The 71,127-nt window shown below is 39.1% G+C and overlaps 3 protein-coding genes across 5 annotated transcripts; 2 read left to right on the top strand and 1 right to left on the bottom strand.

The window, feature by feature from the left end:
* Positions 1 to 10,592: 10,592 nt before the first annotated feature.
* Positions 10,593 to 20,024, bottom strand: lhx3 (LIM homeobox 3). 2 transcript variants are annotated; one of them, XM_085358328.1, is made up of 6 exons: positions 19,955 to 20,024; positions 15,297 to 15,468; positions 14,968 to 15,170; positions 13,354 to 13,505; positions 12,108 to 12,279; positions 10,593 to 11,017 (listed from the first exon to the last, which is right to left on the bottom strand). In XM_085358328.1, the coding sequence occupies exons 1-6, from the start codon at positions 20,022 to 20,024 to the stop codon at positions 10,593 to 10,595; spliced, it is 1,194 nt and encodes a 397-aa protein (XP_085214454.1). The 2 variants fall into 2 exon arrangements, with proteins under 2 accessions (XP_085214454.1, XP_085214453.1); XM_085358327.1 differs by lacking the exon at positions 19,955 to 20,024 and adding an exon at positions 17,445 to 17,541.
* A 16,715-nt stretch (positions 20,025 to 36,739) lies between these two features.
* Positions 36,740 to 64,830, top strand: gpsm1b (G protein signaling modulator 1b). 2 transcript variants are annotated; one of them, XM_085359813.1, is made up of 14 exons: positions 36,740 to 36,908; positions 49,102 to 49,323; positions 50,793 to 50,928; positions 51,040 to 51,182; positions 52,294 to 52,417; positions 54,403 to 54,518; positions 54,745 to 54,900; positions 54,988 to 55,096; positions 55,189 to 55,303; positions 57,161 to 57,231; positions 57,325 to 57,495; positions 62,320 to 62,482; positions 62,650 to 62,855; positions 62,979 to 64,830. In XM_085359813.1, exons 1-14 carry the CDS (start codon positions 36,847 to 36,849, stop codon positions 63,177 to 63,179), a joined length of 1,995 nt encoding a protein of 664 aa, XP_085215939.1. In that variant the 5' UTR covers positions 36,740 to 36,846; the 3' UTR covers positions 63,180 to 64,830. The 2 variants fall into 2 exon arrangements, with proteins under 2 accessions (XP_085215939.1, XP_085215940.1); XM_085359814.1 differs by lacking the exon at positions 36,740 to 36,908 and adding an exon at positions 47,786 to 47,934.
* Positions 64,831 to 65,603: 773 nt separating this feature from the next.
* ak1 (adenylate kinase 1) lies at positions 65,604 to 70,693 on the top strand. Its single transcript, XM_085359815.1, has 7 exons — positions 65,604 to 65,718; positions 68,933 to 68,967; positions 69,568 to 69,603; positions 69,710 to 69,873; positions 70,066 to 70,182; positions 70,273 to 70,464; positions 70,565 to 70,693. The coding sequence occupies exons 2-7, from the start codon at positions 68,961 to 68,963 to the stop codon at positions 70,628 to 70,630; spliced, it is 582 nt and encodes a 193-aa protein (XP_085215941.1). The 5' UTR covers positions 65,604 to 65,718; positions 68,933 to 68,960; the 3' UTR covers positions 70,631 to 70,693.
* Positions 70,694 to 71,127: the final 434 nt, after the last annotated feature.

The raw sequence follows: 71,127 nt of genomic DNA, 5'->3' as shown, positions 1-71,127 counted from the left end.
TCGGCTGAAATTTATCTTTCCACCATTTTTCCCTGTTGCTTGGTGATGAAAGGTGTCTTTTCCTCAGCCCCTTTATCTCCCAGTCTTCTGCGGTCTCTGCTCCACATTGGCAACAAATCCATTAGCTGAATGAGATGAATACTGCAACTCTGCATATGCAATATTCAAAGGTAATGTTTTTAGACTAGATTAAAAAAAATAAAAATAAATTATATATATATTCCCATAATTTACTCTAAATCTAAATAAGTTGACAGAACCTAAAAAATAAAGCTGTTTTTATTTGACTAAGCTGATGAATCATAAATAAACAATTATCTCCAAAACATAAGTGTTTGGATTTTGTGCTAGATGTACTTTTTGACTTGTGTGTATTTATAGTGTAACTAATAGCAATGTCACCTATATAACAGGGTAGGACTGTAATTTCAATATTTGAGCAGCTATCACTTACCCAAAATAAATAATACAATTATCTATCTCATTGTTTATTTGTTTTCTATGAAACTGCAGTATTCATCAACAATTCAGCAACCCACTGCACTCATGTTGTCACAATTATTTTAACATTTAGGTTAATATAACAACTTGGGCAACTTAACTGAACTCAACATAATAACTTACCATTTGCAGATGCAACACACTAGCTTTCCCAAAACACCTGCATACGAAACACTACAAAGTATTTTATCAAAAGGTTACAGGAATGATCCTCTAAAATTAGGGAATTTTACTGTTTCAAATTTTTCTAATCTCATTTTCAACATCTTCTCATGCACCTCTATACCAGTTTCAGCATGGCTGCCATAGACCCCTTCATAACATGCATCCCCTTGTGCCTCTGCTGCATGTGCTGAATCACCTTCAATGTGTTTAAAAGTCGGTCATAATATTATTATATTTTTCAGTCCCAGTAAATATAGAAAGTTAAGATTATGTTGGTGCAGCTAAAATAATAAATGTAATAAAAGTCCTATGTAGCACGATCTCAGTCAGTTCTTCTGAATTTTCTCCAACCCACAACTCAAGACATTATGAACAAATGATGAGCGTGAGCCAATCTGGCTCATCATCTTACTTCCTGGATTTTTCCCCAGGAAGTAAAAACTGCTTGGTTGTAGCCAGCGACCCAGCTCTCATCATGCCTGAAGATCCTTCATTTGAAACTGGGTTGAGTTTGAAAAAGAAGGCGATCTTTCCTCAATATGATGACCATTGTGAAATCACAGAGCACCAGTGCAAGTACTGAGAACAGGATTTACGGAGAGCTACCTAAATATAGCTTGCTGGAAACAGTCTGAATTCGGCCAAGAGAATGACCGTGAAGGGGTGATCAGCTAACAGCCATCAGTGTGTCTGCTATAATCTGAATTTAAATTATAAAACACAACCCCCAAAATAATAATAATAAAAAAAGAAAACAACAGACTGTATATAAAAGATGGCTGTAGCAGATGGCGCCTTAAACCTGCAATCATTTCTATAACCGGCAGGAGGTTGCAATACTTAATGTGCCTAATTACTTTGAGCATTTGAATTTCCAGTTTTAATAAATGTTAATGAGTCTAATGAAATCATACATTGACAAAACAAACAAACAAACAAAACCTTATAGCTAAAACACCACAAACCCAAAACTTTTATAGTCTTCTTTAATGCCATTATAGCACATACAATGTTCATATGTATAATAATCTAAGTCCTCCCAACATCGACATTATAGATGCGGTAAAATCTGCAATCGGTGAAGGTGGTTAATGTAACATTATAAGACAATATATAACAACATTAAAGCTCCTTGCACGTATACTCTTCCGTAGTGTCTACAGCGCACATCCCTCACCATGCTTTTCATTACTTTCCAACTTTCACCCTGTAAAACAAAAACCTAGATGTTTCAGAAAGGACGGCATGAAGAGTTGTACACCATACTGTATCCTGCTCCTGTATTAACAATAGTTCTCCCTCTTGTCTTTGTCCCTGATCTCTCCCCTCCCTCCCTCCCTACCCCCAGAAACCAAATTATAAAATCATCGAGAGCATGATGAGATTGCTGCTCGGTTATTAATCTTCAATAAATACATCTTGACCCAAGGATTAAGTGTATGCCCTCTCCACCCCCTTGTCCTCTCCACCCACCCACCATCACCCTGCGCCACCCCCCCACCCCCCACCCCAGCACACACCACCCTCACTCATCTCTCCAGAGATCCGTTGACATGAATTATGAAAAAAAAGAACAGCCAAGGGCTGAGAGAGAGAGAGAGAGAGAGAGACAGGAGCTGAAACAAATGTTCCAACCTGGATTGACTATTGGGCGAATGATGGCAGCGACCTTGGAGGGGGTCGACAGGCTCAAGTGGGATTACTTCTTCCCTCTGGGAAAGACAAATAGCATAGCTGGAGACGTGCTCAACTAGAAACCTTGGCACGCAATAAGTACAATTTTCAGATGGTTAAAACATGTATGCTATATGATATTAGAAATAAAAAAGAGAACCTTACCTCTAATGTGTAAAACCACCACTAAACAGGATTTCTTTTTGCTAGAATGATTATGAACAACCTGTTATTGCTCTATCATGTGATGAATATTTCTAAGCAGTTAGGCTTAATGAGAGAAGACGCGACTCCTGCATTGCAATTCTGGCCACAGTGATTACCTGATGCAACACTTAACATAAATGGGCATGGTGAGTTAGGTGACTCTTAGTTATAGTTAGGATTAGAAATTCTCTAAAAAAGTGAGAAAAATAACATCGATTTAGCAAATTCGCTCTTTATTCACTCTGCAACTGTCAACTGCAGTGACATTAAAGGAACTGACTGGTCAAGACCAGTCTGTCTGTAGACGATAATAATGAAGGAATTAAGTTTTATTCATGCTGCAGGAAAAAATGAGAGATTAACAAAACAGGAGGCTGTCTCGAAATCAGAGTATAAACTAGAATATTGTGCAAAAGTCTTGAGCCACCCTTCAATTCTTTTCCAAGGAGACAAACTTTTAAAGCTTTTTGAAAGTGGTCTGGCGCAATTTTTTGTTTGGTAAGACACTTAAAACTAACCAGTGAATCATCCGAGCATAAAAAAGGTATTGAACTCAAAAGGTGAATTTGTGCTGTCGACATTTAACAGATGACATGACCTGACACGGGACCTGAGAGATGCATCTGGCCCTTCATCCATCTACGTTAAGCATCATCAGAAATGATCTTAGTGGAAGGGTGGCTGTCAACAAGCTATTCATGAGGAGAGGAACGGGGAGAAAAGGCTGAGGTATGTCAAATTTCTCAAGAACTGAAAAAACAGTGGCAACAGGTCTTATGGAGCAATGCATCCAGATTTTAAATATTTGGTTCAAATCATCATCAGTCTGTACGTGTATGATGAAATTATAAATTGGATTTTGATCCACCATGCGGTACCCAGTGGAAAGGATTTGGCTTCATTTTTGCACAAACACACTGTGAATGGAGTAAAGGCATACCTGAATAGAAAAACTCATACCTGAACACTATCAGTCAGGGACTGGCCTCCCCAGTACTCATACCTCAACATTATTGAAGCACCGTGGGAACCTTTTTGACAGAGAACAAAAAGAAAAAAAAAGAAGCCGACATGTATAGAAGAGCTTTGAATGTCCTTCAAAAAGCCTGGAGAATTATTCCTGAAGATTAAAGGTGGTTATACCAAATACTTTCAGGCTTGTTCGAAGTTCACAGACTTCTGTTTTTGCCTCATATACTGTGTTTGTGTGTATGTTTGCAGCAGGGTCAAGCTGTTTCTGTAGAATAGCTTTCCATATGTATAAACACATAAAGAGTGTAATTGGGAATTACATGTTGCAGTATTTCTTTAAATATTTTTTATACTTTGACTGATATATGAATCAAATACATAATATAAAATCTTTATATTCTTCAGATAGAACCAGGCAGAAACTTTTCCAGGACCGAGGAGCCATCTCCTGGCCGTAGCTTTAAGACAAGAAACTCATTTCTGTTTGAAACGCACAAGTGTATATTTAAATTTTTGGTAAAACAAATCATGATGTTCTTAATCTCTTTCCATCCCCCCCTGCAGCTCAATATTAAAACACTAAAGAGCAAACATTCAGGGCTTGCCCTCCTTGTCTCTTCACCCCTCCCTTCTTTTCATGCAGGCAACTAAAACTGTGTAAGACTTAAGTGGTTCAGCTACCCTCTCTTTCATTTGCCACTTTAAATGCTGGCTTCAAAATCAACAATTATATTAAGTGATTTGTCACCTTATACAGCGAGCGAGCAGACTCTAAAAACATCTGTACTGATGTACTGTACTGTCATGGCTGTTGTAGACACGTTGCGGCTGTTTTTCTGTCATCTCTGGGCTTTCCATGTTCTGGATGCAGGAATTGTATGTCTCCCATCCCTGGCTGGCTTCTCTCCTATCTGCAGTGCCACTAAGAGGTGACAGCTGAGCAATGGCCTTTCGCGGGCGAAGCAATAATTGAAAAGTGTGATGGCTGGCTGCTGGTGTAGCGACCATCTGCGAGTCTGAGTGGTTTTAGTGCGTGTTGCACTCGTGGGTGGGGAGGTCGAGGGTTATGCGAGAGCCAGACAGCCTCCCCGAGGGAGCTGTTAACACCTCATAGAAGCCAAAAGGCTCGGAGAATGCCCTTTGCAGAGCCAAGGCTCCTAATGAGAAAGAAGGTGATTATCCCACTGTGATAATCATATAAGCACGTGCTGCTATGAATCCTGACAACAGTACTAATGAGGCAAAAGCCAGCAGAAATATGGTTAAAGCATCACTATTTCCAGTTTGCAAACAAAGTTTTTCATGGGCTAAATTATCACTGTTGAACTGGGGGAATCTGACTGGGATACTTGCAGATGGAAAATTTATTACTCAGGAAAACAATTAATGCTGAAATGATTACACAGCTGATGCACAGAAAATTAATTCCATCCATGTACGTTTGATAATTATTTATTTTTTCCATAAATCACAAACAGTTTGTTTGTCGTTTTTAAATACTTCAACTATTTCTTATTAATTCTGACTTTTTTGGTCCACTCTGAGCTGCAACTTAATACTTAATACTGATAAACAAAAAGACCGACTTGTGATTCTGTTCTGAAACGAGATGGCCTTTTATTGGTTGATGTTAAATATCACTGCATTCATATGCAGCTGTAAAACCGCCGTGAAGGATGATGCGTTAACAAACACAACACATGAAAATCAGTATGTGTCTCATGCACATGCTCCCGGGTTAATGCCTGTATGAAGTGCTTTGATGATTGCATTAAAGATGACAAATACCTATATGCCAGCACTGAGAGGAAGAGCTGAGTGATACATTAGCCAATACATTTCTAATATGAACGCTCCTGAATGCATTTCAGTCAGCCATTGCAGACAGATTACTAGATATTGCATTCCTGTCTAATAATAAAATGAAGAAATAATTACGCAGCTTGCGGGTAATGGGGAGGTGGAGCAGTGATGGATTTGATTAAAGTTGTCAAAGAAAACAGACGCTAATGACTGTGTTGATTAGTTACATTGCTCTAATGCTGCTGCTGGTGCCATTAATCTGCAGTATAAACAAAAGTATCATGCTGGTCCCTGCTGTGCTTGCAGTTTGTTTGCTTGTGTGTGTGTGTGTGTCTGCCATCATGGAGACACTTTCTATTTTTTTGTACTATCCAGTCAAACACAAAGTTTTTTTGTGTGCCTGTTATTTGGGGATAGTGCATATTTTAATTTGACAAATATAGCTAAAAAAAATATTATTTTGAAAACAAAATTCATTTTTAATTTCACTCCATACCTGCCATTTATTTCCCAGCACTTTTTCCTCCTCAAAACTAAAAAGGCCCGCCCACTGCAGGACCTTATTCAATTAACACATTGCCTTAATTGATTGATATCTGTACCACAGATAATCCCCTATGCCCCCCTGAGATCCCAAAATGAAAAAGAGCACACTGCCTCTGGCATGCATACACACACACACACTAAGCAGCCAGCCCTCCGTTGCTGCTCCATTAGGTCTGAATTGTAGTTGTGATGTGTGGGACCCAGGGGAGGTGTTATTGTCAGCCCTGATTTACTCAGCACCATCTGACATGGGGCTGGGGGGCCTGTGTGCGTGTGTGTGTGTGTGTGTGTGTGTGTGTGTGTGTGTGTGTGTGTGTGTGTGTGTGTGAGGCCGTATATGAGAGACAACAGGCGTTCGGCCAGGCTTAGAGTCCTTTACAGAAAGGACTGTTAAAAGCAACAGTTTAATAGTAACCACAAAGTGATGGGCAGCCTTAAACCTCATCAGGATTTCATATTCTACACCTTGTAATTTATATTTTACGAGTGTTACGCTGCCAACACTGGTGGCTTCAAGAAAGAACGTATTATATTTATGAATTTATTTCTTCCTCCAATTAACAATCCTTGGGGGAAAAAAAATGCCCCACTTTGTTTATTATATTTATTTGATTTGAGATAAAATAAATAAAAATGTCCAAGACTGGGAGAAACATGGCTCATCCAATCGCAAATGGTTTTCATATTATATGATACTATATCCAACATTTTTGTTTGTTTGTTTTTTCCTGTTTCCCACTGCAGTTAATATATAAAAAAAAGTTCACTCACTGATGATTTCTTATACTAGCCAAGTGTGATGTTCTCATTTTAAAAAACAATTTCCATTATAAGAATGTTGTGAACAATTTAATAAACTAAATGGTGAATGAAAAGAAAAAGAAAAAAAGAGGCTAGTTTGTTGATATTTACTCCGGTAAGCGGAGGTGTGGTTGCAGTGCTTTAGAGCAACACACAAATAATTTTTTGATCTGTTGTTAAATAATTTTTTTCCTTGTTTATGACTGTGAGCTGGCAGTCATAAAAAAGTATCTAAATTTCATTTGTAAGTGTAATTATAACTCATTGTAACTGAAAAAAAAAGTTCTGTAAAGCACTGAAAAAACCATGATATGAAAATAACAATTATAATGTGCATTACGTTACAATGTATGTTACAGAATTAACTTAAGTCTTGGTTTTATAAATTTTATTTTACAGACATGATAAAAATATACGTTATTAGAGGATTTGTTTGCTGTAATATCAGAAATTAGAAGAAAAGACTGAAGTATCATTGACAGTCTCATAAACTGAAGTTGGCTAACATAGCATAGTATAAAGGCTGTAAGCAGGGGAAACTGGTTAAAAGGAAATCCACATCAAACAATAATTTGATGTTTTTACATTTTTTTGTATGATGATGGAAAAACCCTAAAACAAAAAAACATACATAACACTGCAATAATAAGCTTTAGATGCAGTGAATAGCAGATGTTTTTAAACCAACTGCACTGTTTCCTTTGGTTTTCATTCTTTATGCTGGACTAGTTGTGTCCTGTTTAGCTTCATATGCAACAGCAGACAGAAATGAGAGGGGCATTTAACTTCTCATTGGATGCTCATCTTAAAAATTTAAACATTTAAGAAGAACCTTTTAAAAATGCTGATTATTTATATTGTATGCAGACTTTGAAATAAAATAATTTGTTATTTATGATGAAATTTTAACTGTTATAAAAGTGGGTTAAGATGCTTTTATTCCCCTCCCTATTTTGTTCTTCTTTTTTTTTTTTTTTGCACACATGTTACTGCTTTTTATAGAAATCCTGTGCATGAGTCAAGAATCATGCAATCTTCAACTGCTTTTAATTGTGTACAATACAACAACAATCCTACTGATTCACACAATTAAGTAAAGTTTGGTTTTCCTAATTAATTTTGTTAATTAATTCTTGTTCTTTCTGTCTCAGTCGTATTCTTCCTTAAATTGCGTGCAACCTTGTACAAATACAAATGTACACTCCATATATCACGTTACACTTTTCCCCACCTACTTCTATTTCCTCTGAATTTTCCCACCATTTACTTACGCGTTACGCTCTTCATTCAACTTAAGTTGTTGAATATGCTTTCCGTAGCAAGTCTGTACAACCCATTTGACAAATTGTATAAACGACCCTAATCTAATTTTTCACTCAGAAAATAGTGGATTTCCAACTCAATCTGAAAGAGTGGGGTGACATAATCCCAGTTATTTGCTTAGAGGAGTTCACCCTATGGTCACCAAAATCTCACACCTGCAGAGTGACAGGCTACGTCCACACTAATGCGTTTTCGCATTAGTAATGAGAAGTGAAGGTAAAAGAAAGGGTGAAAATGTTAAAATGTGATGGGGCCGAGAAATCCAAAGAACTTCTTAGAGTGTAAATGCATGAAGCTATAGCACAGGTGCCACGTTACTGCGCCTTTCCTTTAAGCAAAGGAAAGCAACAAATAAGCCTTTCTAACCCAAATGCAAACAACCCAGTAAACTGACCGAGCCTTTGACTGTTCACTCTCACCCCCTTACTCTCTTTTCACCAAACACTCTCTGGGTCAGGTTACACACCTGGGATGCAACAATGATACCTGCCTCTCAGCTGGAAGGATTCAGCTCTGGTGTTCCTTCCCTTGTTGTTGGAACCCGAGGAGCAGATCAGGCAGCCATTAGTGGCAGAGGAAGTTGGAGGTTACACTTCAAAACAAAAGAAGGGTATGAGGACAGCTGGCTGTTGTCCTCGTGCATGTCAAATTTTACAAATCTGCATACAAAAACGCACAACCATGCACAAGACTCGGATTCAGTCTCTCTGAATGCAGCAGTATTTCCTTTAAACGCATTATCCAAAAATGGACAGATTGCAAATATTTTACATTCTGCTTGGTAATTTAACCTTTTTCACTGGATCCTTTAGTGTAGCGAAAAACAATATTTTAAGCGAAACTACATGATGTAGCATAAAATGGAAAAAAAAGAAAAAAAGTTTTCAAAGGTGTCCATAAGTATATTGCTTCCATCGCGGTTTATTGATTTACATATTTAGGATGCTTGAAGTGAAATTGAAACAGGTAAAGCAAAATGGCTTTACCCGCTAATGGCTTATGGATGGTGAGCACAAATATCAATACAAAAAGAAAGCACCCATTAAAAAAAAACTACAGAAAGCATAAAGATTTAAAACTTGTATGATGCAAAGGTGTTTCCATGCGTATGTATCACAAGCCCTTATAGAAGGAAACACGTCAACAAAGAACCGCACACATATACACTCGCATGCACGCACACATTTACTGTTTAATCTATTTAATTGAATCTGACTTTGAATAACTAAACAAATGAGGAAATTCACAAGGGGCACTTGATCCCTTCTTGGATAATGGATTGGAGATTCCTTTCCCATAGGGACATTTGGGCAAACAAGACCCAGTAATCTCTGAATTGATGGGTTGACTGCATCAAATTTCTTCACTAAAGAGCTGTTGAACCCCTGATACAGTGTTGGTAGTTAGCCAGATACTCAATTTGCAGACACAGGCAGAACTGCAGGCTTGCTCTGGTTTCACAGTCAGTGTGGCGATATGTACTATAGAGATGTAAGATAAAAAATGCTGCAGGTAAGACGAATAAAGGGTGACTGCCTTGTTCGTTGGTTCTTGTTTCCCTGTTTTAACAATAATTTTTCAAGTGCTAAAAATAACCTAAAATGTAACAATAAAATTTCATCTTCAGTTTTCTGAATAACCGCTTCGAATACTTTACTCAATTACTTTTATGAGCGCTCATTACATAAGGTATGATGCACTGTTTTGTACAGCAACCAAAAAGGACTGAATCCCATTTTGATTTAGGTGACAAATTTATTAAAGTCCTGCCATTTAATTAGGAATCATCATCATCATCATCATCATCATTACCAGACAGAATAAATAAGACATAAAACAGGTTTTTTCCCACATAAACAAACATATACATCAGACCCCGGGTACTACAGTTCTTCCTTGGGGTGGTTTCTGGTAGAATGAAACGAACAAGTTACATCTGAGAACACACAAATGCATAGAAGTAATTGGATCCCTAGGTACCATTTAAGACAACATCTACAATTTTTGCCTATATCCCTGTTCAAGAATGTACAAAGTCCTCATATGCGGGTTCTTATTCATGTCCAAGAAGGGGTTTGTATAAAAATAAAGTCTCCACAATGATAAACCATTATATATATAGACATTTGGCAACAACCAGACATTTAAAGACTTTGAATGTTGAACTGAGTTCTGCACCTACTACACTTTAGTTAACAAAGAGCAGTGGGCGGAGAGGGAGAGTTGGTAAAGCAAACAAAAGGTTGATGTCTAAACTTTCTGAGTGTGTGTGTGGTCTCTATATTGTTCTTAAAGAGCTTATAGTGGTGTCTGAAAATGGAGAATTTTTGAAAAACTCCTTACTTTGCATACAGTATTACTACTGAAGGATAATTGTTAGGCCAAGTCCTTAAAATGAGGAGCATTGTCTTCCTTACTTTCATTCAGATAACACACTCCGAATGAACCTGTCAGTCAGCTATTGATGTGATCCAGGGACAGCAATCTGCTTCCTTTCCTTACACAATCACAGCCCTGTGAGACTATTTTCCAACTCTTAAAATCCAACAGAAGACACAAAAAATGCAGAAAAAAAGCTCAAACTTGTTATTGTTGACCAATCAAAACTGCCCATGGTCCACTTCATCTAACCAGGAGGCAGGACTGGCTGGAAAATCTGGGTATCCGCCGCTGCTGCCGGTAGAGAGGTCTGAGCTGGGGCCGTTAGCTGCCCCCATGGAAACCCTCACAGCAGGGTTGATCCCAGGACCGCTGCCTTGGGCCATGATAGATAGGGCAGAATCAGGGTAGACCAGGTTGGAGATGAGAGGCTGGTGTCTTGGTAGTGCCTGAAGTGACCCCGGTGACTGAGGAAGGCTGTAGGGGCTGTTGGAGCGCATGTCGTGGAACTGGTCTTGAGAAGGGAGGACGCCGTGCTCAAGGGGGAAAGAGTTGCCCGCTTGGCGGCCTCCCATAGCTGGAGAGGACTCGCTCAGGCTGCTGTAAATGCCGTTAGTGTGGCCAAGCTCTGACATTGGTGGTTCATCTGTCAAACAAGGATAAAGATAAAGGAATAATTAAGATAATTAAGATTACAAGAGTAATAAAAAATAGCAGAAATGTTTGCAAAAAATGAACTTCAATAGAGCTGATGCAGTGTGTTCAAGTCAAGTAAAGCTGCACAAATGAGACTTCGCAAACCCATTTTCCTGATTCAAGTAACTTCCTCACATTGTTAGCTTGGTGAACTAATTATTAACCCTTCCTTGAATATAATAATATACTAAACCCAGAGAAAAATATGAAACGAGAGAATATGCTGTATGTCACACCTCAGCAAAAACCATAAGTGGCTTAGGGAGGTTATCAGAGCAGCTTGGGCTGCCAGCTTCCAGTTAGCTAATGTGTTTGTTCTCCAGTTACAACAATTCATCATAAACATCCAGTCAACAAAGTACTTTCTGCAAGACGAAATTTTACTGCAGCACTTTGTGATGTGCCTGGAATATCAGACACTATATTCTTATTTGAATATCGTCACAGCTTCATGTATCGAAACGTGAAAGGAAAGCAGATTTTTGCTCTAAGTAAGCAAGTAAGACACATAGTCACAAAGCAGAGCAAAATAATAATAAAAAAAATGATGATAAAAATACTATTTTATTTTATCATCTGGTTTTTTTGTAAATAGCATTTGCAAAAGAAAGCCAAGTTAAACAGAAATGTGTTCAACTTCTTTTTAAAGGAGTCAGCTAAATGTAGCTGGAGTGGTAGATCTGGTGCCATTGTGTAAAAAGCTCTTCAATCTCATATGAGGAAAAATTCATTTGAGCCGGTCATCACTTTCCACTGCCTATCAATATTCCACAGTTCAACAATAATGATGGGTCTATTCAGTTTCCCTGCTTTATTATAAATATTACTCTTTACATACTTGCTCATGTGAAAACATATCATAGTAGGAAGGCAACAAGTGCATGTAATGAATTTAATTGTGAGCATGCTGGCTCACCTTTATGGCAGTTACACTTAAAGTGAAGGAGCCATCTTTATGTTAGTAGTAGAAGTTGTGCTTTTCTTAGGGCACATTTAAAAGAAGCTGTCTCTTCTCTCAGTTATTGCATTGTTGACGCTACCTGTGAAGGACACCTCTGCATCACTGTCCATGCCCTCCTCCTGGATGCTGTCCTTGTCAGATTTGGAGCTACCCCGTGACCTCTTCATATTGCGAAAGTACTGCCCCCATCTTTGGCGCCCGGCATCTTTCTTCAGCCTTTTTTCTTTAGCTCGCCTGTTCTGAAACCACACCTGCAGGGTTAAAAAAGAAGAAGAAGAAATTGTTTTTAGTCAAAGTTGCGATACTTCATGATAAATCATTAGATACAAATACAGTGTCTGACTGATTAAACTAATTAAATCATTTTCAGCTTGTTTTGTTTCTATCATTTATTTAATTTTCTCAGTGTAAAAGACTTTGAACAAGTAGCCACTTTTTTTTTCATCGTTATGACTTCTAAAGAAGTCAAAGTCTCCTACATCTGATGTCCTCAGCTCCTTACGTGATGCACATACTATGCTTTAAAGCATTAAAGCAAAATTAATGTTCAGAGACTGTCCGGACACCACTTCACACCCACTTCAGCTCAGGTGAGAGACTTGAGCAGTGACACCGAACAGTAATCCTTTTTGGTGTTACTGCTAGTGTCCCCAGCATCAGATTTATCATGCATTTAATTAACTTCATGACAGCTACAAGTCGTCCTCAACTTAGAGCAGACAGGTTATCTCGCCGGTGACTTCTAATATTTGAAATTTTGTGGCTTTGCTTTTGATCCGCTCAAACTCTGGCTTACAGACAGCAGTATATGTGCAGCCGGTAGTCTTAATTTGTCTGTAATCTCACTGCCTTCTGGTGTCTGTGAAGTCTGATACTAAATGCAAAAACTTCTTTTTTCTCATTCATTTTATCTTGCACACAAAATGTATTCATTTCAGTCACGAGCACAGAAAGCAGTTTTACATTCTTGTTAATGATATTCCACCCTGAGTGAACCCTCTTCACCCCTTCGCTTTCACTGAATAATGAGGAGCATTTTAGTGGCTTCTGTCTCTACTTTTGTCCTTGCAAATAAAACAATATATATGACCACCACCCAGCAACCAGGAGGGGGCTCTTCAGCAGCAGACAATATGCGAGGGGCCCTCTTAGCATTGTTAACGAGCTTGCACTTAAACAGTGCTGACGTTCAGTCGGACTTCATTTTACTCCATCTAGCCGTAAATCCGCCCCCCACGCCACCCAGCAGGCACCCACACATATATGCACTTGTTCGTACAGTACACTTGTGCAAGGTCAGCTACAATTGTCCCTTGATACTCTACCTGCACAACCCGCATATCCAGACCCGTCTCTGATGACAGCTGCTCCCGCACATGGCGGGCTGGTTTTGGAGAGTTATTGTAAGCGTTCTTCAGTGTCTCTAACTGTTTCGCAGTGATGGTCGTTCGTGGCCTTTTTGCTGTAGAATCGGCCTCTGAAAGACAGATGGACAACATACAGTGTCAGCACTGGGCAGGCGTTTTTTTGAGATTCTATGTGGATCTGAAAAAGTAACAATATTTGTTACTAATATTTGTAAATGTGCAAAAATATTTAAAGACAAATTCAATATTTTTAACTGTACAACAGCTGTCAATCAATTTGCTATAAAGAAATAAGCTCCAGTCTAGTCCATCCAGCTAATTCTGTACAGACATCCTCAGTTGCCAACATTACAAACTCTGATAAATATACGTACTTATTACAGCAACCAACAGCACATAACCTGCATAACATCCTGTCTCCTAATTTTACATAAATAGATAAATTCCCTTCAGCTCATAAACCCTAAATCTGGATCCCTGTGCATAACTGCATCATGTCTGCACATCTGTTTGCCAGCACAGCAAAATACAAAGCCATCATCCAAATGGATGCTGCCCAAGTAATTGCACCCTGTCATTAGTAAAATAAACGTGTGTGTTTTTGGTGAAAACTTGTGTTCACTCACTGCATAAATCAGCACAGTAAATTCAAACAAACAGATGGGGAGATAAAAATCGGCCATGCCCACTCTGCCCTATCACGAATGAGCCTGCTGGGACTCTCGGTAATATGAGGTAAAGCAGAGCACTGATACAAAACAGAGTATCTGGTGAACGTGTTTTAGGCTGTTGGCCTGCGCCACCTCATATCATTTCAATGACTACAAGTCAGCTGTTCATTTCAAACCAGTATAAACACTGCATCTAACACTAAAGCTCAAATTAATCAGTGCCCCACTATATGCCACGGTTAAAGCAATGTTTTTTTAACAGCTATAATTGCAAACTTTTACTCTGAAACAGCTTTAGTGGTCTTGAAGCATGTTTAATTTTAATTATGGACTTTTTTAAAATCAAAAACTATCATGTAAGGGAATTATTTTATATTTATACACATGAATAAACGTTAGAAACTATTCCTACAAAAAATAATAAGTGGAATGTCAATTTGCAGCATTTGCAATGTAAAATTCATCCATGCAGACATGTATATATTGCAATGACTGTAGTGGAGAACAATTCCTGACGCCACTGTATATCATTTCCGTGCTGTAAATAATCCTGAAGCCCGCACAAACTCATACACGTGTATTCTTCTCTCACGGTCAGACATACATGCATCTCTCTCTTATTGAGTCTCTCCGCCCACTATAATAAGAGTTATTGAAAGCTGATCCTTTCAAGTGCAGAGTGCAGATGTAATCCTCCTGACCTGCGCTTTATGCAGTTTAGTATCGATCGGTTTGGAGGCAATGATGCAATTAGCGCAGGTGGGTCAAAGTTTAAGGATGACGTCTGTCATGGCAGGTTGCTTAAAACAAGCAGACACACAAAGTACAACATGCCGGAGCCTGGAGTCTGACCAACTGATTTGCCGACCGTTTCCCGATCTGTTACATATCTGCAGCTCACCTCTCTGCTTGGCGGTCTCGTAGTCGGCCTTGCAGACCAGCCTGCTGTCCTCCATCAAATAGTACTCGTCACCTGTCGCAAGTTGCCGCTTGCATACAATGCAGGCAAAGCAGTGCAGGTGGTAGACGAAGTCCTGCGCCCTCCTCACCACCTGTGTGGGCGGAATCCCCTGCTGACATGCTGCGCATTTGGTCCCGAATCTCCTTTTGGAAACAGAAGGTTGCCATCAGTATACATCTCATCCAGCAAGCCATAAATGGAAATTGAAAAGAAATAATTAATAATCAATGTCTTATTTAGCACTGGTTTATTTTCTGAAAGCTGCTCACTTGAAGAAATCGTCTTTGCAGTAGACACTGTCACCCCTGGTGAAGCACTTGTCCGCCAGTTGTGCCTGGCAGTCGCTGCACTTCAGGCACTTGCTGTGCCAGTGGCGATCAAGCACTTTGAGAATAAAGCGATCGACGATGTGTTGATTGCAGCCTGCACACATTGGGATTTCTGCGGGAGACAAGATGGAATCACAGCATTTTAGTCTGTTAAACGAGACGAGAAATGAAAGGAAAAAAATCACGAAGGGAATCGGTGCGCAAAATGACAGCCGGGCATGCTCATTGTGTTTAAAGAGACTCTGAATAATTATCTCCTAATGGACACAACTGTTTAATTATGCAAGACTCCCAATAAGAAAACGTCCCGCTTTATAGATAAAATAAAGAGCGGGAGGGTCAAAACACTGTAAATATAATGATAGTAATTAGATTTTTCATTTCACCTGACCCATTCTTCGCTTTTTAGCCCTTTCATCTATTTGTGTGTGTGCGTGTTTTTTAAAAGTATTTTTAATAGCATCATTTATGTCCTGTTCATGCTTATGATCTAGGCCTAAAAACACTGGCAATCATTGATTTTATATATGTATTATTTATTTTGTTGTCGTATGAAATAACATAAAATTGAAGTCAGTTATTAGTTGTAAGCTAAAATTTAATTGGACAATTCATTTGGTAATTACGAGGATTAATTGTTGGCGTTTTACAGACGCCCTCTTTGTCTTGTTCACTTTTGAAAAAAAAAATTCATAGAAGTCACGGAAAAAGGAAAAATGAGACTATAATTTTTCATGCATTAAGTAGTAAAATCGCATTTGAAACCGAACAATTAGGCACATTTAAAAACTGAATAATCAACGATTACATTAAAAGTGATGTGTTATAAGCTATAAAATGATAAGAAATCGGCTAAATATGAATGTTTTTAAACTGCTTTGTGAGGCACACGTCGACAGTTTGTAACAACATTCATTCGTTTAAGGTAAAACACACTAAAACTGAAGAAAATGTGCATGGATTGAGATGTGCAGACACGCTAACAGCGATTGCTGGTTTGCCTGTAAATTTCCCATGTTTGACTCCCCGGATAAAAGAGGGGCCTCACATGACCTGACACTACATTTTAAAGTATTTTTTATAATGTTCCTTCAGTGTACTTCCCACTTATGAAGCTATAAAATGAATAGATTTTAGAGACGCTTTAAGCGTTTAGCATTAAAACTGCACAAAGGCAAAATAAGGACAGCTACAATGGCAGGTAAAACCTTACGAGTCCTCTTTATTATTAATTAAAAGAAGCTCAACCACTTCATATTCCATCCGTGCAAGGAATCGCATTCCTATTGTTCTGTTGCGGGCTGCTCATAAAATATGAACGAACCATTTCTTCTGGTATCACCAGCAAGCTGTGCACAAGTGCGGTGGCAGCCACATCAAGAACAGGTGTATCCAGGTCATCATTAATTCAGAGAGCTCTGTAAAACTAGAAAGCTGCGGCCTGTAGTCTCACGGCACACACCAACATGGTGTCCAAGCAATTTGCTCACCTTGGAGGGCCCACTTCAAAATACTAAAATGATACACGAACATCCCAGCTGAAATTACACGCATCACGTCAGCAATCTGATAACTGATCAAAATGAACGGTCATAAATATATAACCATGTTCGCGCATTTAAAAACAAAAACAACAACTTGTGAATGTTTACAAGGAAAAAAATGCCCAGTTTATTTCTGACTGCAAAATATAGAAAACATAATTAGAGATTCGAACGGTGGATAAATCTGAGTTAAACCGGATTTAACCTCCACACAGAGCATCAAACGAAATTTGAAAGACAGTTCAGGCAGATCAAAAGTTAAAACCCGGTGCTTACGATTGCTCCTGCAGAAATGTGGAGCAACACGAAATGACACGCTGTCAGTCCTGGAAGGTTTTATTTTCCAAAATAAAAGACTGCAGCTGTGGAACATCACCAGTTATGATAGCGCACGCTCAACAGACAGCAATCCCCGTGCAAGTCCCGTGGCCGTATATGACGGCCTTTTTAAAAGGTGTGTGTGAACACACACACACACACACACACACACACACCCAAACGTATGTGCAAAACGAACAATGTGATTATATTTTGCCTTGGTTACCTTTTTGCAACTCCTCGCTGTGAGCCAGCAGAGCGAACAGCATCTCCGCGTTATTTGGTGCCTCTTTTGGAGAGTTGAGCTCAGCATGTCCATCCATTGCTCATGATTAACACTTACATTAAATCAAACCTGCTTTGCTTGTGTCTATCCAAACACACATACACACACTCACACCGGACGTGTTGTCAAATTCGAGCTTGCAGGAGCCCGGGATTGAAACACAAACGCGCGAGAGTCCAGGAGAGCTCGCTTTTATGCTTCCCCGTGCTGAAGCCAGGGCTGTATTACGCTGCGCCGTTTCCTAGGCGACAGGGAGATGGATTAACATCACCTACTGAGTACCTTACCCCGGATCCGAATAAACAGGAGGTTAGGGGAGAAGCTAATAGCTCTTCTGTGCTCAGTGAGGCACTATAATGTTGTAGCCTATTACTTTACAAACATGAAGAGAAAAGATCGAAAAAAAGCACTTATTTTTATTGAACTGAAATCTATTTGTCTATATGATAGATAGTCATATATGTTTTCATGAAAAAATAATCATACAACACAATATTGTGGCAATAACGTTTGATATGTCTTCTTTAAACGCTTAAAGTTTTGTTTTAGGCATAAAAATATCGTAAATACTGAAACACCTGGAAACTTTTTTTCACTGGGTAATTGTAATGATTTAACTATTTCAGATGCTACAACTGCAAAAAAGAAAACATACACAAAAAAAACCCCCTGCATGTGCAACCTGATCACATACAACGACCATAGCGGAGCGTGCCTAGAAAAGGTAAGTATACTAAGTCTCAGCTTTTATTTTTTTAGTAAGTTTTTTGTGTTTCTTCCAATTAATTACATTTTGTAATGTAAATTATTTATTTATGTATTTATTGGTTCATGTTCTCCTAAAAAAAAAAATTACTGTGATTAAAACTGCCACACGACTAAGTATACGCCTTAATTCAGATTCCAATGCATGCGTAAAAGAGAGAATAATAGCTTTTAACTAAAGCAATTCCATCTATTTCATAATAATAATAATAATAATAATAGAGTAAATTGTATGATTTCATGAGTGCTTTCTTTTTGCATTCCTCCGCTCGGTCAGATTTTTACATTCATTGTAAATATCTTACTAACTCACGAACACATGCATAACTGAGCACGCATACGCAATCTCCATGTCATGTTGAGTGTCTGCTTGAAGACAAGTGTTTATTCAGGGGAGAGATTGGCTGTTCAATAACATGTTGATCGGGCCAGCACCCCAATGAATTTTATTGACACTGATCTTTGGCACAAAAGAGCGCCTGGGGAAATCTCGGGTAGTGCCACAACCGCCAGGACCCGCTGATGAATCTAAAATCAATGTCCCATTTGCCTGTATTTCAGAAGTATATGAACGACGTTTTGGAGAAAGGTGTGGGGTTCATGTGTGCCCCTCTTACTTTTCAGCTTTGTAATAATATTTATGTCATATTGATCGCTCACTTTTGAGGGGGTGAGCCGACAGTAATGTGGCAACAAAGCCATAAAATGACTAATAAAGGTTATCTTATCAGAGAAGTGGCAAGTCGGTTAGGAAAAAGGTTGCAACGTTGATAAAACATGTATTTAAAAAAAAAAAAAATCAAAATACAAATGTTTAAATCTGTTGAAACATGTGGCGGAAATCGGATTGAAAAATATTTTAAGATTTGAATGATTCTTTATTTCAGATAACATAAGTGACTAATGCTACAAAATTGTTCCAGAATCTAGCGAAATGAAGAAGCATCGAACATGAGACTTTTCTGGACACTAAATAACATTTCTAGACTACAATCTACTAACAATTCAAAGCCTAAATTCCATTTTTCCCCCCCATAACCAGCCCCCAGTAGCGGCCTCAGGTGTCCCACCTGTCAGGGCAGGTGGGACACCTGTTGAGCATGTGTCGTGTTGCTGGGTCCGCTGGTGGGAGCGACTTCTTTCCTACTGGCAGTCTGTCGTGCGTCCTCACAGAGGCTGTTATTGCCACAGCGGGCCCAGTGCTGTCCCCATATCCGCTTCCTGCGCCATGAGCACGGGCGGTGTGAAATGACAACACGCGCATAACATCTGTTCCTGTGAGTCTCCAACAATGAAGACTCATTACGGATTCATAACGTCTCCCACACGCAGTGCAGAACAGGCGTCTCTAAACAGTCTATATGCACCACCGTGGGTTGCCCAGCAGTCTTCCTGCAACTTTTTTTTTAGTGCAGTAACATAAATGCCTTATTTATGTTAGGTTTTTTTATTTAATTTTTTTTATTTACACAGGTTTGCACCTATTTATATATTTAGCGTTACAGCGACTGTTTCATGCTTGTTACAGATCACTTAAATTAATTTTCAGTCCTGCTGTGCCGGACAGGATCGTGACGAATTCACGGACCCACGGCGCCCAATTAAACTGTATTTGATAGCTGTGTTTCTCCAAACCCTTTGCGTAATTTGCATCAGTTGTAAAAACAGGCAGGCTGTTTTCTTACCTTGGCCAGAATTGTACCGGGAGAAATTCCCGGTGTTTTGACAGCTTGATCCCGGGTGTTCAAGCAGCATTTTGAAGATGATCCAAAACGAAGACTCACGTCTGTGATTCAGCAGCAACAACAACAAAACCTCTAACGCGACACTGAGAATGTGGATTCAAAACCCCGCACTGTCCTGGAGACTTATCCTCTGGAGATGAAGCTGAGGTTTGTTCAACTCTGGATGAATTTCGGCAAAAAGTTAAAAAGAACTTCCGTGGACCTTTTCCCGTTCGACAGCCAGCAGGAATTGAAACTTTGAATATTCATCAAGTTGATCTTGAACGTTGTGTCGATACCATTGAAATGAGAAGTGGGAAAGTGAGCCTGCACCCTGCAAAACCTACTTCAGCTGAAATAATCAGCGGTCAGCGCTGCCTCTGTCCAGGGTGCTGAAAGGGGAGTTTCCCTAAACAGGCTCGAGGGGTGTGTGCCGCTCAGATATCCCCAGAGGCTATCTTTAAGCGCGCTCACACACGCGCACGCACACTTGCCCTCCCCCTCTCTCTCCCTCTCTCTCCCTCTCCTTATCTATGTTGTGTTGCACGTGCCTCTCTTTCAAGGCGCACAATGGGGCAATTGGGCAGTGCTCTTCTCCATTTTATTTGATTAAAAATAGACCGGCACTGCATTAGGTAGATGGAATGAAGATGCCATTATGTAAGCTTATTAAAGTAAACTCACTTTAAAAAAAATAATGCTTGAATTAAACACATTTTTCCTTCTGGGACTAGTTTACTGAAATAAACATCAATCGCCTAAAAACAGAAAACAATACATAAAATAATTCAACATGTTTTAATAAGCTGTTTTTCTCCTCCAGTGTAAAGTGGTAAAAAGGGGCATCGCTAAAATGAATTTTTTTTGGCTGGTCTCGTGACTGTGAACTGGTCCCATTAGCACCATATGAGACATAACTACACTGAGCAATTTCCTACAGCTTTGATTCAATTTTCCTCGCCCAGCACCCCAGCCCCATGAGTGGTGTAAGCCAATTAGATTCACTACGCTGTTCATTAGTCCACTTGAGGCAATTAGTCCACACATCAAAACATCCAAAGAAATCAACAAGTTCCCCCCCACCCCCACCCCTCTCACATTCATCATAACTGAGCATCGCCACATCTCCTCTATAACCTCCTATAAACACTCACATTTATTATTGCATGACATTAAGCTCAAAACATGCCTGCTGGATGCTTGTTTTCATGGGTGACTTTTTGTTGTTTTGTGGGCAGTAATCTCTGGTCAACAAGGCTGCACGGATCCCTGTACAGATTAAGGGAGAACTGTAAATCTGGAAGGAGCTGAACGCAGTAACTAGGCTCCTAAAGCCAGTGCAGCATCAAAGGAGCTTAAACCAGAAGCACAACAACAGGGCTGCTTTCCTTTTGCTCTCATCAGCTGTCTTCTCTGATTGTGTTCTGCATTATAAAATTATGTAATTACATATTTATCACATAGGATATAAAACAGATCTGGGTTAGGAACAATTAATAATTGATTAATATCCCTATTAATTCTACAATTCTATTATTTCCGTATACTATAAGTGCACAAATTCTCTATTTTTGGAGGAATGTGAAGCATACACTCATGAGCGATTAGAAATCCATATCTAAATTTGTGTCACTACAGCTTTTTCCATGGGCACTTTCTTTTCTCTGCCAGTCTTTTTGTGTTATTCTATCCTCAGCTCCCTCACACGAGTATTATGATGATTATCCAAAAGATGCCGAGGCTCTTTTCCCTGTTTGTTTGGCTGCTGTGAAACCTCAAGTGTCATCACAGAAAATTGGTAAAGTGTAATACACCTGGGTCCTACTTAAGAAAGCAGCTGCAATCAGCTCCTAATGATTCCATATAAGACTCTGCCTTTTACACCCATGAGAACTTTATTTTTTTATCATCTCACAAGTGCCACACAAATGAGGGCTACTTCAAAGCACACACAGGGTGCTTCACATGAAACCTCTGTTGTCCTTCAAGTGGAGGCACTTTTCTGAACAAGCGAGTGTTTTGGTGAAGGACACAAATTTATACTCAGATCTGTTAGGTTTCAAACGTAATAGAAAATCAACTTCACTTATACTTGAATTCTTTTCTCTAAAATGATTCCAGTTGGAGTGGTGGAAAACCCACCTCGCTCCTCCACTATCTATCTATCTATCTATCTATCTATCTATCTATCTATCTATCTATCTATCTATCTATCTATCTATCAATCAGAGCTTGTTTCCCTGAATAAGGATGATAATAATAATAATAATAATGATACTACTACTACTAATAATAAAAAGAAGACACAGAGTTGAAGAGCTGACACTTTAGATGCGAACTAATCATAAACATGAAGATTCTGCTGTATGTTGTATCACATTATCACCAAGTCACAACATATTTATATGCATCAGTTTGTGCTGTTTTAAACTTAATGTAATTTGTACTAAGCCCTTAATGGATATAGAAGGGAAAAAGTGCACTTTCTGATATAAAACTAGACTATTTTGATTAATTTGTGATCATGGATGTCGAGTAAGTTTAGCATCTACAGAAAGACAGCTGTAAAAGAGAGCTCCAGGGGAACTAGGAATCCTTTACCTCTTACTTACTTCTGAATTAGACAGAAGCATCACTGAATTTGTAAATTTTGCTTGTCCTACTAGTACTGCTATTACTACTCAACTACTCAAAAAATAGAAAATGGAATTTTAATTTTAATCAAACTATGTATATGATTTTAGTATGCTGTAAAGTTAAACAGAGATCAAGCCTGTTTGTTACATGGAGTAAATTTTGTTGCATCTCTTTCTTTTGTTTTGCTGTGTATAATATTTTATCACAGTAACAAACATTTATTGCATCATTTCTTGGCAGGGTCTCAGGGAAGAGTCTACCAAAGACAGAGAGAATATGCTGGCCCTCCTCACTGGAGTGGTGACACTGCTGCATCTCCAGAAATGAAGAAAGGATGAACCACATTTATTACAGTTTTTCTCGATTGGCTTGGCTCATTTCTTGAAACTGAGATGACATTCTCAAAACCATAAGGTCATTTGGCCAAACAGTCTTACAGTTCTGCCCAACATTATAGCTCACTAGCAAAATCAAATATCTTTCCCCAAACTCTTCGTCCATGCTTCAAAAGCAGATTCCTTTTCCATATAAAAGGCCAGTACAGTCAAAATAGCACAGATCCTTCTCAAGTGCCTTGGCACATGTGCATTCATTTAGTGCTTTTGTCAAAATAACCTGGATGGTTTAGCACAACACCATGGATCCCCTGCAAAAGCTCATATCTCTCCCAAAAGAGTTTATCCATGTGTCAAAACTAAATATCCTTCCCATATAAATAGTCAATGCCCCCAAAATGCATTATACCTTTGGCATTGTTTAAGCACTGCAAGTCAAAATGCTTAGACGTTATGTCACTGAGGCACAGGTCCAGCAACAGAATACCACTATGAATAAAACTAAAAGATTTTACAGTAAAATCAGCCTCCAATAAACCACTCATACTCAAGGAAACTGTAAACATTGTCATTCATACAAAGAAATGTTAACATTAGAGAACATACTGTGAAAAGAAAACATATACAGGATTCTGTAAATGTGAACAGTTATAAACACAAACAAAAAAAAACACAAATAATTACAGTACTCTAGGCCTACACACACACCAACACTGAATAGTTCAATAGCATAGTTCTGTACCTGTTTGCCCTGCGAAAGGTTTGGATGATGGAGGAGACTGTAGACCGAGGCACATTAGGCTGCACTCGGCGACCTGCCTCTGCCATTGTGAGGCGATGGTTTATAACGTGGTCAATAAGGGTGGCCCGGATTTCATCTGGGACATCATGGTGCCTCCGTGCTCCTCAGCCTCTTCCCCCTATTCCTCCACGCATTCTCACTCCTCCTCTTCCTCTTCTTCTTCCTCCTCTTCCTCGAGCAGGAAGTTGCTGTTGTACTTGGCGAGGTGCTTCCATGTTCACACTGCAAATGAAACTGGCCCCAGGCCAAGCTCTGTCTATATACTTTTGGCAGCAGTCATAATCATAGACAACACCTGTCAGGTATCTAAAAAACCTGCTTGATTGGTCATCTGAGATGTGGGAAACTGCTCCTTCGTTAGTTCTAATTTCACCTGATTGATTGTCAAGTACTGTCATAACTTTATCAAATGTTCCAAGATATTCTTTCATGGTATTATATCTTTGACTAATTTTGACAGTTGAACAGACAATTGTGCATATGATGACTTACACAATGAAACCATGCTGATATGTTTTGGAGTGAGTAACCATTTCACTGAAAAATCAACAAATCAGTTTAGATCGCCAAGATCTATTTATTTGGAAAATGTGCTAAATGTGGGCTCATTGTGCTAACTGTAGCTACTTGTACATAATCATTTGAAAAGAAGCACAGAGTCACCTGAGACATGTACTAAAGCATTTGCAATTTGATAAAACCAATGAAAAATGACATTCTGTTGTGAACAATTGCAAGGTGGTTTGGAGATTTGTCCATGTTATTTTGAGAATGTCATCTCGGTTTCAAGAAATGAGCCAAACCAATCGAGAAAAACTGTAACAGGAACATCAACTGGAGAAGAAGTACGAAGAAAAGGGGGGGGGGGGGGGGGGGGGGGGGGGGGAGATAAACACTAGGAATAAATGTGTGAAGATCTCCAGCAAAAAAATAAAACTGTCTATGTAAGCAGGAGGAGAAGAAACTGTAGGAGCAACTAAACACAGAGCTGCGGTTTGGGGAAGGCCTCGAAGGGGACTGGTGGTTGGTCCCGGGCCTGGTAAATCACCATGTACTAAATAGAAGTGAAGAAGTGAAAGAACTGAAAAGGGCTCGGAGGGTGGGGCACGGTGTATCTATGGTTATATGCATCAAATAGATATGGATGAATTAAAGGCAATGTTAGGAGAATTCATTCAAGTTCATCAAGTAACAAAAAAACTCCTGTTTGTAGTTTTGTTTTAGGTTTTCTCTTTAAATAATGTTTTAAAATCAAATCAATTCACAGACTTACAGCAGTATTTTTCACTTCTTTCCCTTCCTCACTCTGAAGTCACATTACATTCATTCAGCCAACTTGTGTGCTCCAGGCTGTAGAAGTGCATCTTCGGTTCAGCCGGTAGTATTTGAAACCCATCTTGGAAGAACCCTGTCTAGTAGCTTTTCTGTAAAAGACAGAAAACAAAAGAAACATGGATGACTATTTAATTGAGCATGAAAGTGAGAAGGCAGTCAAAAAGCAAAGATGAACATAATCAGGGACATGTGGAACTGATGCATAATGGGTTGTTGTGACTAAAATTTGCACTTTCCGTGGATTTCGGTGATTGCTAAAGCTTCCAGTATGTTTACATGCACAAGCAAACAAACAGTAACAAAGACCACATTCATAGAGCAGAGTTGATTACATTTCAGCCAATAAACGTAGTTGTAAACTTCACTTAGCAGAATTCTTCCCTCGGTCATTTATAACTCCAGTAAGATTTGAAGTTAACAATCCTTAAACGATATCACAGAAATGCCTTTTTATAGTGATAGAACCAAGCTGTCAAATATTTTCCATATATTTGTAACAATAAAATTCTGAGTAGTTTTCAACACCACGAAAATTGATAAAGTCCTTATTCTAACTTAAAAAAATAGAGGTACAAAGAACTTAATATTTTAAAAATAAGTCTCTTTAGTCTTCTACCATATGCTGACAAAAGGCTTTTAAGGATTTCTCTGATATTTTTTGAAACTTTTGAGTTTAAAGAGGATCCAAAATATTCTCAGATGCCCTTATTGCAGCACACAATGCTTCTATGATCCTTTATTCAATTTTACATCTTTGCATACATCCAGAAACGTTACTCTGTTTTCCTTCCTTGTGTCTATTTGTATAACTACTTATGCACAGCTGAGTTGGGGGGCTGAGTGTTGCTGCAGGGGGTCCGTGTGCACCAATGCCACCCCTCTGACACCAGTCTGCCATTGTGCTCCTGTCATGATCGATCATGTCCTCCAAAGACTGGCCTTGTCCTGGAGGGAGGAGACCAATCACACGCCTCATTACCCAGGCTTGGTTACTCCTATGCGAAGTAGTCCCAAGACACCCCAGCCTGTTGCTGTCTGAAAAGAAGTAGGAAGAGTCCAAATGTGTGTGAGGGGTATAGAAAAAGAGAGAGAAAGATAAAAGATTAGCAGGATGATGTCAGGGAAGGCAGCAGAATCAAACCGGAAATTGAAAAGTAAGCCTTTACAGCGAATAACCCAAAAAGTTTCCGATTGACTGAGTAGACCCTAAGAGCATCTAAACATACTGAAAATAATAATTTAGTTAAAGTTACACTTTCTGTGCCCTCTGAGCAACCATCCTCTATTTTTCAACCACAGCCAGGAACTCTCATTGTTTTGAAATGGCTCCATCTGGCAAGGTTTCACTGACCAGGCGAGCTGAGGGTCGTTCCCCTAGCAGCTGGCTAAACTGCCCAACCGCTTTTCTGCTCAGCCCGGCGACTAACCGACACTCTCTGGTGGCTTTGCTGCTCAAACATACACAAACACGCACACACACAATGCTGCACAAGGCTAACTGTCCACTGGCCTGCCAGTCTTGAGGTCAGCTGGCTTGAGTTGAGTTTGGGGGGGTGTATGCTTGAAGGGTGGTGTGGGGCAAGATGGGTGACACCATTTAGCCCTTTGTTATATGCCAAAGAGAAGGAGTGTTACATGTGTACTGCAAAGAATTTAAAATGATCTTTGGGGGAAAAAATGACAAGTGCTTTAAAGCTCTATGTTTTGATTGATTGTGATCATTCATTTATATGGTTAACTCAACAGCTGGCCCTTAAGAACTGAATGCAGGTTTCATTATTTGTGTGTGAGGGTCTATGCTGCGCTAAAAAGCCTGCCAGTGCCGCCAATCAACCCCTTTGAATATTGATATGCTAATGACGAACAACACAGGGAACAATGCTTGAATGCTACCACTGGAAAGCGGTACAATGGCACTCCAGTCAGGCTCTGACACTTTTACCACCCAACATGTGTCCCTAGTTTCATGCTCAGACAATAAAGGCCAACAACTGTCTGTCCATTTATACAGGGGATTCTGTTACTCAGTGCGGATGCACTGTCTGGGGGTCCTGACTGGTTACATTGTGTTTTAGCTGTCTTTGTCCAAGATGGGAAACATAAGCATTGTAGAGCAATGATAAGCCACCCCAGAGGCAGACATAATGCCTACGAAGTCAGAGGTCAAACCTTTCAAGCAGAGCCGAAGCTTGACCTTGCGCGTCATTCCAGATGTTGACCTGCCTCAGGGATCTATCTGGTTTGTAGGTGGCATTTTTTGAGAGGAAATCAGAAGTTTTAAAGAGCTTACCAGTTATCTAAGCTTTAAAAGGGCAGGTTATGCCCATCTAATCAGGTTTGTTAGCCCAGATGGGAGATCCAAACTATGCATATTGATATGTTTTGATCAAAAGAAGCATCCTTGCTGCCAAGCATACCATCTATAATCCAAGGGTCCTGTTGGTAGATTCTTCTTTTTTTTCTATCAGAACATCAAATATATCATGTGTGTGATGTATGTGTGACTGAGATTTGGTATTTTGTGCAGGGACAGGAGAAGCTGAGGATGGAACCAGCTGATACAACACCTGAACCACATCCTTATAAACGTGAATAGAGTACCACTTATTAAATCTCCTCACTCTATCACTGTCTTATCCTTTTATATTGCAATAACTAGATGGAAAGTAGAGAGTGAAACAGTGATTAGTGGCTATACGAGGCAACAGCGACCTTGGATGATGCTCGTAATCACTCTACTGCAAAACGAATGTATTTATTATTAGTAGTTTATTTGCTGATTAATTATACTCCATTTCAGAGCATACCAGACAGCCATCCTGCCATTAGTATTGCATGGGTCAGCCATTTTAAAGCTAGCATTTATCATTATGTCTCTGCACTATTAGTTGCTATTATTACTGAGCTTGTAGGGACACAGTAAATGAGTAAATGAGAACCAATTAAACGAACTGTTCAAATGACACATGATTTGCCACTCTTTCCTCAACCACTGCTTGTGTGTTTCTTCATATGACAGAGGATTTGAAACTGAATTCAGAGTTGCCTCTGACTAACAAACTAATGGTTAAAGATGGATGTTTGTATACCTCTTGTGAGTGGAGGACATAATGTGTTTTTCTTTTTTTGTCTTTCTTTTCCACTGAAGGGAGGGGGTGGGGTAGGTGCTTGTGGTCTAAACATTACGGATAAGGGCCCCGGCACACGCCTGCATGATGTTCGGTAATCCTACAGTCTCAGACTCATGACCCACTTTCTTGGAGAAACATGATGGAGCAGCAGCCTCCTCTTACCCATGAGGAGCCTCCAGACGCGGGGTGGAGGGGTGGAACAATCCCCCCTACTCTGTCAAGACAAAGGAAAAGGCAGACTCCTGTAAAGTCTCCCAAAAGCCAAATAAGAGGTTCAGGAACACTAATACCCAAACCTGATGCTCTTATTAGTTCAATCTGATGAATAATTCAGAGGATGTGCCACTTTGTTTCCAGTCCGGAAAAATAAAGGAAAAAAAAATCTGTTAGTTGAGGACTTTATATATTTTTAGGTGGTTCTGCTGATACGCTTAAGATTCTTTGTGAATATCATGTTTTTTCAGGAAACCTTTGTAAAAATGTGCATTTATGCAGACGATGTTCTATTTTACTGGAAGATTTAAAATTTAAGTCGGTCAGTGGACCAAAGTGGCAAATACAGCCGCTGAGTGATCTTGGCCTTCATGTCAGATGGTTCTTCTTGAGAAGATTCTTAATACTTCATGCTGATCTGCCAATTCAATGTAGTTCTTTTGTTAACTACATCAGGAAATGGGAAGACTTTAAAGCAAGGATCTCAGCCATTTCCTAATTAAACTACTGAATTAAGCAGAGATCATCCACCGATACAAAGGAAATGAAATGAAAAGAACAGCTTCTCCACTATTATGTCTCATACCTTGGAAACATGCTGACCGACATCATGGCACGCGCTGAAGGCAAATAGGTCAACAAATGCTGCATTATGCATTAGATCATATCACCACCATACTTCTTATTCTTTTCATTAACCATCACCACCCGCCCCTGCTCTTGCTTTTTTGTTGCTGAAAACACACAGCTCTTACTTCTCTCTTTATCTTAATCCCTGGCAGACTTTAAGTGTCTGGCATCGAGGCAAAATCCCAAACTGCAGAGGAGCATGTTTGGAGACCTAATCCCCTTACCCATAGACTCGAGTTGCCCTCAATTCACCTCTCCCAAAGTAGGCCAAGAACAAGGAGCCACAACAGAGAGGCAAGCGGCTTCACGAGGCTCAGTATTATCACGCGTCCCGACAGACAGGCATGAATGACACATACGTTGGCACATGCACACAGACGGATACATGGACTGATGGTGTATAAGCTGGTATACAGTACTATATAGACACATATGTGACAAGCTGACACACAGACACACCCAGATGCTAACCTGAATCATTAGACTTCTTCGACTTCTTTTATGTTCTTCAACAGTCAGATTTCAGTGTTTCAATCATCCAAATTGAATCATCTCCATATTCTGTTTCAGCTGATTAGATGATGACTTTCTGTGTACAGCTTACTGGGTCTTATTCTTAGCAGAACAGGAGGGGCTCAGTATTAACTGTTTACACAAATCAATAGTGTTCCAGATCATATCCTGCATGCAAGCGACGCTGTCCACATAGACAGTAGGTGTAAATACTGACATGTCTGCCTTGGACAATTATTCTTTGTTATTCAGGTTATTATTGACTTAAACATATGCATAGAGGTCAATACAATACCTCAAAGTCCCCTAAAAAAGTAGATTTGTGACATCTGTAAATAGTCAATGGTGCAAGACCTCAATACTTGAAATGTGCAATTCACTTGTATTTTTATTTTTATTCCTATTTATTCTATTTATCCCCTTCGTATATTTTATTTATATCTGTCTCTGTATTTATATAAGTGTGTGTGTGTGTGTGTGTGTGTGTGTGTGTGTGTGTGTGTGTGTGTGTGTGTGTGTGTGTGTATATATATATAACATTCTGTAATTGTAACTTCTGTCGGTGCTGTGCTTTTTGGAAACCGAATTTCCCAGAGGAACCCACCTGAGGGATTAATAAAGTTCTATCTTATCTTTTTTTTTTTTTTTCAAAACTTGTATATGTGGCTTTTTGCTATTTTATTCCACTTGTGGCCAGTGACACTGGGATTTGCAAATTTAAATATGATTTAAGTGATGGCAATAAAATAAACATTTAATGTTCTGTGAAATATGCACTTCTTTGTTCATGTAAATCAAATATATGGCAAATGCATAGAAGCTAATCATTTAGCTGTCACTATCCTCAAGCTGCATGCCAGTAAACAAATGTGATTCCTTTTTATTAGGCACAGGAAACCTGGAAGAACACCGATGGAGACTTATGCACAAAAGCGTGATTATTGTTTTAACATATCATGACTACAGTTTAATGTGGTTTGCAGTTTCTACCATAATAACTGAGTAAACTCAGACCTGAGAGGAATGAACAACGCTGCCACCCCTTGGCTCTTTGGAGTAAATTTACTCAGATGTGTTCGAAATCTAAGCAGTGGTATTGGCCGTGTGTGCATGCCTTATACCAGTTGACCACATGCTGCAACTTCAAATAAAGCAAATGAGTAAATATCAAACTATGTAAATAACAGTTGCCACCCTTCATGCATACATTATCTATAAACGGTATTGTCAAGATACAGTTGATGATTTCATGATTTTATAGAAATCACGTATGAAATAGAGAGGCTTATCGGTGTATTCTTCAATATCAGGTTCGGTGGAGACTAAAGAATTGTCTTGGTGTTCAAAGAGGTTTAAGAATGGAGCTAAGAGACAAGACGAGCTTGATTTTGAGTATTATTTAAAGGCTTATCCATCACTTTTCCCATTTCTTACATCCTTCCCCCCCTCCTTTACTTCATCTTCTTTAAGTTCCCAGGCTGATTTCAAGAGATTATGTCAGATTTTCACATTATGTAAATTGTTTTATCCTTCTCATTTATCCTTCCTCACACAGTTTTATTAAAATAATGCTTTATCACTAGAACCAAACTTGGTAGAAAATAGGCAATTTACTGTAATGTACTAAGTGAATGTGTTGTGTTTGGGCAAGACACTAACTCCAAGTTGCACCTGCATTGGATGGCACTGAAAATTCGCCCACTTTTCTTTCCATCATGGTAGCTGAGATAGCTCACAGAAATGCAGACAGCCTAGAATAAGTATCTGTATTAGTGAATATGAACAGAAGCTCCTTCTTGGTGGCAGCATTTTTTGCCCCTTGAAGGGAGGGATTATGTAATCATTTCTGTTTGTTTGTTTGTCTGTCTGTCTGTTTGTTAGCAGTTTAGCATCCACAGTTGTGAAGATATTATTTTCAAATTTTGTGTGATGGTAGATGCCAATAACAGCTGTTAATTTCAGTGAAAATTGAGTCAAGGTCAAGGTTACACTAAATGTTTTTAAAAAACCCTCAATTATGGACAGTCTTAAAACCTCACAACTATTTAGTATGCCTTGTGGGACACGAGTACCTAGGTTGGCTAAGCATTTGACCTTGACAATCATTGTTAGCACCCAAGATCAAAGGTGACCCTGAACAAAATTTCAAGAAACCATATTGAGTAATGTATCATATGAAAGGGTACAGAGAGAGCTGGATATCACAGTTTTTATTTATTTTCGATATGACACCCTACACGGCACAAAATCACACACTGCATGAATATATCTTCCAATCTCACATTTTTACATCTTGTTCTTTCTTGTTTATCCAGAGCCCTACCACTGTGAGCAATGGCATGCTCCCTGCATATTCCTGTGACAGCACTGCTCCTATGTCTGGACCACTAGCATGTGTACCTATAGCGACTTGTATCTAGCATTTGTATCTGTTAGAGGGTGATATTAAACTAAACTTAGAATGTCCAAAGGTGTCCATCTAGACCACTTACTTTTCTCCTTTAATTGATGGACGGATGAAAAAAGCTTTTCACAATGGCTATCCCAACAAAGGTACCTCATTCTGGATCTTTGGCACTGCCATGAAGTGACTCAAAGGATGAACCAATGCTGTGTCTACACATAAAATACAGCAAACTAATTTTAAATTGTATCTTTACATAAAAAACATGTCATTTGTTGCCATTTCTTCAGTTGAATCTAAATGTAAAAGATGACATAGTGTGACAGGCATGAAATAGCATTTTTGCACAAACAAGGCCATTCCCAAAGAGCTATTAGTGGAAAACTTGGCATTTCTCTGTATCGTGTGCAGTGTGTTCTTAAAAATGAACACGTACATGACAAAAGATAACAAGGAAGAAGTAGCAGACCTAAAAAAATATCTATAGCTGAGCTGAAAATATGAAAGCGGTATCTGAAAATCATGCCCCTAAAGAAAAAGGAAAACATCCAGCAAAAATCAGGTGATTCATCTACTGTTCCCTGGAGCCTCATCAGGAATGGTCTCAGTGAAAAGATGGCTGTCAAGAAGCCATTCTTAAGCAGGGAAAACAGGGAGGAAAGGTTGAGGTGTGCCCAAATTACACAACATCTGGACTAATAGCAGGTCCAATACTGTGTAAATTTTGGTTTGGTTTGGTTATTTGGTTCAAATAGTCATCGATATGCATGAAGGTCAGGAGAGAGATACAACAGTGAGAGTCTACAGTCATCTGCAAAACACAGTAGAGCCGGTGATGTTCAGGATCTTGTTAAAATTGACAGAATTATGAACACAGAACACATGTAGCATCAGATTTTGATCCACCAGGCAATATCATCTGCAAATCATGTGACTGGTAACGACTTCATGTCCTTTTGGTACAGATTCACAACCTGATCCTACAACAATGGAAAATGAGCAGGACAGAGATAACCTAATATGTACAGGCATACGGTTTGGTTTGTTATTTGTTTGGCTGCCTTACTAAAGAGAAACAAATTTAAGTTGCTCCCTTTAAATCTAAAAATCAGCTTACCTCAATCTCATTGTGATTCTGTTGCTCCTTTTTGTCTGTAATGAGCTATTGCATGGGTGGCCCATGGATGAGATCCAACTGAGGATTAAAGCAAAAACACACCAAAAATGTAAAACAAGTGAGAACAGAAGAAAACATGTTTTTTGAGTGGTGAGAAAATGGAAATTAAAATAGCTTCCATGGGGAGCTTATTATTATCTGAACAGTCAAATGGCAATTCATTAAAATAAGTGGTTCCCACCGCCATAATATCAAACACAAACAAATAAAGCACACTCTGAAGATTAGTGGCTTTTCCTTTGTTCCCCAGAATCATTTTATCGCTCTTAGTTTGGCAAAGCAGAAATTTAGAATAACAAAATCTTTTGATCTAAAACTGAGATGACACTGGGCAAAATGTGTGAATTTATTCATAGAAAGTCATAATATTAATTGCATGATGACACCGCATCACCATATGATCGCAAAAAAAGTATTAAAACAATTTTCATCAAACGAGTAAAATGAAATAAGACAGAAATAATCAAATAGCAGATTAATCATTTAAAACAATATAATATACTTTATATAAAAAATGTAGGATTTGTCAGTGTATTCTTTTTTCTTTTTTTTTACACTTGCTTTATAGAGTCAACAAAAAATCTGTAATCTCTGATGATTGAAATTATTTAAGATATCTGACATCTTAACATTTATTCTGGTGGTCAGAAATGCTTTTCTTTTCATGATGGATGAAGAGGACTGGATGTGCACAGATGTCTACACTCTGTATGCTGCTGTTATTTTCACATAGAGTTTCTAAATCTTCCTATAATTGTAATATTCCTCTTGGTGTATTAATATAATAGAAGATCTTTGAGGGGTGCACACCAACCAAATAACAGCACTGTAAACATCACAGCACAACAGCTGTAGGGCTGTGTTCAAAAGGAAATGAAAGAAAATCCCTCGATAAGACAGCTAAGTGAATAATATGATATTATCTTGCATAGCTTGTATATTACAAAGCAAATTGTTTACACACGCAGACTTAATCACATACAAAATTAGTTTAATATTGGAAAAAAAAAACCCCACATCACAGACTGACTACTGAATATCCGTCTGTGTTATTGTGCCAGCAGTATATTTATTATATAGAGTAACTGTCTAACTATGCTGAAATATCTTCAGCCATGTTAAAGATCACTGTTTTTTGTTGTTGTTTAATTGCATGCATTCTTGGTTTTCCTTGGGATATAAATCCAGCTTTATTCCTGCTTGTCTTTCACCAGTACAATGCTGCCCTCCTATGGTAAGGTTTAGTTTTTTTTTTGCAGGGATCTTTGTATATTTGATACGAATCAAATTTATAACAAAAGCTTGCAGTGTTGAGGGATTTGCTTTTAAAATTCAAAATACATTAGACAAGACTAAACTAATATTTTACTGTTCTAAGCTGCTTAACAGAACACCTTATGCAACACCAGTGTACAAGTGTGTTATTAGCACTTGGAAGATTGGCATGAAAACCATACAGCTCTTACCTACACGGTCACGTATAAAAAGAGAAAAACAATCATATTTTATATCTGTGACATTGACAGCAAAGTAATTTAACAGATGTATGTACGCTGCTATTGTTAGTTCCCATCAAGCACAGAAAAACAACCTCCCGGTCTTCTGCACGAGTATTGTGTGGATCAGTTTAATTTAATCTAATACTTCTTATTTCCTGTAAAAAATGACTCCCCCCCCCCCCCATATTCAGAACACATATTTTGTGGAACATGAGGGTATTTGCAGAATTAGCAGGTATTCTTTGCGTTGTTTTCATTATTCTGTGTTTTCTGAAAAAAAGGGCATCATACCAGCAATACATTTAATGGTTTCCTCAGTCATATTTAGTGATACAGATGAAGGAGAACCAAATACATCCAGCCATCCATCCACTCTTCCACCCACTTTCTTATCCTGGTATCAGTAGGGTGCAGAGATGAACTTGCTGGCCATTGTCCTCAGGTTTCCCAAGATGCTCTAAGTCTCCTGCTCCACTTTTCACTCAGTCATGAACAACACTCCAAATTACTGAAAACCCTTCATGTGATGTGGCATAACATAATGTGGGCACTCCACCCTTTTCAGGCTAAAATCTATGGATTCAGATATAGAGGAACTAATTCTCATCCCATTTGCTTTTATTTTTACTGCAAGGATCACAGGGTGGGCTGTAGATCATGGCTTGTGGATCCCCACAGGATAAAAAAAAAATCACTGGAAATGGACACCCTCTGGCCCTTTGTTACACATAAATTGTGTTGTGCTCATAAAAGTTGTGGTAATGTCCACATGAAACAAGTCTGACTTGTGGAACAATCCTTGAACGGGTAAAGATCCTCCTAGTTGAAACCTCCTGGCTTTAATGATATTTTTAACTGAAAATCAACTGTTATAAACAAGTGCAACACACCACTACATTCCTGCTTAAAAAAATCTCGAAAGTATAGTTGGTGACAGAAAAACAACAGTGTGTCAAAATTTTACTTACAGTTTGGAGCACTTTTCACAACCATTGCCATTGGTGATTTTCTTCAAATTGCTGGGATACCTAGCTGTTCCAGGGTTATACTACCACCAATTCAACTGACTGTGACACTGCATCAGTCCATTATCTGGGATTAAATTGTCTTGACTTGCTGTGTACAAGGTAACCAATGAGATGTTTGGATCTGTTAATGAGATGCAGTGACAGTTAAAATATTTCATGATGCGCTGCAGCACAGGAACCATGAAATCAAATAGTAAAAATAATCAAAATGTTTTTTAAATGAAATTAATTTATACTTTAATAAGTAAATGGTACGTGTACCTATTTAATTACGTCTTTTGTAAATTATTAATTATTTATTTCCTACTGTAATTAAATGAGGACACATGCTAGTTTTATTTATGACACATTGGCACTTTTGGCGTTCAATAAGTTTGTTAGGCGACTCCTGCCTTTCTCACTGCAAAGACTGATTTAAAGCAAAGAGCAACACAAACATTGTGAGCCGGCTGACACTGCCCCCTGCTGACAGTACACATTTAAAACACGTAGACGCAGATCTGCAAATCTCTGGGAGACATTAGGACACGCCCATATTTACGCGTCATCCCCAAGACACCGCTTGACCGCGATGAACTGTGCATGCATGCCTGCATGCCTGTACTTGGAAAAAAGTATGGCTGTATAACAGGGATGACTACTCATCCGTGGTGGGCATATGTGTCTGCGAACTTGAGAGTGTGCGGCTTATTTTTGTACTTAAATTCTTTTTTTTGTTATTAACTGTCGTACAGGGATTGAGGAAAGACTATTAACTTTCCGCTGCCCTAACAGCCTAGAGAAGATTTGGTACATTTAGGTCTTTTTATGGGTGGGGAAATAATTTAACAAAAGTACTGTTAATATAATATTTATTATTTAATTATTTATTTTTTTAAATGTGAAATTAGTCCTTTCTCACCGGCGACACCACGAGCAGCTACGTGACGTCATTTCAGGGGGCGGGGCTTGGATTTTTTTCTGGTGTATTTGCAGAATACCTCACTTCCTCGGCTGCTGCCATTATTGTGGTGAATGAGGAAAGAAGAGTGGGAGATACGGGGACAGTGGGGGAAGAACGAGAGGGAGGGTGGTCTCAAGAAACAAGAGCTAGCTGCCTCTGGAGCATACAGGGAAGGGCCCTCATAACGGGCGCGAGCAAGCCAGGTTATGGCTCATTCGGCTACTAACGGTGTGGACCAGGATCTGGCCAGCAAGAGGCTGCACTCAAGGTAGGAAGCCTCGGAAGTACATCGGTATATCATAAGGGGGGTCAGCTCCGTAGCACGTCCTTGAATGCCGAAAAAGAGACAAGTAAGACGATTGAGAGAGAGAATAGCAAGGGCTGCCAGCTCACATCTTTGCTTACTAAGGAGGAACTGGGCAGGGGGAGCTTGACCAGCAAGCTTTCACAGATTTAAAGAGCTCAAGACCCAGCCAGAGCCCAGCTCCAAGCCTCATTCCTGGCTCGGGTCACTGAGCGGCTGTGGCTGGAATGTACAGACTGAGAGGAGCCTCATAAGATGCAGACGCGGTGTAACAAGGGGAGACTGGCTAAAGGGTGCACAAGCTGACAGCGCGCATGGTTTTTAAGGTGCGATGTGTGTGCTGAACTTCACCTTGAAGGGTGATGGACCTAAACCCAAATGCACACAGACTGGCTCTCAGAGCGTTGCTAGTTAAAACCCAGTGTTTAGATACAAATGTCACAGCCTCGTTCAGTTTCATTTGTAGTTTCTTTTAATCATCTTTGATGATCATCAGAAATATGTATACTTGCACCATTTGCCTCTTAATTAGCATAACATTTGACTGTGTCCTCCATGGCCAGGCAGTGAGAGTATTTATTAGTTTTTTGCATGATGAAGAACTCAATAATGACAGTGTTACCGAACTTTAGTTAAGTTTGACAAAACTTGAGCATATGTTATGTTGTTTGTGATTTATGATTAATCATCTCTATTTCATCTCAGATGATCCATTTGCTTATGAGAAATGTGATGTCTCATCATCTGGTCAGCTAGCTGACGGTGTGATTCAGCACCACTTATCACATAATTTTGACATTTTGTCCAGTGTCATGCATTGGACAAAACTATCATTAATCACTGTGAATATCAGAAGTATCCTACATTAAACACATTTATGGTAACATTGCCCAGAGAGCTGGGGTGAGGGAGCAGGCATGTTTATATATAAAGTCAAATCATGCTTGTATACTCTAAGTTGATACCTTATTCCAGTGGCTTTAAGGGATATGTAATATATATCTTAAGTGATTATGTTAGATACTTTAAGAAAACAGCAATTAAACTTACTTACTATTGTCAAGCTGCAGGAGTGACATTCACAAACCCTGCAAGGTTATCATATGCTCTGCCAACATAAACACAAGATTCATACACACACACATGGGGTGGGTAGGACTGCTATTAGAGCTGTGATAGGTTTTCCTCTATTTAACTCAACACATGACCTTTGTACATGACGGTTTGGTGTGTGTGTGTGTATTATCTTTAAACTCCAAAAAGCTTAGGCAAGCACAAAGGGGACGTTATGTTTAGGATTTATTTGTCAACTGACCCATCCTGTAAAATCCTTTTGTTTTCTTCCTAAAATGAGAACGTGTCCGGCTATAGAGATTAGTATTTTAAAGCCTATTTGTCCACTTGTGTGTTTGTGTGTGTGTGATGATTGAGGAGAACAAAACAATCTTTATATCTTTAAAAAAGAAAGAAAAAAACAACAACAAAAAAGCCACAAAACATAATTAGCATTAATTCAATAAATAAATCTAAAAATAATAAGACAAGACTTACACAAGCTCTTTTTCAGTACCAAAGCACTTTGAATTAAACCCTCAAAAACAACTATTTGCTGCGGTTTTGTAAGCTTTGGAAATAGTACTGTTGTTTTTCCATAAACTTCATGTAATGGTATTTTCCCTGAACCTATACTAGATTTTTGCGACTGAAAACTGAAACGTTTACTAATACTTAAATTACAAATGTCTGACTCAGCACCTGTTGCCGTGTAACAAATGATTTGACTATAAAATTGTGACTTTGTGTCGTAAAAAAGCAAGCTAGAGAAAGGGATTTACTCTGAAATCTTTAAATCTAGCCTGTCTTTCTGTCAGTAATGACAGTAGTTACTAACTGAAATTCATCTTAGATTGACTAACATCATTGCCGTGTTCATTGCTTTGTTTTCATAGCCCCTGCAGCACTTGGTTCCCTTCGTATGGCCTACAGTGTGTGTGTGTGTGTGTGTGTGTGTGTGTGTGTGTGTGTGTGTAAGTAGCACTATTCAGCCTGGCTCTAGAAAACAGAACATGCAGAGAGTAAAAATGCAGCTTCACAAGAGACTTAGACAAAGGAGAGAAGGAGAGAGTCTAGCTTTAACTGAAAGTGACATGCACTGAGGAAGGAAAGCATTCCTAGAGAGTTTCTCTTTGGTTTCCCTGACAACTAGCCATGGCACTCTGTAATTATGGCTGGATTACTGAGTGCACAGTTTCTTAGCTTAACCAAGATTCACAGTGTTGGACGTATAGGCCTTTAAAAATGAAATAAGAATCCATGAATTGAATTAAATCAGCTAAAACAAAAGTATAACTGATTTTAATGATGAAATATAATCCAAGTAAATTTGATTGCTGGCCATTAATTGGTTGAGATGTCACATACCAGTTGTAATTAAATACTACTCCGAAGCAGCTTGTATCCTAATGGGTTTACTGCTTTCCCAACTACATGCCTGATAAGAATCTCAGGTATGAGTGTTGAATAGCTATTTAAATTAGGGCTGCTCAATTAATCGAATTTTAATCACGATTACGATCTGGGCTTTCAACGATCATTAAAAATGACTGAGCCGATTATTAGCCCCTCCCTAATTTATCCGCGACACCTTAAAGGCCGGTCCGTGAAAATATTGTCGGGCATAAACCGTCCGTGGCGCAAAAAAGGTTGGAGACCGCTGATTAAGAGGACCCGAGGGAAGCTCGGAAAGCTAAGCAGAAGTTATTTGGAGAGGAGAGAGTGACTGCCGTTGGTTGAAAAGAGAGTTTAAAAAAAAAAACTTCAGTGGTGTTGCACACTATTTTATATTATTTTTTTAAAGTCATTGTTAACCCTTTAAAGCCGGTCAGAGCAGCACGCTCCGTTTTGCGTAACTATTTTTAAATCCCTGTAGAACCTGAACCGTGTAAGCTAGCGCAATAATTTGTTTTGCATATGAAACCGGAGGAGTTGTACTTACATCTGATGCCATCAGCTTGTCCTTGGTCACGGTTTCGTTCCACATATAGCTTTGCAAAAATTGCATAAAAAGCGCTTGCAGGAACAAAAACATAATATTCCAGAAACACGCTTTGCCGTTCCTATCAGCTGTTCGTAACACTTCCCACAGTGAAATGATGCACATGCTGTTTTCTTTGCAAATTTGCATCATAGGATTGTTTTTTGTTTTTCCTGCAGTATATAAAAATTGCTGTATCTCCAAAATAAAACTATGAAGACACTCAAAATAAATTTCCTGTTGTTGTAAACTATTTTTTGCAACTTTATTGTATTTAAAGTTTTGAGGGATAAGCCTCTTAAATTTCTCCAAGTAGAAATATATGTAAACAAAACAAAAGCGATTTTCAATTTTTTTTGTAGTTTATTGCACTTTTTTGCAATTTATGTAATTACTATGGACTTAATGCATACATATTATTAAAATATGGGCTATAACAGTTGTATTGATGTATAGCAACTTGAAATGCTCCCACAAATGGCACTACAGCATGTAAAAAAAATAATATAAGCTCTGGTGGACTTGGTTCTATAGTAGGTCTTAAAGGGTTAAATAAATATCGTCAAATAATCGTGATCTCAATTTCAGTGAAAATAATCGTGATTATCATTTTTGCCATAATCGAGCAGCCCTAATTTAAATGTCCTCCGGACTCTGCTCTGTACCAGGAGAGCAGCAGCAAAAGCCAACACGTGATCGAAGACAGCAGATGTGACACTGATGAAGTCAGACACAGCTTGGAGGTGGGCATGCTTTGAATGTACAGAAGTGAATCAGCTGCGCTATCAGCTGTGAGCAGACACTGAGGTCAGCTGATCTGCTGAGCGATTACCTGAAGTAACATTACACTCGATTTGGCCACTGAGGTTTTTTTTAATGTGGTCATGAAACAGTGGTGTCTGAAAGTGAGGGTGACCTTGTTGGATTTAGAGCTAGTAGTAAATGTTCAACGCTTGCTTTTACTGAATATTGTGCAACGAGGAAAAGGAAGAAGATGTCAGAACCAGGCGAGTCTATGCAAAGGTTGGTAGAGCTTATTTGCAGCATAACAGCTATTGTGAATGCAAGCTACTGTAGGTACAATCAATTCAATTCAATTCAATTTTATTTATATAGCGCCAAATCACAACATAAGTCGCCTCAAGGCGCTTCATAGATACAGAGAGAAACCCAACAATCATATGACCCCCTATGAGCAAGCACTTTGGCAACAGTGGGAAGGAAAAACTCCCTTTTAACAGGAAGAAACCTCCGGCAGAACCAGGCTCAGGGAGGGGCGACCATCTGCTGCGACCGGTTGGGGTGAGAGAAGGAAGACAGGATAAAAGACATGCTGTGGAAGAGAGACAGAGATTAATAACAGATATGATTCAATGCAGAGAGGTCTGTTAATACATAGTGAGTGAGAAAGGTGACTGGAAAGGAAAAACGTAATGCATCATGGGAATCCCCCAGCAGCCTATGTCTATTGCAACATAACTAAGGGAGGATTCAGGGTCACCTGGTCCAGCCCTAACTATATGCTTTAGCAAAAAGGAAAGTTTTAAGCCTAATCTTGAAAGTAGAGATAGTGTCTGTCTCCTGAATCCAAACTGGAAGCTGGTTCCACAGAAGAGGGACCTGAAAACTGAAGGCTCTCCCTCCCATTCGATCCACACCTCCAGGTCACACTATTAGGAAAAAGTTCAATCTGATCTCCGAATCAACAAGCCTTGCCTGTTTAAACTGAATGCCAGTTACGATTACTAAAAAGCATCAAGTTTGCAAGCCAAAAGCATGAGTCCAGTGAGACAAACAACGATAACACATCCTAATTTGATTGTTTTTAATGGACAGGAGGATTTATTACAGTCTGTTACTGTTACATTTAGGGCTGCCACGATTAGTCGACTAGTCACGATTACGTCGACTATCAAAATCGTCGACGACTGATTTAATAGTCGACGCGTCGTTTGAAGCTTTGTAAGATCACAAAAGACGCAGGAATAAGTGGCAGGATTTAAGAGTGTAATAACGGACTGAAACAGAAGATGGCAGCACTGCATGTACAAGGATGCCAGCTGCCGTTAAACCCCGAAGAAGAAGCAGCTGTGTCCCAGAATTCATAGCGCGGCCCAGCTCAGTTTACAACAATGGCGGCAGCTGGTTAGTTTTAATATTACTCTTATTATTCTTTCTGGGTCACAAAATAAATGTTTAACATATTTTCAGGCGAGAATGTAGCTGTGTAAACCTCAAATATCTGCTCAGTTTATCAGGACACCACATATTTTCAAAAGCGCTCCGACATTTTCAGAGACGTCTGTTACCCACTAGCTCGATAGCGAGCCGGGAGCTAGGCTCACTAGAGCCGTGAGAACACCGGACTCCTGGCAAATCGTTTTCAAACCCACCGCTGTCTTTCGCTACTCAGGTTAAACATGATATATAAGTCACTTAGATAACTTAACAATGTTATTCTTTGGCTTTTTTTTTTTAGTATTTTATTTGTTCCTGAGTAAATCGGTTTGGCTGAGATTAAAGTTATAGTTTTTACACAGCTGAATGAACGTCAAGCAGACAGCTGATTATCAGAAGTGTGAGATGCTCGAGAATTTACTCCGGTGTCCCGTTATATTTTAGATAGCAAGGAGTTTATTAAACTTCACCGAAACAATCTGCAAATTTCATTAAAATTTAATAAACTATCATCTTGTCTTTATTTTTAGTTAGCACAGACCTTGAACACTTAAAGCTGTAAGCTAATGATAGTTATATAAGAGCAGATGCTGCTGGTGCAGTAAGCTGTAGTTTTACGTCCAATGGATGATGATCTGATTAGTCGACTAATCGCAAAAATAATCTGTGACTAGTCGACTATCAAAATAATCGTTTGTGGCAGCCCTAGTTACATTTTGTTGCACAGAGGCTGTATCTTTGCACAAATCAATATGCTCTGTTTAAATCGTAAATTCCAAATGGACCAGTAATAGTTGTTACAGTACTGTGATAGTTGTGTATACTTACATTTCCGGGGGAGCTGCACATAAAGCTACAGCTCAGGCTATGGCGTAATGCGTGCTGCTCCAGTGCACCTACAGTGTACATTTAGTCTAGACTTACAACTCAAGCTTAACATCTGAGCTACTCCGCATTGTCCCCGTCTTTGTAGGCATTGTGTAGCCATGACCAGTTTATGTGTTGAAGGTCACCTTTCCATAAACCTCCACCAACGTAAACATTTGGATGTCTCATCTTTACTCCCCGTCTTTGTCTTCTGAGCTTTTTTAAACTTGCATTTACACTTTAGCCTAATGATGAAGCATTATTTCACATTTATATAGGTTATATCTAATTATTTGACAAATATTTATTGTTAGCATTATATTGTTTTCCACTGACATTGTTGCACTCTAACCTCACTTCTGCCTCTCTTACTTACTCTTGAAACCTGCCCAGTGTGCTACATGTACTCCTTGATGCCATGGTAACAGCGCTGGGAGTTTGTCTCTGTTAGACCACAAGCAGGCTATTATGAGATGAGTGTCTCCCAAACAGAACAATTAGAGGGGGTAATAAGAGGAGAGAATGGCCGACTGTTTGGCACAAATTCTTCTTACTCCGACCGCAACGATGGCAAGAATGAATGTCACTTTGTGGAAATCCTGCCATGAAATTTTGCTCTTTGTTTGCTTCAACTTTTCCCCCCTCTATTCTTTATTTTTTGTGTGTGAGTCAGCCCGCAGGCTGCCTCTTGAAGTTTAGTTTGCAGACTTTGATTAAAGTGAGTGAGGATGTGTTGACTTCCAACTTTACAACTGCAGAGTTTGGATTTTGCTCAAGCTTTTAAAAATATTGCGAGGCATTATTAAGGCAACACCCTTTTCCACAGCCACAGTTTTACAATGCAAGCCTTCATTGTTCGGCTGTGTTTTAACAAACTGAGGCCCCCGTCACCGTCTTTGACCAGACTTGCTGTCTTTTTGTTTTTCTTCTCATATTCTTGCACATCTGTGACTTCCAGCCATAAATTGAATTCTCATCCAACCACAATAGCACTGACGATTGGGTAGATCAACATTTTGGCTGGTGCCTCCCACCTACTCTTAGCATTATTTACAAACACTCTATATACACAAATCCCTGCATAAGCAGTCCATTCAAACATTTAATGCACAAATCTGTGCTACATCAATATCTTCTTACATGAATTTGTCAACACTCTGTGATTAAATGCGCAAATATTTGTCTCATTACAAAGTTATTAACAAATGTTCACCAGAACTTCCTCAGACCATGCACACCAGTAGAGCAGGGCAATATGGCCAAAAATATTTATCGCAATATATATTTAAAAATTTGCGATAATGATATAACCGAGATATAATTGACTCGAGACCATAACTCCGCAACTTTATTAGTGCAAAAAACCCTCAGTGTATTTTCACTGAAACAAGCAGCTGTTTTTTTTTTTTTTATGCAAATTCCTTGCTGACAGTTTAACCGAAAGACATTTCCAGTGGAAACAGGCTGAGATATCCTCAGCATAACATGTATAATATCCACAAAACTTAAGAGGTTATACACACACAATACGGTAATATTATGTTGAAGCACAGTACATATTACTCCGTGATGCTCCCGACTATGGTAGCCATAATGCTCCGACAATCCATCAAGCGGTGCTCCTTCGTAGCTTGTCAAAGTTGTACTAAAACATCTTTTGACAGATTTTCGAGCACTGTGTACCACATAAAGTCGGTTCAAGGTTAGTAAGCACAACCAGGATTCATACACAAGGCACACCGGATTATAAGGGGCACTGTCGATTTTTCAGAAAATCAAAAGATTGATTTTAAGTGTGCCTTATTTTCTGAAAAACACGGTAATAGCGACGGCCCGCTTCCATGCTTTACCAAAAATTGTGCTTTTGTGTGTATCTGACGGACGAAAGCCAAACTAGTTCCACACCACTGAAGTTGCAGCATTTTTACGAACCAATTCTGGTTCATCTGTTTCATTCAACAATCCGCTTTCGCCCTTGTCATTCGCTTTTTCCACCATGTGCATATAAAAACAAAGGCACTGCACATGCGCGTTTTACCCATATTCTATCGCAATATTTCATTTTCTTATCATTGCCTAACAGTATACCGGTATTACCGTGAACGGTGTGATATGGCCCAGCCCTACTTTCACCTGTATTTTCATTATCTCTACAGATCCTATCTACTATAGAAATGTTGACGGGAGGGTGGGTGTTCACACTGAGTCAAAGTGAGTTTGACATGCCGCTGATATAACTGATCAGCTTTAAGTAAATCGCCTCTGTATTCTTTTGTATATGCACCAACCTTATGCCTTTCATCCCTCTGGCTATGGCTGTTAGGCTCTGCTCCACCTTCCTGTTTGCACTGAAGGGTAGCCTTGGCACATTCTGATGCTGGTCTGTCTTTAAGCAAGTTGTTTAGCTATGGCTAGTGCAAAATTCATTTTAGGGCGCAAGGACTACAGAGCTGGCAAGTTTTCCTCCACTGTTGAAGAAGTAGCTGTTTTATGTATGCCAGGAAGATAACGTTATACACTTTCAAGGACTGTTATCTACGGTGGGAACTAGATTATCCACATTCCAGAGACTGGACTTTTGTTTGTTATTGTCAGCCATACAAAAAGGTGATGAGAGTCCCGCTTTTGCTCTAGCAGCATGTTTTTCTGCAACAACAGCAAAATTTGTTAATGTTAGCTGAAAGACAAAGAGCTGTGGAACCTCAACCAACAATACTTCACAATTTAATTGTTAGTAGTTTGCTAATTTAATGCATTTTTGATTTTTCGATGTCATCGAGGTTTTCACACAAAACCTTAATTTCTAAACAAGACTGGGTAATAGAAATGGACTGGTGACAGTGCTAACCACTGCATCATTGTGCCACCCTGTTAGTATTTGTATTTTTAGACCACTGATGACTTTGTTGCAATTCAGTATTGCACGTTCCAAGACTCTTCGATGGTTGGCTTTGCATGTTTCTCCTGTTTGTAAAGTAGTATCTAATTTCACAATGGGTACTTTCTAGTGAGCCACCTCCTAGCAGGCACGAGCAAAATACACAGTCTACCTTAAGAGAACAAGACTTATGGTTGCAAACTATATATATATCCGACAATCCTGAACTTCCAATCCCTTGTAGTGGGTTGAGTTCTATAAGGATCTTGTAAAAATAATGCCACCAGCTTTTGAAAGATCTTCAGCCGCAGAGCTCCACTGAATAAACACTCTTTTGGTGTAAATTCATGCTTTAATTTTGGTTTCTACTCATTCTTCTCTTCACCTTCCTTTTTCCTAATATAGTTTATACAGTTATAGTGGTTGTTCCACTGCCCTCCACTTCAGCTATGAAAAATGAAATAATCATTTTCTTCCTGTTTACATTTTCCAATGAAAGTTTGTATCCAGTTGCAGGAGGAATTGCATACTGAAAGCAAGATTTCTGGGAAACTAATCAAAATCATTGAATTCTCTTTATTACATTGTGCACTGAGAATTAATATTAATACGTAATTTATTTGCATTCAATTTATCATGTTATTTTGCCATAAAAGGCAAAAATAGTATTTATTATATACATGTAGACGGCAAAAATAGGAAAAAAACCAGCTTAAATGTAAATTCCTATGTATATTTCCATGTTACTGTATAGACTGATATTTAATAAAAGGGGAAAACAACGCTGTAGTGAAGAGATCTCTTGTAAATCCCTTGTTTAGCTTGTATTTTGCTTGCTGCCCCTGTGACATTGTCTTGGTTAAGTAGGGCACTTGTTAATGTAGTTGTGCTTTCTGTGCTTTGAAAGCAGTTGGACATGTGTGTCATAGTGGCAAGATTTTCATGCAGGAAGTGTTTTTTATAGCTTTAAAATAAAATTAATCTAAAGATTAAAAACAGAAAAGCAACATGTGTTTCCTTATTAGTGAAAATAAGTTTACTTAATACGTCCCTTAGGTCTTATTTACTCACAGTGTCATCTGTCTCGGTTGGTGACCTAATAATGTTTATGCTAGTGTCAGCATGTAGTTGGATTTGTTTAGGCCACTCACTGTGCTGTATTGTCTCTACTGAGGAGGTGCAGGGCATTGGATTAGCCATCCCTGTCTCTCTCATCCTTTCTCTCTGCCTCTCATTGGGGCAATGGTCAAGCTTAGATATAAGGTATTCACTTTGTAATCATTGACTGTTCCTCTACTCTTGCCCAGAATGGTCTGTCATCATGCTCCCCTGTTCTTTTAAAACCTGATAGAACAACTGGTCTCCGGGTCAGACTTGAGGAGAAGTTGAAGAGGATTAGAGATGAGCACAATTTTCTGTTGGGAGTAGCGGGAACTGAATTACATAACAACAATGGATATCTTAACTTGATTAAAATCATCTGGATTAATAAAACATAAACTTGTAAACTTGTGACGTCTTAGAAATTCACTTGTTTTGGAGCTCAACGTTCGTGTGGAATGATCTCAAATTCCCTCTGGACTGTTTTGTCTGCAGGTTGCTTCACTGTGTAGTTTTGGAGCGATCTTGAGGACTTGAATAGCACACATTTTTCTCGGCTGGCTTTGGACTGTGGTTAGAATTTACAATTGGAGTGTGTCCAGGTTTGTTGTAATGTTGCTGATATGGTGGTTTTTATTGAAGCTGGGAAATATAAACTTTATAAGACCGCAGTTTGTTAAAGTGTGAGAGGAATTCTTAGTTGTAAGCATAGTACTTAAATGAACTCTACAGAGTTCATTTAAGAGTTTTCTGATAAAGTTAGTTTTACTTAACAATACCATCATGGCATCTGAGCCTTGTCCTCTGACTGGAGCAGAGAGAGCCGTGTGTAGACTTGTCCACTGTGGACCCCGACCTCAAGCTATGCTAAAGCCTTTACCTCTGGAGCTCCAGGTGTATGTGGACAAAACAAGGACCAAGCAAAAACACAGGTACTGTAAAAAAAAAACAAAACAAAACTCAAAAGTAACCCGTCAAGTTTTTACAAACCAAAATGACCTTGGTGAACACATACATTCCATATTAGGGCAATGTTATGAAATCTGACTAGAAGATAGTGTAATATTAGCTGCTTTAAATGACTGTTCACGTCAAAGTAAATCCTTTTTGCCTCAAAAATGACGATGCATTCGCGTCTTCGATTTGACAATAAATAAGCTGTAATGCAGAAAACTGCAAATGGTACGACTCTTTACCTTTTGAATGGAGCCTTTTGCAAAGCCTTTTGATTAGATGCAAGGATAATCCTTGCTTATCTCTACATTCTAGTACTTTATCTGGAATTTAGTGTTACTACTAAACTGTCTGGTCTTGTTTATCCTGGATTATGCAATGCATTTAGGGTGTATACTTCTGGATATAGCTCACTCATGAAGCCTTGTTGTATGCTTACAGTGAGTTCTGACTGGACACCACAGATGCTTTGCTGTATTTTAGCTCAGCAGCCAACTTCAATCTCTGAAACATAGTTTTGTTAACTTCAAGGCATGGAGTGCAACATAGGGCAAAATATTAACCCCCTTAGCTGTTCAGAAATACCAGATTTTCATAGACTTCATGCATTAACCCTGCAGAGGTCTGGCATCCTATCCAGCGTGTACCCCTGCTCTCATCAGAGACAGCTGGGGTAGGCTTTAAGCTGCCGGAGCCCTGAAGTAGATAAGCAGTTAAGGAAGTGGATGGATGACATTGTCTCAGATTGCAGTCAGTAGAGAACCATATTGTTTTTCAAATGTTTTCTCTCTGGTGTGGGTGGGACACTCTGTCTCCGTCTTATTTTGTTTCATATCCTCATAAAAATCTCAGAACATGCAAGAGAACGGCACGTCTTCGAACATCAGGCTGTTAACTGATTTAAGCAGTTAAAAGTGTATCACCTTTTCAAGGTGTTCGTCATCGAGCTCAAACTCAGTTACTAAGGCAACAGTCCACAGAATTTATTACAGACCTTGTTGTCATGGCGATACTGCGTCTCTGTGAAAGTATATTTCACTGCGACTGTAATGGTATCCATGTTTACTGTATGTCCTAATCTGTGATCGGGCTAATGTTTTTATTTCATTAGTTTCATGACTTTATTGTATGCGTGTATCTTGCAGGATGGAGGCCTCGTGCTTAGAATTGGCCTTGGAAGGAGAGCGGCTATGCAAGGCTGGGGACTTCAAAGGGGGAACAGCGTTTTTCGAAGCAGCCGTAAAGGTCGGCACAGAAGACCTGAAGACCCTCAGTGCCATCTACAGCCAGCTGGGCAATGCATACTTCTACCTTAAGGAGTATGGCAAAGCCCTGGAATACCACAGACATGACCTTACCTTAGCAAGGTGAGCAATGTGCACAAGCTATGAGTAAAACATTCACCTCAGCTTTGTGCTGCTTGTTTTGAGCTGCTCGGGAGTCTTATTCAACAATCTGTTTGCTGCACTGTAAATGGTTAATAAACTTCACATTTGAAATCTTTAGCTGAGAAGAACTGCATCTTTACGATAAGGGAACTTATACACAGATCAATAAACCCTGCATGCGTACTGCATCCATCACACGGACATATAAGAGGACTGTGCACCAGTATGCAGGAATCATATGCTATGTTCTGTTATTTGATGTACACACAGTTCAAAAGGAAAACAGCCTTTTCCACCCTTTTTTCTTTAGATGATTTGATGCATGGAAACCTTCATGAATTTCAGACAAAGAAATTAAAAAAAAAGGGAGGAGACTTTTACGTAGTAACAGTTGACAAATACCAACTGGATATTTATCTTGTGAGTAATCTGGTCTCCTGCAGTTAGTGCAGCTGGTACTCCTGCAGGGAACTGATTAAGAACCCTAGGGAGATTTACCTTGTTACATTACAGTCTCACCAGGGCCACTGGGGCTTGGTCCTCGGAAGTAGGCAACTGTTGTTGCAATATTTTAATGGTTATTCATTAGCTAAATGGATAACTCGTGGCTTCCTGTGGGTCATCTGGGCTGCCTGCTAGAGGACAATAACATAATGAAACAATGTGGCAGTAGCAGGTTCATAAGAGCATATAGTAACTGCAAGCACTTAGTGCATACCATCTTTTAGTTGCTCAGTTTCAAAGTGTGAAAGTGAAAAAAGGAGAACGACACAATGGGGAAATTATTTCTCACTTCCAGCATGAAGAGAAAGTAGGCCATAGCAACCAGAGAGGAACTAATCGTGTTGACAAGTTCCGATTCAGCGATGCATGATTAAGCCTAAAGTAATTAGTGGACATGGTGCTTTATTTAGTGCTTGTTATGCTTTATAATGCATTGTCAGTGACTCTCTAGGGTTGTGTATAACTTTACATGTATAACAAATAAAGGAAATCAGTTATGTTCAATAGCCCGTTGTTGAATAAATGTAATATAGCAGCAATATGACTGAATATCTTACAAATTCCTTGATGTGGATGGTCATTTTAGGTCCAGAAAAAACAGTCTTGGAAAACAGAAACAGTGACCAAAACCACAACCTTAAAGTGACATTTGATTTCCTTGATTCACTTTGTTTTCTTCACCAGATGACAGTAATCAAATACGGTCTGTTGTAGATATTAATTGCAGTGATATTTAGTTTGTGGTACACCAAGCTTATTGTGTATTTTTTATTTTATTTATTTATTTTTAAAATAAAAGCTGTGTAGATCACTGATTGATCTAAATGTTTAACTAGTGGGGTCTCAAAAAAGCAGTGATTTTGATTCTAATGGTGCAAGATCTCCGAGCAATAACTTGGTCTTTAACTCTGCCACTAATCACCAAAGATGTCTTTCCTCCACAGAACAATAGGAGACCGAATTGGAGAAGGAAAGGCCAGCGGCAACCTCGGTAACACTTTAAAAGTATTAGGGCGTTTCGATGAGGCCGCTGTCTGCTGCCAAAGACACCTGGACATTTCTCAAGAGCAGGGCGATAAGGTAAGATTATGTACATATATTTGGATATCCAAACAAACCAACACAAACAGAAATATGAAAATCTTCTCGGAAAAAGATAGTGGCAGCCTGTGTTTCTTCACTGTCCTGAAGGTTGGAGAGGCCAGAGCACTGTATAACATGGGGAACGTGTTTCACGCAAAGGGCAAACAGCAGTTATGGGGCTGCACCCAGGAACCAGGGGACCTGCCTCCTGATGTCAGAGACACACTGCAAAGGGCTACTGGATTTTACGAGTAAGTATGTTTTATGCCTGTAGAGCAAATGAATGTATAGAACAGCTACCAGAGTCACAGTAGTCAGTAGCTCTGACATACGAATGTTGCTGCGTTTTGTGGTACTATTGATGATTTTTGAATATTGTCAATTCCCTTTTTTGTCAAGTAGTGGCCGAGAGTTGGTTTGGCTGCTTTCTCATTTTAAACAGAATAACAGTGTACATGTGTGTAACACTGAATTTACTTTTGAGTCCCTGATGATTAAAAGCAACCGTCACAGCCCTCACTGTGCTACCGTCTTTATGACTGGGGTGAGGGTGACTTTGAAAAGATTTTTTAAATCTGTTTTAATACAGTCTTGGTACCACCACTGTGATAATGAAGGTTTCATTTTATTTTCACCATACTATCAAATATTTTAATTTCTACTCTCCTGCTGTTATTTTACCAAGATCTTTGTCAATAATATGCCAAGATAAGAGCAAATAAGTTAAATAATGTGTGCCAATCAGGTAAACATGATGAGGTCCTTGACCCGGTTTCTCCTCCACATGTTGAGAGGGTTGAATTGGGGCTAAACTGGCCTAAACTTATTGTAATGCAGGTTTTACAGCATAAAGTCTTCAGTTGAACTTTGATAAAGGAAGTGTTGTCTTTCAACACAAGAAGTACAACACACTGAGTATATTGCAACACATCATCTTATTTCTTTATAAATTATGGGCTGAAATGTTCACGGGCAGGCTGTAAATGACATTAAAAAGAAACCAAATGCAGTTAGTGCCAATTTGGTGTTTCTGAAAATATGGCCAATACATAAGAAAAAGGGTACACTGAAAAAACACTATTTTACAGATAGAAGTGTGTGCAACATAGCTCATCTTCCTGGGTAACTTAAAGAGCCCATTTGGAAAAAAAGAAAAAAAAGAATTAATATTTCACTTTTTTGGTTTCTTTCTAACTATAATGAATGTAGTAATTGCTTTATATCAACATCAATTATTTAGCTGTTGTCTCATGTCATACCTCGCATAGTAGACTCAATTCTGTTGATTACACATAAAAATGGGAATGCAAAAAAAAAGTTCAACAACCAATAACAACTAAATGCGTGTGCCTGGATGTGTAGGATGAACCTGTGTTTGGTCAAAGAGCTTGGCGACCGAGCTGCTCAGGGGAGGGCCTACGGGAACTTGGGCAACACCCACTACCTGCTGGGTAACTTTGTGGAGGCTATAAAGTTCCACCGTCAGGTAAGAAATCCACATTTCATCCACAAGTTTCAAGATCGCACTGCTGTAATGCAGAGGTGGGAGGTATCAGCCATAATGATTTCATATGAGCAGTTTTCCAGCTTGGACCATTCACTGTGCAGCTGTTCAGCAGCCGTGGCCTCCCATCATATAATACATGTGTGATACATACATATCATGTTTGGGTGAATGATGTTGAAGTTCTTAGGTGTATTAATAGATTGTAAATTAAGTAAGGAAACTCAATAAAACATATTTCAATAAAAATGTTTACAAGAATCGCGTTATTACACCAAGTCAAAGAATTTATAAATCCCATTTCTTTTTAGATAATGTGCTGCTCACTCGTAGTTCCATACTTGACCTACAAAGTGGAATGGAATACAGTGCTGTGCAAAACCAAAATGCTGTAAACAAAGAATGCTTTCAAAAATGGAAGTGTTAATCATTTATTTTCATCAATCACCAAATCTAAATCAAATCAATACTCGGTGTGGCCACACTTTGCCTTCAAAACAGCATCAATTCTTGTAGGTACACTTGCACACAGTTTTTGAAAGATCTCGGCTGGTAGGTTATTCCAAACATCTTGGAGAACTAACCATAGATCTTAATCATGTAATCCCAGACACACTCGATGATGTTGAGGTCAGGGCGCTGTGGGAGCCATATCATCACTTCCAGTACTTCTTGTTCTTTACGCTGAAGATAGTTTTTAATGACTTTGGCTGTGTGTTTGGGGTTGTTGTCCTGCTGCAGAGTACATTTGGGGCCAATAAACAATTATTTATATTTCTGAAAGCATTCTTTGTTTATAGCATTTTTTCACACCTGCCTAAAACTTTTGCACAGTACTGTAAATAGATAAATAATAATTCTAAAAGGAATAAAGCGTAGTTGCATATACGTTTGTTTATATTATGTGCCCTTTTTGCAGAGATAAAGTTGTTCTTTTCTTGTTTCCCTTTGCTTTTGGAAAATATTGCTTGTTTTGCAGTATTTTTGCAGTATTTTCAGACAGAAATAAAATGAATTAATGAACAAATGTTATTTGCATCTGGCTGAGCAAAAAAAAAAAACCCCAAAAGATTTGAATGAAGCTCTTTCATTTTCCAAATTTGTTTCACAACATCATGTAAAAGATGAACCTAATGTTTTACATATGTTTTGCCTTGTCTGGTGTGGTTTTGGTGGCCTGTGTCCTTACTGTTGTGGCCTTGACATCCTGGATGTTTGAACTGCAGCACTGAGTGAAACTACATTTTCTTTATTTTAGCCTCCTTTATCTGTTAAATGCACCTGAGAAGTAAACAGGTGGCCCGCACCGAATTTGCTTTGGTGTTGAGATAAGATCAGAAACATTTGCATGACTTGAGCGTTTAGCTTCTAAGTTCAGTCAGAGTAGAGTACAGTTCATTTAATTTCAGTCAGTGAAGCAGATGGTGTTCCTGAGAGATGTTTTTGCTGGTCTTACCAAGGTAAATGTGGTGTAAAAGTGTGTGTTTCAGTGCTTTGGTATCTATCTAAAGCTGCCCTAGCGGACAGTTTGCAGAGATTGATGGCTACTCATACAGAAAAAGGACAAAATTGGTTTCTTGGTGAATCAGCGGGAAGCATGGCTTCCGGCTTCCACCCTCCATTTTTCTATTGAAAACCAAGTTTTTCCACAAGTGGGAAACTGATTTCTCCCCTTCCTTCCCTGTTACAAATCTATCAGTATGCTGCAGAGGAGAGGTTTCCTATGGAGAGAATCAGAGGAGCTGATTTGATGCACCGCTGCTGCAGCATCACCTCTGCTTATGAAATAAGGTTTCCTACAGAGCTTCCAATATGAACTTGTGAAAAATCTCTCTGCCTGAGCACCAAGTAAAACAAATGCACCTAAGTAAAGCAAAGTGAAAGGAGGATTTAACTTGTTGTCATTAAAGTTAACAATTGAAATTAAAAGTCTTGATTTGTGAACTTGTTGCTGTCATCATTTACAGCGATTATCCATTGCCAAAGAATTCGGGGACAAAGCAGCTGAACGGCGAGCTTACAGTAACTTAGGCAATGCCCTGATATTCCTGGGACAGTTCAACACAGCCACAGAGTACTACAGGTGAGGAAAGAGTGCAGTCTGACATCTAGTGGATTGAAGGAGAAATGAAACAATTTTAACCACTTAGAATATCTCATGAATGCTTAAGTACATGTAGTGAAATAGCTATGTAGCTGTTTAATCATCATTCTTATTCATGTACCCTGTTTCTCGCATTCCTTTGTTAGCCTCTATTTTCTTCATTTTTTCCCAACCCTTATTTATCCCATTATTTTCCTTCCTATAGGAAAACTCTGCAACTGTCCAGGCAGCTGAGGGATCAGGTGATGGAGGCTCAAGCGTGTTACAGCCTGGGCAACACTTACACTCTTTTACAGCAGTATGAGAGGGCCATAGACTATCACCTCAAGCACCTGTACATAGCGCAGGAGCTAACAGATAGGTATTGTTTAAAAACAATTGAAAGAAAACCAAACAAATGACCACAGGAACAGGTTTTTTTTAATGTTGTGCGTTCACTTTTTCATAGGGTTGGAGAGGGCCGTGCATGTTGGAGTCTGGGAAATGCATATGTGTCTTTAGGGAACCACAAACAAGCGCTTTACTATGCCAGAAAGCACCTGGAAATCTCTAAAGAAGTGAGAAAGCTTTACAAGCGCAACAATATAAAAAGGCCGCTTGCATTTTATGTAATTTTTTTTTGTCTCTTTGTCCCTGATTTCATCCGCAGATTGGAGACAGAAATGGTGAACTGACAGCCAGGATGAACGTGGATCAGCTGATGGAGGCCCTGGGGGTCACTGAGAGCGACCTTTCACCCTCAAGTTCAGAGTTTGAGATGCAAGGTAGCACTGAAATTATTATTTTTTTGCTTTTTTTACATGAAAGGTAATGTGGTCATGCTGGACTTTGTGTTTAGGATATACTTTATTGATGTCGAAAGTTGGGAAATTATCGTCACAGTAGATAAAGCATGAAAAACAACCTGCTATGGTAACATGAATACAAGATCCCAAAACAGAAATAGCTCAGAAATATTAAAAAATATAATTGTTGATTAGTTTGGTCAGGTACTTTCAAGCAAAGGTCCCACAGAGATGATCTCTTGCAACAAAGTGTGTGTCTGGAATATGTCAGAGCACAAACTGTATCATGTAGCTTGTTAGCATGCTGTTGTTTACGCTCAGTATTAACTTCCTTGTTTTGCTCAATTGTGTGAAGACGGTGCTTCTTCTTTTCAAAGTATGTGCATATACTAACTTCTCTCACAGATAAATGCACCAATCCAGAACACAGGACCTTTCTCCTGCATTTACTCTATCGCTTCTCCCCAAATAAAACTGCTTATCGCTGATATGTAATGTGAACGTCCTCATGTGGTTTGCAATGTCTGTTTCTTCAGCTGACAGAAAAAAGGCAAACCAAGGCTGAGAGGAAAGGCTTCTTACACATATGCATGCATAAACAATAAATGGAACAGCATTGGATAGTGCTTATTATCACTAAGACACACATATATATATATACATATATACACACATCTGCATTAAATTAATACATTTTTATGTTTCTTTAGTGGTTAATCTGCTAGCATGTGCAGACTGTGTAATCAAAATTATGTTTTTAATGGTAAAATGTAATAATAACCATCATCATCATTGTTGTTGTTGTTATTATTATTATTACTATTATCCACAAATTTTTACAAAAAAGCTGGAAAAAATATTTGCTTAAGATGCCAAATCACACCTGTTTAACTTGCATTCTTAAACAGAAAATGTTAGTGATGAAATTATTTGGTTACTTGTTACTTAAATACACATAAATACACTTCAGCAAATTTGTATTTAATTTTTTTTTTTTTTTACAGATTTCTAAAATATTTCTGTTTTGTTGTTATTATGACAGGTCATGGTTAAGCACTACATATATATAATCAAAAACAATCTTGTAAAAACAAGAATCATTCTGAACTTTGTTGAAGTAGTTAGTAAATGTGCAGTTAAAGGCTTTTCTCATCCGATTAGGCCCACACATACTGCACAAGTTCTGTGTGGTATGTGTGGGCCTGAGCAAGCTAACTACAATGTTTTATGTGTGCACAAAATTATAAATGCAAAACAAACTCCACGTGGGACGGTGTGTTAAATCTGCACTGAGGCTAAATGTGACAGAAAACAAGTGGTGTGTGCATATTTATGAGGTAGGATAAAGATACTTGTTTCACTCTGTGGTCCAGGAGGATGGGTTGTCCGTAAGCCATATCAGGCCTCGAGTAACAACAATGTTTTATTGAGTCCCCTCAAATGGTCCACCAGCTCACATAGACATCAGAGCCTTGTATAATAAAGTGAGTAGAAACTGTAATATCTGAACAGTTTGCCTGGCTTCTCTGTGATATTTGCTTTCATAAACTATCCTCCAGGCAGAAATTCACACCCATGTCCTACATTTCCCTCTGGAGCAGAGCTGGCAAACAGACTCTTATTCACTTTGCTTGCCTAGTGGTCGGCCTAAGCCTCATATCCACACCGAACATCATGGGACCACAGCCGAGATTACAGCCTACTGCGAAAATAAAAGATAAACAAAGGGCAGCTTGCAAGCTTAAATCGGCTCATAAATGGGATTCAAGACTGTCTTAAGTGATCAAAACCCAAAATTGCAATATTAAATATTTGGGGGTTTTTTTTGTCCTGTAGGAGCAAGACCCAAATTCACCAAGAGAAACAGCATGGACAGTGTAGAACTGTGGAAATACTCTTCAGATAAGGTGATTTCCATTATTTGAACATGTCTCTAAACCACTGTAGGAAAATGTGCCTACATTGTGATCCACCTCTAACAGCATGCTCTGTTCATGCAGAATGGTGAGAACCAAGACTTGGAAAGTATACCGAGGAGATCTAAGAGTCACCTGTCGCAGCCTAGCAAAAGAAAAGGCTGTTCTGACAGCCAGTCATCAGAGGAAAGGCTGTGGTTTGACTCACCCGTGGACACTGATGACATCACTGTGCAAGTTCCACCTCCAGTGCCAGTAAGTGGCCTCAATGTTGCTGTTTTTATTAAATACTTATTGACTCCCGACCTCACATCATATCCTTATTGCCTCGTCACTGCACTCGTAACCTGATCTTCAACAAGTATCAAAAATTAAACAGTAGTTATTCCAGCTCCATTTCATGGAATACAAGTGAAAATTCTTAAAGTATAGGTGTGTTCCTGTGTCTCTTTTTGTTTTTAACCCCTCCCCCCTCTTTTTTTTTTTGCTGATAACAGCAAACAAAAAACTTAAAATTTAATTTCAAGCTTTACAGTTTCAAGAAGCCTAAAATGTCAAGGATTTTTCTTATAGGATTTTACCAGCACTTGAATAACAGTTTGTTTAAACTGTACACAAAAGCTTTATAAGCATAGTAGACATTTCTGTTTATGGACTCATTTGAAATAACAAGAAAATGTAGATATTTCTGTTACAGTATAACACAGACACTCATTTACTGTACATGGACTGATGAGCGTTCATTTCACCAGCTTCATATTTCTAAGATACACCTGAGCCTCAGTGCAATCTCTTACAGTGCATTTGAGTAAAGGTGGAGATAATTTTGTAGAAAGCGCGAGATGACTGTGAGATGGTGAATGTTTCACTTAACTTCGCTTTCTTATCTTTTCTGTTCATTGTAGCTTCTGCTTTAAAGCGAAAAATGAGGGAGAAAATACATTAATTTCAAATAACTTTGGTAAACGATGTCTTCTGCAGTGTAAAAGTGACTTCTCTGTTAATAATATAAACTAGATTCTTAATGGATATGTTTTTCCCCCCACAGCTGTTCTGTCTGACTCACCACAGCACCTAATCATGCCTTGTTTCTGTGGCATTGCTAATTGTTGTTATTAGTAATGTGACATGCGGGAAAAAAAAAGAGTGAAAATTACAGGGCTTTAGGAATAACAGTTTATCACAGCGAAGTAGAAATAGAAGTACAGAAGTAAATGTGGGTGATCTTGAGTCAAACCTATTTTCAAATCTAGCATTAAGACCGTTTAAGACCATTTGTGTATCTGTGAGCTGCAGATGTTACGACTTTTCTTTGTTTTTGCTACAAGTTAATGGCTGATTTTTGATGAAACCATAGGGGATAAAGTCCTCTGCTTCGGTTGCTAAGCATTTCGTGTTTCTGCTTTTTTTCCATGCTACATCTGCAGCATGCAGTTTGACATTTGATTTTGCCATAGCGAGTGTATCTAGGCAGATAAGCTAACTTTAGCTCTCGAGTCGGTTGAAAAAGCTGCATCGTGCTTAGTTTTTAATATTACCAGACGACTCGTTGCTTGTGTCAACTGCGCCTGCTTGATAGGGTCGGGATTACCCAAAAAGTACCGGCCAAGTTTTAATGACACTTGAATGGAAACTGTTTCACAAATTTAGCCTCACCAGTAGCTTGTGAACAGGCATGCCAAGCTCCATGCTTGGAGGCTCGGGTTGTTAATGGGCCACTGAGGACTGACAAACTTTACTCCCTCCCTGTTAAGTAACCAGCAGATGGTTTGCAATGACATATCAGTAGAAAAACTCCTGAGAAAGGGGCCCTAGGTAGAGGGTGAATGCAATGCACACCAGCAGTGTAGACTATGAGAGAGTGTTGGGTCTAATTGGGATTTCAGTGATGTTTAGTGTTACTCCTTTGTGGTTTAAGTACATGGTGTGTATGTTAATTGGTGTTACGCTTTGTTCATGAATAAATCATTATGATGTTTGATCTGAGTGCTCGCTGTGGGGGATGTCTGCAGTGTCTGTGTCCTTCTAGTTTTTAAAAATCAGAAACATGCAAAAAGTAGATAAATGCACTGACAGGCAGTTTAGGCTGTATGTACCAGGGAAAAAGTTATGTAGAAGACACAGAACTCAATAAGCAGTGCTTTTCTTACATTGGTTGAAATCTGGCAAAGGCCTCCCTCTTCATACTCTATAGACAGGGGAAGGTTAACCCTGAAAGAAACCTCTCCCATCAGGATTAAAAAATTTCATCATAGAAAAAAGTTAATCACTTCCTTCTAAGGGGGGGAAGTAGACCTAAACCATCAAGCAAAAGGCCCACCAAAGCATATCAAAGTCACCAGATCCCCCTCGCTTTGGGGGTCAGTGATTCAGGTCCTTCTTTCATTTTGTCACCTATCTATACTTTAGGAAGAACTTCCTTTTATCATTCACTGTCCCGGTCTGACAGTACTCCCAGTCTCTCTCTGCAAGCACACACATATCTTTACTGTCTATTCTCTTCCTCTCTCACCATCATCACGTGTTCCTTTCTCTCTTGTTCTTTCCATATGGCCTACTTGATTAGTTGGCCTATACAGAGAAGCAAACGACAGCATCCACATAGAGACAGAGAGGAAACTGCTTTAAGTCACATTGGGTGTGTGTTTATAGAGCCCAGTCATGTGAGTCTGTAAGAAGTAAGTGAAGATATTGGTGTTTTTTGCCATCTGAGAGTAGTTGACTTCTGATGGAAATGGGTGCTCGCATGCAGTTCACTCATAACTGTACTCCTCCACCCATCTTTCTACCCCTGCTGCCTCCCCCTCTTCCCCTTTGTCCATACCAGCCCTCCCTCTTAGCTGATAATGTGACCTTGATCAGAGAAGCTCTACTCTCCCCATAGGGTCAACCCCCCCCCCCCCCCCAGCTCTCCATAATGAGTTGTTTTCCCACAGTGAGTGAACAGGATAAAAATGGCCTGCTGGAGAGCTGCACAGAGAGAGTAAGATAGACACAGAGGGAGAGAGAGAGAGGAGGCGGCAGTGGTTGGTAGAGATTAAAAAAACTCTGGAAGAGGAGAATGCAAGGAAATTAGAGGTAGGTAGTAGGAAAGCAGAGAGTGATGTAAAGGGGTGGGTGAAAGTAGGGGAGAAGGAGGTGTGAGCCAGACGTGCGGACAGCGCTAGACAGAAAGAGAGCTCATAAAGACATGAGACAGAGAAGGGTAGATAGAGGACAAAGAAGTGCTGCTGGTAAGTTGTCTCACTTTTTGTCTTGTAACTTGGAAAAACGGCTTCCCGCTAAGGTTTAGCGGGGAGTATTCACTTTCTTTTCACGTTTGATACCGAAGCGTGCCTTTATTTGCAGTTAGTGTGTTTGTCTTGCACTGCATGTAAAGATATTTTGCTGTTTTCACTGAGCAAATACCGCAGAGTTGAGAAAAAAAGACGTTTCTTTATGATCTATAGTACAACTTTTTGTGTATTTTAAACAACAGTTTGACTTTTTCAATGCAGAAGTTGAAAAACACGTGATTCTTAGAATAGAGATGCATGAAATCTGGTGTCTGCTGACCTACTTCACATATTGCTGTAAGGCAAAGTGATTTGAGCTCTGTTCAGTAGTCGGTGTTGAAGGTGTTCAAAACAGATTATTTGGAACAAGTCTATTATATTTGCTGCGCGTGGGAGAGGAATGCAACCAGAAAACTTTTATAAGGAAGACCCCATCAGCTTGTGTTGATTTTAGTGCCATTGACCCAAGTTAACCTGCTCTGGCACTTTTGTGTCACAAATATAATGCAGCGAATGTTGTCGATTGTTCAATGTTGAGATATGAAAAGCCAAACTTTTGAAAAAGAAAAAAAGAATTGCTATTAGGCTGTAATTTATAAACTTAAATAGATTAAATTCAAAATTACTGGCCGGTAACAAGTTTTTCAATATTATTCTGACAAATGTACAGTATTATATAGCACATATTTTCCTAGCTCTAGAGGGTCTAGAGAGTTAATGCAGCAAGTGTGATCATTTATGCACAAATGTTTATTTCGAAGTGCAGCCCACCACCCTTTTGCACGATTGTAGTTTAATATTTTGTGAAATATGCAGCTGAAAGTTGTTTCTCTTTTCAGTCTAGCACTTTGTGATGTGTTGCGTGAAAGTTGGTTTGTTAGCAGTTTTCCATCAGATGATCGCTGGATCAGCAGCTTAATTTTAATTTGAGATGGTGTTAACATCTCATTTCATCTGCTGCCATCCGGTCTGGCAGATAAGCTTTTGTTTCAGAGGTATGATATTGTAGCCCGACTGCCACAATATTTAGCAGCATTGTTCAAACATAATAAATTCCACATCTGCTTTGCTAGCACGGGGTATTTGTTTCACACATAAATTATCCACTTCACTTGCAAACTTGTGTGTATTATCAAGACTCTGGCTGTGTTTAATTAAAAGGAAAAAAAAGCATCATTCAGCAGGATATGAGCGAGAGAACCTCTTGGTGTTATCTCAGAATAAACAGCAGAAAGCTGTTGCTGGAGGACTGATTCCAGGGAAGTCAGTGTAACACAAAAATGGCATTCAGTCGATGTGACTGACCCATTGACTAGATCTGATACACAAAATGATGTTTAACAGTTCAATAATTCTGTGGCAGCTGCTACATTTTTTTTAAAAGATTTCCATCTGATTTTACTAGTTGATGGTCATTGGGCCATATGACTTGCTGCAGCTGATACTCATTTTATGTGCTTGTATCACATTCCGTATGTAGGTCAAGGTAGTCTCTTCAGAAGTGCCATCCCTTGTGAGTTAATCAGATTATTTTTCACCTCCGCGAGCTGGCTATCTTGAAAATCCTCATTATGCAACTCCTAATGGCATTGAGCTTAATTAAGTCACCTGCACATAATGTTTTTTTAATGTACGAGCAGTTCATCATAATCAAGTGCGCTTGAAATACTTTAGTTGCCTCACTTTCAGGAAGTATCTTTTCAGACAGAGCAGCAAAAAATAAGAAAATGAGAAAACAGGCACTCGGCAGATAAGACAGACGCTCTTTGTGCTTAAAGTGAGAGATTTGTTGTTTTCGTTGCAGAAGCTGGGCCGTGACCCCTCTGATGAAGACTGCTTCTTTGACCTCCTCAGCAAATTCCAGAGCAGCCGCATGGATGACCAGCGCTGCCACCTCGATGAGCCACAGAATGGAGACAACAGAGAAGGCGCCGCAACCTCCATGTCATCCCTGAGTGAGATGATAGGTTTGTGACAACAGCATATGCCTTTTATGTCTTTTGTGTCCTATCTTAGGATTAACTGCTTTCTTTATGGCATCTCTGTTCTTGCTGAAAGCTCATCCCTGCAAAGGTTTGGGATCTACCAGATCATTTGCACTCACTGGGATATCTCCGCCCCCCTTTTTCTTTAGATCCTGCAATTACCACTTCCCCCCAGACAGAGGAGCTGTTTGATTTGATCGCCAGCTCTCAGAGTCGACGTCTTGATGACCAACGCGTTAATGTTGGTAACCTCCCGGGCCTGAGGATTACTCATAACAACCTGGGTCACCTGGTGGGAGAGGGAGATCATCAAGAGCCCAGTGATGACTTCTTCAACATGCTTATTAAGTGCCAGGTAATGACACATTAGCACACACATAAATTTGAAATGTGGTTGTTGTATTGTTTATGTAGGTTGCCTCTTTAGCAAATGTGAATCCTATATTAAATAATCTGTATGCGCTCTTTCTGGTTCTAGTCATCTAGAATTGACGATCAGCGGTGCTCCCCACCAGAAGCGGGCCCCCATGCCCCTACGGTGCCTGATGAAGACTTCTTCAGTCTGATCCAGAGGGTGCAGGCCAAGCGTATGGACGAGCAGCGCGTCCAGCTGCCCACAGATGACCAGGAAAGCCCTCCGTCCCCAAGTCCCGAGCCAGCTAGCGGATTTTCCAGCTAGGATTTGGTGAATAAAGCTTCATGTCAAAGAAAATGGAAGCAGGAAAAAAGGAAAGGATGAGCCAACATTTAAGGACAGTACTAAAGGGTGAACTAACAAGCTTTTTAATAACAAGACAAATTCAATGTGCAATAGATGTTGCCCTGTTAAATGTTGCTCAGTGTATTATGTTAAATGTGTGTAAATATAATGGCAAACAGGCAGAATTTAACCTCAGTGATGCAGAGAAGAGGAAAATGAAAGTGTGGGGGTGACATGATTACAAATATTAAATATATATTTAATCTAATGCCTTAATCAGCATTAAAAAAAAGAATCTGACTCAAGATTGTATTCACGGGTGTCAGATGTGTTTCTTCTAGAAGCACATTGTATAATATGGACATTTAATATAGATAGCTACAGTGGAAGTCACAAAGACTTATTTATAGAAACAGTGTTGACATTAGAGAATCTTAGAATCTTAAAAACATACCTGATAATGAAAATTTGAGACAGATATATCTGAAGTGCTCAATGCTGCTTTTATCATTCGATTTTCGTGGTCCCCACTGCTCATAGAAATGTGCTGTTATTTACAGTATTACAAACCCTATCCCCCAGTGTTATGACAAAAAATGCTTTGGTCAATTTGAACTTCTCCATTATTGGTAACTGCACTCCATCCACACGAAGCGATTATATTTGGTTAAATTAAAACACTGATTTAAGTCTGGTTTCCCACGAAAATGCAATTTATGCGAATCTATGCCTTTAAAAAGTGCATCTCACATGCTGTGCTAATGTTACTGAGCAAAAAAACAAAACAAAATCTGCAACATTTCACAGGCTCAAAAGTACGATGGTGTGATATTTAATCCCCAGTTTATGTTTCTGCTTGGCTTTTAAAGTGGTGCTATCTGCTGCCCTTTGTGTTCAAAAAATTCTGATAATGGACTACTGCTACTTACTGCCTTTATTGTTACTTAAATAGACTTAGAAGCAAATATATTAAATAAGAAATGAGACACGTGTGTCATATTTTGAAAATTCTAAAACGGTGAGCAATGCTAACTCTGTGTTGCTACTATATGTTGCCTCTCGGTGGCCAAAATGTAGTATTACCTCTGTGAAATGAAGAGTGCAGTCTGTCGGGGAAAACAGGCTTCCCCTCTTCTAGAATATTTGAAGGTTTATATTATACCTACATTCTGTTCTGCACAAATTCTGCAAACAAAGTTATGCTAACCTGTACCCTAATTGTTACCATGATATATTGTTTGGTAAACTTTAAATTGCACCATTAAATCCAGGTACGGCCTGGTGCACTTTCCTGTTTCTTACAAACTTTTCTTCTTGGTTTTTTCGCTAAAGGCTTGAAAATATTTATTGTACAAAGTGACTGCATCATGGCACCGAACATATTTGACCTTACCCAGTGGCTTGCTTTATTTTTAATTTTTTTTAATCAAAAGTAGTACCTCAGTGCTTACATGAACCTTAAACATACTGAATTGTGAATCAGGATGGATCATGTACCACAGTGCTTTATGTTTGGTCCATCTCTCTTTGATAAACAACACATTGGGAGCTAAGATTAAAAAAATTCTCTTCATGTTTTTTGTGAATTAACATTTTTTTAGACACTACACGGTACGCTTCGATTTGTCTTTGCCATAATTTGTATATATAAAGATATTTTGTATTTATGTTCCTTTTAAGGGCATGAATATGTCCCCTCATGCTTTTAATAAAATGTTTGAGATGTTTAGTTTGGACTTGTTTTTAAAAAAAAGCTTGCATGCATTAGTTCCTCTTTGCTTACACGTACACCTCTGTGCTGTATGAACCTTGCAATCATTTGAATGGATTGGATTTCTCAAGCTGTAATCTTTTGTGGAACATTTCACAAAAAGCTAATCGGACTCTGTTGGCCCACTCAAATATGGTTGCTCAACTAAGACTGGGTAGGAATGTGAAGAATTAAATATAACAAACATAAAGTTTCTTATTTGCATTTACACCACTCCCTGCATCACATCGGATAAACCTGCGGTGTAATTACAGCTGTTTTTAATCTGCATAGTGTAATTACAAAGCACTGCAATTCTATTATATAATAATTAGATTCAATATTCGGTTAAAAAGCACCATTATAATGCATCTGTGTTTTTTAATGGTTACATATCACTTAATCAAACTTCCTCAAACACTGAGCATTTTTGCATGTCACATGTCCTCTTCTTCTCATCAGATATCCCCCAAACTTGCAAAGACACACTGACCACAAGATTTTAATTTACTAAGGGGGTGTGTTGATGTGCAGCTGTCAGACCATGCCACTCCGCTTTCCCCACTTCCTCCTGTCCATCATCCCTTCTTTCCTCCCTCCTACCCAGAATGCAATGCAAACTTGAGCAGGCTCAGGCGAGCTATAAAAAGGCATAGAAGCAGAGAGGGAGGGCTGGCGTGCAGCAGGAACTGTGCAGTCACACGCACACGGGGATCCAGGGACAGCAGCCCCTTGCGCTGAGATCTAAAGCCACAACGCGAAAGAGAGGTCAGTACAGAGGACAAAGGCTCTATAGAGGAAAACAGGCAGGAAACGCCTCTGAACAGGGCTGGGTTTGTCAGAGAGGGAGACAAATAGAGGAATATCGGAGAGACAAAGTGGGCAGGGCTGTTTGACGGGATGGAGAGTGGGAATGACAGAGGCAGAGGTTCTTATGGGAACTGTCATGGGACCGTTTAGTCACACTTTAAAATGGTTGACATTTCTTTTTTTCTTTATGTGCCAAAGGAGCCAATCATGGATTTCTTTGCAGTGTAAAGGCATGCAGGGCTCGTCTGTCATTCACAGTGATGTTACTTAAGGCATTACATCATAATTATCCCCAAAACTATAATTAGCACTGATTGTATTTGCTTGTTTTGCTTTGACTTTTCCTTCTCTGGTTTCTTCTACTTTGATACCGTGTCAACATTCTCCTGAACCTGCAGCCATTTAAAAGGGCATTTTCATGCAACCCCGCGTAGCCATTAAAGTCCGCTGCAAAGCTTTCAGAGCCCGCGAGGATCATTAGCAGCTGATGAGGGCTGAGTGCTATTGATTCCTGTTTTCTACGTGCAATTTGGAGCACAGACACATTAATAACACCCACAGCAAACAATTGAATGTCTCATGCTCCATCCTTCCACAAACAACACGGAATATCTCCCACCGCACTGACGTCAAAGGGTCCCCTGATTTCCCTTAAAGGGACAGCGCTCTCAATTAAAACCGCAGAGCACCCTGGTAACCAAACGATTTACAGGGAGAATGTGCTGTTAGATCATCGCTTTCTGTGTTTTGCTTTCAGGGGCGGTCAGTCAGAGCTTCATCTCCATGGGCTTTTTAGGAATGCTTGACAGATAACCTTTAACAGCTGCACATCGGCTTGAGTCTTTTTTTAGCAGGGCCGCATGTTTAAAAACGGTAATTAGACATGAGGGTGGTGCAGGCAAGATGGACTGTCCCATCTTCCTTAGGATGGATGTAATGGTGATTGTAGGATCTGTAAAGATAGAATTAAAAAAATCCAAAACTGCATATATGAATAGACCACCACTACTATATCAGGTTCTCTAAATAATTTCAGCACTTGATTGGACTGAATTGAATTTTCATATTGCAGGATTATATAAGGGACAATTTAGACACCAAGTCTCTGTTAAGACTCTCCCGAGGAAATGTAGTATGTAGTTTCCCTTCCATAATTGCAGACAGTGTTAAATGCCATGCCCACACCTAGGAGTTGTGCAATCAGGAGTTAGTACACATATGACGTGTCAGGACACAGAAGGTGGCACCATAATAGGCCACACAGAGACTCCCAAAACAGGTTCTGTGCTGACTCAGATGTCAGCCTCCGAGTGACATTTACCCAGACCACAGGGTTAATGGCTGCTGACATACAACTGGACACCTGAGAAGCAACGGCAGGGAGCACTGAGGCGTAGTACAAGTGAGAATCAGAGAACAAGCTGACAAACTTTTAATGCAAACCAAGAAGCACACACTAGGTTTAGGAATGTACAAGTTTCCTTCAGATTAAGTATACTTTAATGTATATCTTGCTTTTTCTGTCTGGCAGTTTAGCCATAAAATGACTCATATCGCACTGTTCTGCAAGCGTATTTTGCAACCTGGCACTATGCAAACTGTACTATTTGAATTGCAAGGGCTAGATAAAATGCAAACTGCTGCAATGTCACCAGGTCAGGTTTGTTTCAATTAATTTAATGCTACTCCTCGAGGTGTGGTTCTTTTAATGCATTCTAATAAAATCTTGCCACAGTAAAACAGTTCCTGGAGATCCTTGAGGAATATTTAACTCCTATTAAATAATAAATCCTAAAATACTGTTTTTTAGTTGTTCATTTAAATACACGGTCCACGATTACACTCAAAATGTCCAACACTGCACCTATGAAGATATTTGTCACCATATAATGTTTTTTTCTGGTGTACAGTGTGTCCTTTCCTTTTTAGTGCCAATGCCAAGGCACTTGGAGGCACCAAGTAACCTGAGAAGTACTCTCTTGCCTTTTGACACACATTTAATTTGACATACAAGCAGCTTCTTAAGTTACTTTAAGACTATAGCTAGCCAATTTGTTTCATGTGTGTAACATAGTAACAAGCACAATAGCCAAAAAGTGCTGTATGCATAACTCCAAAGGCACACAAGTAGTGCAAAAACTCACCTCAGTGCACAGCAGCTGTGTGAGAGAAATCCATTTAATTTAGGAAACAATACATGACAACTTTGACAGAGTGTGTGGGCATATTTTTGACTGCCACTGCTTTAAAGTATTTTGTTTTTCAACTGTATGTTCAGACGGACATGCAGCTACTTGAACGTGCCTATTTATGCCAGCAACCCAGCCTTCTTCCTCATTCTTCAGACTTCTGTCTTTGAGTCAGCTAAAACGGACGTGTAAACAGGAAACAAACTGGCTATTGTCTTTTTTAGATATGCCCAGGTCTATTAATACAACACTAAAAGGTATTTTATTACGCCAAAGGTTTTGTGAATCAAAATATGCTCATACCAGCTTTAACACTATAGGAAAGAAAAGCAGGGTTGCCATTAACAGCATGCTGTGTGCTGTTGTGTCTGCTCAGTCGTGCTCAGTACACTGTACTCTCAATGACACACCAGAAAACTGGCTTTTCCTACATTATACTATACAAAACACACACACAAACAAACTGTTGTGACTTTACCAGGAATAGTAATATTGCCAGCTTTACCAAAACCAATTTCCCCCCAAAAGTTGGAATATTGTGTAAAATATAAAATTGTTATGATATCTACTCCAAAATTTTCTCTGCTTTTGTGTCAATTCCTTAAAGATTTCATATGAATTCTGTTAAACTTTTAATTATAAATACTGAAATATCAAAATTATTTTCAATTTTATGCTGGGAATTATTCTAAAATGAAATGAAATGAAACAAAAAAACTATTTTAAATAGAGCAATTTGATCTTTTGAGCACACAAAACTGTCCTGTATTGCTTAAAGAATATGTAGAGGTGAAAACGACCCTGTTATGGTGATTATAGCCTAAATCTGGCACAGTAATTAAGGTGATCATGCATACATAATCCAAAGTTATTGATTTATACATTAAAGGGCTACCTATAAATCTATGCCTTGCTTGACCTTGCTTGCTGTATGTATCTTCTGTGAATATATTCACTTTTCTGTGTCCTTTTCTCTCTTTTAGTTGACCGAAAACACTCAGACGTAACACAATGGCAGGTAATTAATACACCTGTTCAAGTATTATTATAAATGTCTCTTTATTGATGATAATGAGGTGGAACGTGTTCATTTGTGTGTTTATTATTAATCTAATGGAGTAAAGGAAAGCAGACAGACGGTTGCGTTTCCATGGACTCTACTGCCCTCTTTTGGACAGTTTGGATAACACAGGGAAGGTTTTAATATGTACATTTTAAAAATATTGCGCTCGGATTCTTTGTCGTGATATTGGATTTAATGAAAAACCCAGACACGATCGCAGAATATGATTAAGAACAAATGGAAATGGCCTTATTGGCTAGATTTGCAATTCAGACTTTGTTATAAGTGCCTGGGAACACTTGGCAACAAAACAAGGGATAACAACAGTTGCCATGCCAACACTACTTAAGCAATAGCACTAAGCTAGACATAAACAAGCTCAGTCTAAACAGCCTGTTGCAGCAGTTAAAAATGGACGTGTTTTCTTCTTCCTCCACATCCGACTATCCAGACGGTTTGTTACAAAAACGTTTTCCTTGTGATTTGAACTTTTGCTGTCAAGAAAAACCTCCCGATTCACGCATGTATAACTTTGTCTGTGCCTGCTCATTTCAGACAAGCTCAAAGATGCCAAGATCATTTTTGTTGTGGGTAAGTACCCTGAGCCGCTCTTAGCACTTTAGCAGTAGCGCATTTAGCTTTTATTTGCCTTCATGCCACATGACTGTTTTTTTTTTTGTTTAATCTTATTTTAAAGGTGGGCCTGGCTCTGGAAAGGGCACCCAGTGTGAGAAGATAGTGGCAAAGTACGGCTACACTCACCTGTCATCTGGGGATCTGCTCCGTGCTGAGGTGGCTTCTGGCTCTGAGAGGGGCAAGCATCTCCAGGCCATCATGCAGAAGGGAGAGCTGGTACCTTTGGTAAGAGAGGGCACTATAACTGAAATAATTGCGGGTATGCATAATTTAAAAGAAAACAAAAGGTTTCATGTTTTTTTTGTCCAATACTAAATGAAAAGACAAAATACAAGTGTCAGCTCTTCTAAGACAGCTTTTTTTGTCAGTGCCATATCATAGTGAAGATTGATCATAATGTTTTGGGGCTACCTGCAGGACACAGTCTTAGACATGATTAAGGAAGCCATGATTGCCAAGGCTGATGTCTCCAAGGGGTTCCTTATTGATGGCTATCCCCGTGAGGTGAAGCAGGGGGAGGAGTTTGAGAAGAAGGTATGGGCTTAATTCATCTTTGCAGCAATGATTTTAAAAAAAAAGAAAGAAAGACGGAAGCTTAAATGAACAAACTGTCTTTGATCCCAGATCGGCAAACCCTGCTTGCTGCTGTACGTCGACGCAAAAGCAGAGACTATGGCCAAGAGGCTTTTGAAACGCGGTGAGACCAGCGGCCGCTCTGATGACAACGAGGAGACCATCAAGAAGCGCCTGGACCTGTATTACAAAGCAACCGAGCCAGTGATTGCCTTTTATGAGAGCCGTGGTATTGTCAGGAAGGTGTGTGCGACTGCTGCGACAGCGGAAAAACAACATTTGAATCTCACGTGAAACGTCAACATATATTCTAACGCATCCATTGTCATCTTATTTTGCCCAGGTTGACTCAGAGCTGCCAGTGGATGATGTCTTCGGCCAAGTCTCCAAGGCTATTGATGCTCTGTAGTAAAGCAGCATAACTAGATGGGCCTGTGTCTGATTGTTTATTTTCAAATTTCAAAAAAACAAACTAAAAAAACAAACAAAAAAAGCCAAATCAAAAGAGAAACAATACACTTTCAACTCATTTGGCCATCAGTCTCAAAGATGTCTTAACTTTAATCCTAATCCAGCAATAAGAACCTAAAGTTTTAAAGTTACACAGAAATGATTCTGTGTGAAGCAACTTTAAAAAATATCTCTATATGTACAACGTATAAGTCTTGTTTCCATTCTATACTTAACATTTACAGATATGGATGCAGGCCTGTCTACAACTCAGAGGTGCTGTATACAAGAAATATTAACCACCTTCTAACCTTTAAGGCCTACACTTGGTCAAACACGCACTTTACACTCCCCCTTTTTTCTCCTCTTAAGTGCTGCCGTATTAGAACCAAGAGTTAATGACTTCTTTATACACTGTGGACAAACTGGTGGAACTTCATTTTCATGTTCGTTGAT

The sequence above is a fragment of the Diplotaxodon limnothrissa genome, linkage group LG7 (assembly GCF_057381915.1).
Source record: "Diplotaxodon limnothrissa isolate DT_005_m linkage group LG7, D_limnothrissa_male_GT1.1, whole genome shotgun sequence".
NCBI lineage: Eukaryota > Metazoa > Chordata > Actinopteri > Cichliformes > Cichlidae > Diplotaxodon > Diplotaxodon limnothrissa.
This window is presented reverse-complemented; position numbering and strand designations above follow the sequence as displayed.

Excerpts from the sequence above, each read along its gene's own strand:
- ak1 (XM_085359815.1), top strand. Across the intron at positions 69,874-70,065 it reads AGGGAGAGCTGGTACCTTTG|GACACAGTCTTAGACATGAT; the intron begins GTAAGAGAGGGC and ends GGCTACCTGCAG. Across the intron at positions 70,465-70,564 it reads GCCGTGGTATTGTCAGGAAG|GTTGACTCAGAGCTGCCAGT; the intron begins GTGTGTGCGACT and ends TATTTTGCCCAG.
- lhx3 (XM_085358327.1), bottom strand. The coding sequence starts at position 17,541 with ATGGATGGACATGCTGAGCTCAACTCTCCAAAAGAGGCACCAAATAAC. Across the intron at positions 15,469-17,444 it reads CAGCGAGGAGTTGCAAAAAG|AAATCCCAATGTGTGCAGGC; the intron begins GTAACCAAGGCA and ends TGTCTCCCGCAG. Across the intron at positions 15,171-15,296 it reads TGCAAAGACGATTTCTTCAA|GAGATTCGGGACCAAATGCG; the intron begins GTGAGCAGCTTT and ends TGTTTCCAAAAG.
- gpsm1b (XM_085359814.1), top strand. The coding sequence starts at position 47,786 with ATGGCATCTGAGCCTTGTCCTCTGACTGGAGCAGAGAGAGCCGTGTGT. Across the intron at positions 50,929-51,039 it reads CTCAAGAGCAGGGCGATAAG|GTTGGAGAGGCCAGAGCACT; the intron begins GTAAGATTATGT and ends ACTGTCCTGAAG. Across the intron at positions 51,183-52,293 it reads AGGGCTACTGGATTTTACGA|GATGAACCTGTGTTTGGTCA; the intron begins GTAAGTATGTTT and ends CTGGATGTGTAG.